This window comes from Haliotis rubra, unplaced genomic scaffold (assembly GCF_003918875.1).
Source record: "Haliotis rubra isolate DU_JTF1 unplaced genomic scaffold, ASM391887v1 Scf1508, whole genome shotgun sequence".
In the NCBI taxonomy this organism is placed as follows: domain Eukaryota; kingdom Metazoa; phylum Mollusca; class Gastropoda; order Lepetellida; family Haliotidae; genus Haliotis; species Haliotis rubra.
In genome coordinates, this window is record NW_025765457.1 from 100,192 (window position 1) to 165,350 (window position 65,159).

Consider the following 65,159-nt stretch of genomic DNA (forward strand, 5'->3'; position numbering starts at 1 on the left):
ATCCAAAACTTTTTGTATGCGCAACCATTATTCTGTATATGTATGTGCTCTTGGCCTTGGCCTTCTGCTTTCAAACAGCATTCTGGAGTTGGTCTTTGCATCCGTAACGTCTGACGAAATGGTCATTGACGACTCCTCTTGGTTAAAAATTGCATGGTTCTCCCTTTGCTACCTTATCACGCTTCAGATGACGAATGTTGTGTTTATGGTGCCCAGAGGACTTGTCATAAGGAGAATCACTCTATAAGAAGAATTAGTTTCTTTTTGCAGTGTGGATTCTCTCTTGAAGTTCAAGATACTTATGTAAAGGAAATCAGTAAGACGTTTAATGTATAAACAAAAAAGGACAAACAGAAAAGCGATAGAGGACTTAAAAAATGAGTATTCTTTTCCGAACGTGTCAATTAAAGACTTGAGTAAAACAGGTAACCGTTCAGAGAGGTCTGTATATTCCTTTGACCTCAAAATCAATTCGTGAGATATAGTCATATGCTTATCTGTTTTCTGTTCAACACAGAGAGATGTCAGGTTGGTAGGTATTTGGCTCTTCGAAGATCATATATGAAAGACCTATTGGTCCTTGCAACACCACCATCCCTTTCTGGCTCCTTTCTTTCAATGTAAATAATATGTCTGGAGCTGCAGTATGATGAAACATGATCCGTAAGACACTCTCTGTCCCGTTGTGAATATCAGCATCATCCGATATCTTTTTCTCTTTTGTCGAAACATGGCAAAAACCTAGATAAAATGAAGTACCTGTAGATACAGCTATTGTTGGGTACATCTGGATGTGGACGCCAGTGATGGTTCATGCGGTCAACCATTATTTGAGAACTGTGTGACAATCAGATCGCAGTCATAGTGATCATACTCTCCGGCATTGTTGATATTCACGGTTTTGTCTATTCCTCTTGGATTGAAGGTACCCTGTGGCCAAATTTCAATTTCAGTTTTGCTCTTGCTTTATTCGCAGCAAAATATGTTACATTCACTATATTTGGTTCTCAAAGCACAGACACACGTCGTGTTTTCGTAGTTAATATATATGTTTTTTGATTAATGGCCATATAATATGACAAGAGCCTATTCCTAATTTATCTATACCAACGTCTCTGTGTATATTCAATAGCTGACAATGTGATTACCTGTAACTCGAAAATGGACAAATGCGTATTTTACAAATCCCACTGTAAGATAGTGAATATGCAGAGACCAGCCAATATTGAAGACATACTATTTCTTAAGTGTCTATCATGAGATTTATAGCACTGGGAAACAACCAATGAGTAATAGGACCACAAAAAATCAGTGATGACACAAGGTGTTCAACATGCCTTACCCTACCGGAAGCAAGGCCAGACAAAGCGTAGGAATTTGTATTGTAGTATTCCGCTCTGATTTACAGATCTTCTGAAGTCTACATTTGTCTGCTTCCCGCAATTAGTGCTTCTCATATTCGTAATATGTTTTTTTTCATATGGATTTGGCTATGTATGGTTAGAACAAAGTGTTGATAATAAGGTTTCTTAGATGTTTTAAAGGTGTATGTGTAAATATGAAATACACAATGCCAATTTAGAAAGTGGTGAAATGTAACATATTTTATATTTGGGATTACACTTTCTCAGTAGTTGTTGGCGATCTATAGCCCGATTTTAGATTGTGTTGTTTGGAAAGGATTTAACATTTTACACTGAACTCAAACTAGTTTTAATCGATTGTGATATTCTAGTCGTTATGCTGTCCTTCGCTGACAGGTTTTTAAATAAGTATACATATGTCTATTTTTAGTACATAATTTTTGTCGTCATAATATGGCTGAAATATTGCCGATGGGCTGAGCGGCCCAGGCGTCTGACTTTGTGTGCTAGTGATTAGGTGCCTGACTCAGAGGGTCTGGGTTCGAATCCCGGATGGGACTCAACCCCAAAAAAGTACTAGAATCTGTACTTTACTGAGAAAGTGTAATCCCAAATATAACATATGTTATACGTTATATGTGTAAATATAGGTGAAGGGAGGTCAGGGGGTTCTAACCCCCCTTTTGAAAATGACTAAAGACCACATTGAAGTTAATGTTTTGCATTGGCGGAGCAAAGGCGGGGTTGAGGGGGTTCGATCCGCCTATGTATATGTTATATTTGGTCCTGTGCCTTTCATGCATAAAAAACATCTTCAGATGACTGGATGACTGTATTTGTGGTGCCCGGAGGAAATGTTATAAGGGAGCGGACTCAACAAGAAGATTGTAATTCTTTTTTGAGTTTGTATTCTCTTTTGGCAAAACGTTCAAGGTCATGTATGTAAAGGAAGTCAGAAAAGCATAGGACATAAAGAATGGGTTATCATTTCCCCACGTGTCCATCAAGTACTTGAGTAGAACAAGTAATCTCTCACAGGTCTGCACATTCCAGACCTTAAAATCCATTCGTGAGATACCGAGTCATACACTGTTGTCTCCTCAACACAGTGAGAGTCTTTGACTCTTCGAGGATCATATTTTGAAAAACATATTGATCCTAGCTAGCAGCCACAGCATCACTTTCCTGCGCCTTTCTGCTCAATGTAAATAATATCATTGGATCCGGAGCTGCAGTATAATGACCCAAGATCTGTAAGACACTTTGTAAATATTGCATTTGTTTTGTGTGTTCACCCAGGTAATTTCGCATCGGATCACTCACGCCCCTTTTCTTTGTATTGTTTGCAGAATCAAGAAGGAACATCCCCTGTACCCATAAAAGAAATGGAAAGGTGAAGTAATATTTGGACATAAGGGAATATCCCAATATCAGGACCTGGAGCAATATTAGATATTGACTTTTTTATCACTTTTTGACAGGCAATCAGGTGTAATGAATAACAACAATGGCTACTCATTATGTCCTGTACAAGTAATGGGGGCGGTGGGGTAGCCTTGTGGTTAAAGCGTTGGCTCGTCACGCCGAAGACCCGGGTTCGAATCCCCACATGGGTACATTGTGTGAAGCCCATTTCTGGTGTCACCCGCCGTGATGTTGCTGGAAATTGCTAAAAGCGGTGTAAACCCAAACTCAGTCAGTCAGTCAGTACATGTAATGAGACTTCTCATGTAATCCTCTACCCCTGGTGGGGCGGTGGGGTAGCCAAGTGATTAAAGCGTTCGTTCGTCACGCCCAAGACCCGGGTTCGATTTCCCACAAGAATACAATGTGTGAAACCCATTTTCGGTATCCCCCGCCGTGATATTGCTGGAATATTGCTAAAAGCGGCGTAAAACTATACTGATCCACTCTATCTACTCCTGGTTCCTCGGTTATTATCATTAAATCGTTGTCATCATCATCATCATCATCATCATCATCATCACAATAATAATCATCATAAGTATTGTTTTCATTAATCCTTTCTTTTTGTTGAATGCTGTAGATTGTCCTGTCTCTGAGTGATATATTTTCTTTGGAATCGGTTTGATTTGTTGTCATTCTTTTCATAAGCGTTCACATCTCTCAGTTTGGCCAGATTTTTCTATGTTTTGAAATTTAAATAGATATGTTTTACCACTATATGTACGTCAGCTTCCTTGTTCTAGATGGACAGTGAACTGATCCAAGGGAGCTAACTACATGTACATACATAGCGTTCAGACGTACCGGTGAATCGACTGGTATATGGTAGTGCATTTCGGGTAAAACAACGTGGGATGCTATCATATAGATTCTTTATGGAATTTATAAAATATGCTATAGTTTTCCACGCATCCACGGGGAGACTACTGGAAAAGTTGGTGAAACAACAGGTAGTGCAGGTGAGCAAAGGATATTAAAACCTCTAATTATCTATACAGGCTAGTGTCACACGTACTAATGATACCCCGTGGGTACCCAGTGATAACCCCGTGTGTGTCATAGTTTACAAACAAAGCTACATAACTAGTACCATGACAACAAAACCGGAAGTTACATCAGCAGTAAAATAGACCACTCACAGAGAACCGAAAGTGAAACTAGGATGACGCGGCGGGATTGTTAAGAATGCTAGTCAGTAGCGGCCATCAGTGAGTGATAAATACGCTCCTTGTGTCTCGGACAGCTGCTGCTGCCTTCCCTTCACTTGGATGCTGTGTGGGTCAGTAACTTTACTCTTTGTAGCTGTTTGTCTAGGATCCTCTCTGTGTAGTCTGTGTAGGACAGCCTAGATGAGAGGGGTGACGGGTCAATCATGTCAATCCGTGATGGGGGGATGGGGTGTGTGTGTGTTTAATCAAGGGGGTTGGGGTGTTGGGTTCGGAGCGGAGTGCACATATAAAACTGTGGGTAAAGACATACATATATGTTCAGAATGCAGACATATATGTATGTTTTATACTCAGGATCACCATTGTCTCGAGGCGTGTCACCTGACTGAGGGCAGATCTATTGATAGAAACATTCTGAACTTGCGGATAGATTACTGATTGGGCCTATATAGCACATTAGGCAAGGCATACATGTGCATAACAGGAACGTCGTACTCTCCATGTATAGTAGTTTTAAGACAATCTCCTTGTACAGCATCCTTTCATCTCTTTTTCTGTCGAGTTAACGGAGGATGTAGTTAGGATGTATTCTAAAAGGGTAACAGTACCACTCATATATGCTCCGGAAACACCCTCAAAGACCATGGTATAGATAGCTCAACAATCTGAACTCGGTGAAGTTGTGTTCAATTCCACGACAAGCACACCAAAAACACCTCACTGGAGTCAGATGAAGTGAGGCATCACTTTTTGAAACAGTGCCAACATCTGCAGTATGTTTATCTGGTAAATATGTGGAGAGTTGAGATTTGTTCAAATGTGAAAAAGTAACTTCAGTCAAAAATCCATCCCAAACTAATTCATTTTTAGCTTTCAATAATCCTTTCATGAATTGTGTTGTAATAATATATTCTCCCTATGTTTGGGACTATGGATTCAAGACACCAACATAGTAAAGCGATGGACAACTAAGCTGAATAGAATGATTTCATTACATAAGGAATTGTGACGCAATAATATTTGCAATTTCAATCCTTTGCCCAAATGCATGTCGAAAACCATGTCCATATCCACTGCTCTAAACAATAATAATCCTCGCATCATGGTTTTGTATGTACATTTATATGATAACGTAAAACAGACATATTTTCATTCAGAATTTTCTTTCAAAATGGCATTTCAAAAGTTTATGACCCCTTATGTCAATGGTTTTAGACAACGGCCGAATTGCTTTAGACCGTATATACCAGGTTGTCATGCTTAACTATGGCATCAAGTTAAAATAGTGAAATGCTTTATTCATTTTGCAATCGGATCCAATCAGAATCCCGAACAATGCCTTGTTAAATTTTTAATTTGTCACTTCCAGCTGGTTTAAAATGGTAAATAATGATGAGTGTTTATAAGAAGTATGTTATCATATTTACACACTGATGACCTGATGACGTGAAGGATTTATAGTGAATATACAGCTTCGAAGTCCTAATTTTCTGTCTCCAAGCACTCTCGCTTCCGGTCAGTGTTCAAACTCATAGCAATGGAAACAAACGAATTGGTGATGCATGTAATTATTATAATGGATACATAAGCTTATATTTTCCCCATATGCATTTGCAAACGAAGGAATTCATCCTGAAAACCCAGACCCCCGGTACCTACGCCTATGCTCAGTATTACAGTATTACATAATCTTGAGTCGTGTCCCCCTCCATACAAATCTGTGACAACGATTTGGTGTGTTTGGTGTATGTGTGTGAGAGATAAAGATCGTGCGTGCGTGCGTGTGTGCGTGCGTGCGTGCGTGTGTTTTAAACTGCTCACTTCATGCCAGGACTCAGAAGCTTCAAGGCCAAACGTATGTATCCTAAGTACAAGGGTGTTTAGCAATTGGCAAGGGGGGCAATAAGTGTGTGTAGTACACACCGACACAAAATCCCCTTAAAAAGACGATGACAAATATTCTGGAATTTTCATCACAAGTACTGCACATTCATTTATATGTACAACATGTGAACAGAAAGCGTCAACACAAAAACCTCCATTATAATTGATCCATTTGGCTTGAAAGGCAATAAAGGATAACGTTATATGGATGAACAACTTCTTTATTGCTGTGAGAGCGACGTTTATTGCTGTGAGAGCGACGTTTCCGTGTAGGTTCTAACACCGTTATCAAAGAAGTTGGAAGGCAAACCTGAGCCCTGAGGTGATTGTGATGTGAATACACTATATTCACAGTATAATACAAAGTCACACTGTGCACACATCCTACTAATTCCCACACTACATATGCAACACTTGACCTGTAAGTGAATTGGCACTTACACCTGATACTTTAGGCATTGAAGCTACGGGCATTCAACCGTTGACACACCACAAACACGGTTAAAAATCACGGCTCAGTACACATATTGGTTTACAAAAACTACACATGCATACCTGCAAACTGGGTCGCTAGCTTCAACTGACTTTACTGTGGCCTACCACTTTCCCTTAGGCAATATTAGCCCTCAGGCTATAATATAACTCCTTTAATATAGGCGTGCGACACCCGTCGCTATGTAAGATTGTGCTTTGGGTTGTAGATTCCATGCTACAAACTGATCTGTGTTTAAAACCACTCAACCTGACACAAGTAGTCCCAACTGGTTCATTCCGCGGTCAACTTAAATTTTACCCAAGTTTACTGGCATCCCAGCTGTATTGATCAATTGACTAGACTCTTCGTGTGTTTATGACGGGTGCCACCGGTTTCATCCCTCAGGAGGCAGACATGGTATACAATACTTTCTTAAAGCAAATTCTTTTTCTCTCGGTAGAAATGCTTCGAACTTAGTACCCTAGGGGTGAACTTGGATGTTTATCATTCAAAACTAGACAATATATAAAAATTGTAAAATATTGAACACGGTTATTATACCTAAAGGATAATGGAATATTATACCACACATACCGTTATTAATTTAAATTAGCAGAAGTTGGTAGACAATGCTGGGCACATAATGTGACATAATTGTTAAATACATATGGTTTTATATTAGTAGTGTGTGGCACAATCAAGATGTAGGTTGTATAAATAAGTTCTTATTTGATTTTAAAGAAAGGTGTATATCAATAGATCAACTAACATGGTTTTGATTGAAGGAATCATGCTGTGAAGAATATTTGTTAATTGTGAATGTAACTTCATACAGAATAGCCCTTACTAAATTCAGGCGTTCAAATCACAGATTAAAGATAGAGGAAGGTAGAAATTCATATTGCTAAAGATCAACGATTTTGTCATCCATGCATTGTTCCCTGTATTGAAACAGAGTACCAGAGTATTATTAGAATGGCATTCTCTATATACGTTACATACATGTTGTACTACTTGTTTCTTCAAGCTGTAAATTAAGTCATTAAGAATATGTCAGCTACCTATGAATGAGAGCCTTGGCTGTCTAGTTGGTGTCTAACTGTCAAACTCTCACTTGACCTTCATTTCAAGGTCACAAGGGGACTTCGACGTTTTACCTTTGTCAGCAAGATATCTCAAGAACTGTTCACTAGATTGTCATCATATTTAACACCAGGCTTCATATAGGGAAGGTGCAGGGCCCAGTCGAGTTTGGTGACCTTCACGAAATTTTCAAGCTCACAGCAACACTTTGCAGAATTCAGCATGTTAACGTGCATGTTAAGCTTGTCAGCGAGATGCCTTAAGAACCAATGGCTGGATTTTCTTCATATTTGAAACCAAACTTCATCTGGGAAATGCGCAGGGCTCAGTCGATTTTAGTGACCTTCACGTGGTTTTCAAGTTCATGGTAACGCTTTGAAAATTCCAGCTGTTAACCTGCTTGTTAAGCTTGTCAGCGAGATACCTCAAGAACCATTCTCTAGATTTTCATCATATTTGCCACCAGACTTCATATAGGTAAGGTGCAGGGCCCGGTCGAGTTTGGTGACGTTCACGTAATTTATAAGGTCATAGCGAGACTTTGAAGATTTCAGTATGTTAAGGTTGTCAGCAAGATATCTCAAGAACGGTTCACAGGATTTTCTTCATAGACTTTCAAGACTTCTGTTGAATGTTTTTTGATAAGCAATTTCTTTATTGCTATTTTTTTTGCATATTTCATGCACCATTACATTCATGTCAACGTCAAAGTGAGTCTTGAAAATATTTGTGTGTTTGAACAGCTACAGAGCAGAGCAAGATATCAAGAGAGGTTGACTGGTCATGTTTTTGTTGACACTTAACTTCATCTTAAACTACGACCTTCCATCTTTCATTACTCTTTAAGATTGACTTGCTTATTTGCGACGGGGGATTATGTCACCTCATTGACAACTGCTTGTTCTTCTGCCAGGTTGTCATCTTAACCTACGAGTAGTATATAGAATAGAGGTACGAGATCACTTTTGACAAAAGCCTCTGTAAAGCTTTATTTCATAAATATACCATGTATATACCACTTTTGAATCCCCAGCCAACTTCCTGGTCACTATGACCGCAAACCAACACTTTCCTGGTCACGTGACACTATTGTGATCACTCAACAGGGAGGATCAGCGGCTCGTTGCCAAGTGTCTCCTTCGCGTTCTCCCGGCTGGTAGAGGTACCTCACGAGAATCCGGTCGGGTATTTGTTTCTCTTTTCCTTTACGCGATGGTGCAGCCGATTCAGCGTTCACTGATTTCAATTTAATAGCGTTGGCTGTTTTTTTATTGGCGAGACGAGTGATTTCGTGATTGATAGCCGACACCACTTGATGTAGCCGCACGACCCATTTGGTGTTGGGTTTATTTAGACTGATGTCCGAATAAGCGCTCGGCCAAAGTCCTATTAAATCTCTCGACGATGGCTTGGCTGCAATGAGCTCCGGCCGCACCACGCCCTACTTGGACGTCATGGTTGGTTAGTAGTTGTGACACGGCACCCATGAACTCCCGTCCGGGATGGACTTGCAGGTCGGTGGGCCATGTCAGGGGACTGCGCTTGTATATGCGCATGATACATGATGCTACTTGGGTCGAATCTTTCCTGGTTAAGGGTTCCGCTTCTTTGTAGCGGCTGGCCACGCCAACGACAGTTAGGGCGTACTTGTATGTTTTACGTCTCACCCTGTCGTAAGGTAGAAACAGGAGGTCAGCTTGGTGAACGCGAATGGGCGTCAACACGACAAATTTTCTTCTAGGTACGTAGCGCGGTGCCGGTAGGTAGATTTGCCACAGGGCTTGTTTTTCCAACCACACTTTGGCTTCGTTTTGTGATACTCTTGCTATCTCGGCAAGCTTGTGTATGGCACTCGCGCATTTCCAGTATCCACGCGGGCTGTAATAAATGTTTTCAAATATTTTCTGATGTCGTGACATTATATGTATATATTTATTCTCTTAGTTCAATTTTTCGTGTCCGTACGCGTATGTGTTGATTCCGTCGATGGCGATCCAACGTTTCGTGTCCATAGGCGACAGGAACACCGAGGTGTTCATGAGCTTGTACAGGTTTTTTCTCGAAATCACTGTTGGCCCGCTTTCGTAAATCCGTGTTCATTCTAATGTAGGGATCCATCCACGGACTTTGGTCGAACTTGAGCACCCTATGAATTTTCGTGAGTTTCATTCCCAGCGACAAGTACAGTTGCAGGTTGCGATAGTGAACGATATATACTGAGTTAAAAAAGAAACTTCACATTCTTTCTTCAGGGCACTATAAAAGAACAAGAGATGGTAAGATGGTTAAATTGTTATTATTTCATTGCTGCGATCTGTGTGATGTACTCGATACACTGACAGTACCATAATCAGTTCCATTAGGCTACACCACCGTTCCAAAACATGGGTATACAGAATGTCAAGTCACAAGAATAAAAATGTGATATGTCTCAGTTCAATATGGTGTATGGCCGCCCCGCGCATTCACCACTGCCAAACACCATCTCCTCATCGACTGCCTGATGCTTGTGAACACATTGCTCTTGCAAGGCAGCGCCAAGTTCCTGCAAATTCTGAGGTTGGTTCCTAAGACCACGAAGCCTTCTCCCAAGTGCATCCCAAATGTGCTCCATTGGATTAAGGTCAGGGGACCTCGATGGCCAGTCCATGACGTTGATTCCAGCGTTTTGAAGGAAATTTCGTGTCAACATCGCAGTATGCGGCTGAGCATTATCATGCTGGAACTGTAGACCTGGGCCGTGAGCCACCATGAAAAAAACGAGTTCAGGGGTGAGCACCTGGTGGCGGTAAACAGCAGCTGTGAGGTTTCCACGGATGATTAGAAGTTGGAAACGGTTGTTCCCACAGAAAGCACCCCACACCATGCAACTTGTGCCCCCGAATCTGTCGACTTCCTGTACACAGCATTGGGCATACCGTTCACGACGTCGTCTCCAGACTCTATGCCTGCCGTCCGCGAATCTGAGGGTATACCTGGATTCATCGCTAAAGACGACTCGATTCCAGTCTCTCTGGGTTCATTGGAGGTGACGTTGGGCCCACAGCAGACGTTGACGTTTATGAAACGGCGTCAATATTAGCCCACGATATGGCCGTCGAGAATGGAGATTGGCAGCCCGCAACCGATTTCGAATGGCCTGTGAGGACAGTTGACCTCTAAACATATCAGCCCTGGTTCGTGTGGCCAGCAGAAATCTGTCACGTAGGTGACGTAGGACGATTTGACGGTCTTCTGCTCGTGACGTCACACGATTATGACCCGACCTTGGGCGATCAGAAGTGGTGCCAGTTTGTTGTAGACGACCTCGCAAGTCATACACAGTACGACGGCTGCATCCCATTGCTCTTGTGACGTCAATAACTGATCTTCCCGCTTGCAACATGCCAACGGCACGTTCACGTTACACATTTGACAATCGTGGCATTTCAAGTACCGTTAGAACTGTGGTTTAAAAGTGTTTTTTTCAATTCTTGAGGCCAATGCAAACACGTGCATATGAAGAAAACTTCGATGCGAAGATCACGTGATCGACTGCACGTGCAAACCCTGATTTGGAACTAACGTCATTTGCACGACGAATGGATGGGTTTGAGTGGGTTTTGCTAACGTTTTACTAGAGTCGACAGATAGGGATCCTATTTCGGATACATAGATGTATCATCAGAGAAAAATTATTCATTATTTTTCAAATTACATTTTGAGAAGTTTCTTTTTTGACTCAGGATATTTTTTTCTTTTTCATCAAGTTGGGTACAAGTTTTTCAACGTTAGCCGGCTTATTTTTCCCCAGCAACGTTTGTATATAATTGGACATCCAATCTGGGTTAACTGCCAAACGTTCGGGAGCGAGTGGATAGCTGTTGTGTGATTTGTGTAATTCCATGGGATATTCCAAGTCCACTTCGAGTATGTTGCCTTTTTCGAATCTGACACAATGCTCATTACGTCGATCGTCTTGGATGTCCACTCGAAACCCCCGGTGGGTAGATACTGGCTCATGGCCCAGCCGTACAGGTTGTTGGCGTCAAGATAGAGGATATGGGTGGTGGAGTGATTCGGGTTATAGTTTTTCACGTACTTGTTGTTGGCATTCGAGTAGTGTTTTGAGACCATGGAAATCCTACCTCGCAAGCCTTTTGTCGATGAACAGTCACATGTCGTAATCCGTCAATAGTTCCACACCGGTCTTTTTCAACAAGACATCCCAAGAGAAACCGGGGAGGAGAAATACCATGCGGTGTCTAGGCTGTATTGTTTCGAGCCCGTTTTTCTAAATATCTCGAACACGTCACCCAACAGGAGTACTTCTGTTTTCAAGTACAGGTCGTGGTATTAACCCAGATTCTTGCAGCCCAGTTTATCCCATACGTTAATCGCGTGCGAGTAATCGTCCTGGGTGATGGCCGAGCCGGTCAAGTTGCTGTAAAATGGGTTGATGGGAGGCAGTCGTGCCTCATTGAACTTGACCCAGCTGTCCATGTATTCATAGGCGTAAACGCCCTTCCTCATCAGCAGAGGTCGAGTCTCGGCGTCAGTGTATCGATTGGTGATGTGGAAGTCGTTTGGGTCGTTGGCCTTGACCAAACTATCGAGAGACGACAGCAGGAATTGAACGCTGTCGATGAATCTAAGACCATTTAATGAGAAGGAGATGTATTTATCTATGTTGTTGGGGATGCATGTCAGGTTGCCATCGACCTTCGCGATGGCCTGCATGATCAAGTGAGAGTCGTACCCTCTCAAATTGTGAAACATGACGGGGATTTGGATGGTTTTGGGATTGATTTTGAGTTTGAGGTTACACGCATTGTGAGCGGCGCCTCTGTACTCGCCGGTGATGTGGCAGTGATCTCTCACCGAATCGCCGTTCAGCGGTTCGTCGCACACGTGGCACATGTGGCTACCGTTGTGAGCTCGCTGGTGGGCTTGGGTCATGCGCATGGGGAGGACGGTGTACAACTTTTTCCTGATCATTTTCTCTTCGTGCAAACATATGATAAATTTTTCAGCTGCGTCGGGACCTCTGTACACCACGGGAGCGTTTGTTTTCCCATCACATCGGACGACCACGTATCCGAATCCACAGGCCTCGTGCTCCTGCATTTTGTGCATGAAACGTTTGTCCAGGGACGGACCTATGGGGTCAACGTGTTTGATGAGGGCTTCGAATTCGGCATAGATGATGTAAGGCACGGGTATTTGATTTTTGTGGTTGGTGAATTTTAAGATGTTGTCGTTTTCGTTGGGCATGTCGATTCGTATGGCCGTATGGCCCACGCCTAGGCAATCCTCCCAGTGATATTCTAATAAATCAGCTCACGTGAAACAGTGCATGCACCATTCACAAAAGTGGTTTTTTCCCCTCGTATTTTGATTGGTCGTGCAACAGTCTGCTGAAGTGTTTTATCCATGCGTAGTGATACTTGTCACCTCGCTGGATCACGAATATATTGATCATGCGACCCTTGGTCATCGGGCTGATCCTGTTCATGATCGTTTTGTTGCCTTCATACCCAAAGACGTTGATGGCTATGTAGTTCTGTTTTTCGATTTTTGTGATCTGAGATATGGGTGTGGATTCGTCTATACCATCACAGTTAGGTCCGTCGTCTTTGGGAAAGCTCGAAGGTCTGTTTGAATTAACGTTGACCAGAAACAATGCGGATCTGATTGCTAACCTCAAACAATTATTACCTCTGTTTTTGGCGTTGATCATGGCTTGTTTTCCCTTGTAGTAGGGTGGCAAGCCCAGGTACGATCTGCCTTTGAACGGTATGTAGTTAGCTATGTCCACATAGACCTTATCAATTCTGTCCATGAACCACCCGGAACCCCTGTGCGTGTAGCTTTCCAGGTATTTTCGTATTTTTTGCAACGAGTTGTCGATGGACACGTCTATCGTCTCGGGTTGAGTCGCGACTTCCTGGTTGCCCCTGAAGTAAGGCTGAACGTATTCAACGGCACCGTCTGTCTGCTGTTTATCAGGCGACATTTTCACCGTAATTTGAAAAGTCCGCAACGGACGAGGACGAATGGACGATATACCCAGCGTTCGGTGGCAAACTATTCGACCTAGACGACGTTGAGACCACGATCGTTGCTCGAAACAAGCAGTACAGCCTTGTCTTCACCGATGACAACAAATGGGGTTTGGTACAATTTCGAACCGACTGGTTTCTCAACATCACGCTCGGCTCTCCCTACGTGTTCACAGAAAACAAAGACCACTACCTAAACAAAGTCGTGAACAACGGAACACTGATCGTGGCTTAGGTCCCAGCGCAGAAACTCGCCGGTGTCGTCGAGGCCTTGTCGCGTCTTGATTTACTCACTCACATACTCTCAAGCAAACCTGGGCCGCAAAACGTTGGATTGCAAATAGTATCTGAATTCTACAGCGTTGCCAATATCCTAGAAAATATACCGGAGAATTCCACGCTGATCATCCAAGTCTACTACCTCGGCGAGCCATCATCACTTGAAGTCGAAATCGTGAAAGGAAGCAAACTCCGGTGGGCCAAACAACATCAATACCACGTTTGCTGTGTTTACGTGCGGGTGAACATCGATTCCCACACCAGTCTGCAGGGAGTCACCGTTTCCGTGGAACACACGATATGACTCACCAAAATTTTCCTACCCGACAACATACATTTCATAGGGTTGAATCGCACACCTGAGAAATTATCAGAAAAACAATTTTATTTTACTGTTTTATAACAATTTATATAGACGATGAACAGTCGTCACCCAAACATCACACTTGGGGATCTAGGAGACAAGGAGATATTCGATTGGCCCGGCGAGGAAAACACCTTGTACGTCCTGCAGTTAAAAGACAAGGTGTATGAGTGGGTGCCTCTGACAGATTTTAAAGAACCCGAATGGTTGATCAACATAACCTTCACCGCACCTTACATCTCGTTTATACAAAATGTTTACGTCTCCGAGATTAAGAACGACGGGATCATTCTCACATCTTTCATTCCATTTGATAATACCCAAGTTATACGAATACCAGTCTACACAGGCAACATGTTAGCTCTAAACGATGAGTTTGCATTTTTAAGTTCCGAATCACCCGATTACCAACAGCAGTTTTTGGTTATGAGACCAGACACCACACTCATCATAGAAGTCTATCTCGGGACTCATAATGATGCAACCCCTTTAAACGGGTTGGTAATAGTCTGGGAAGACAGGCACAATTACCAACGTTGTCGTATCTTCGTACAACCAGGATCGGCACCCTTAATAAGCCTCGAGGGGGCCCGTATTTTGGACCAAGATGTGTCTATTGATGTCTCAGGGATTTTCTTGCATAAAAATCTAAACCTGATAAGCCTCAAATACATTGATAAGAAATTAACGAAAAACCAATTAAATTTTATCTTATAATATGTAACACACACACAGGATGGGACTGTACCCAGCCGTAGAAGAAGTAACAGAAACACTGGAAACTGTAGACGGGTTTCGTTTGAGACAGTTATGTGACATAAAACGTCAACTAGAACAAGATCGCGACACACGGGAAGCATTATGTAAGAAATACCATAGAGCTTTCAATTTCGGGTTATTGTCCACCACCTATAGTGCTAGGTATTGAAATAACAGCTGGAGTGTCAGGGTTGGTGGGATTGGTGTTTAAGTTTTTATCTCGCAAACTGCACCATAAAGCATTGAAACACGACGAAATAAGAATTCTAGCCGAAGCAAAGTTAAAAAAATAGCCAATCATATTTCCACCGCACTCACGGACAGTAAAATCTCAGAGGATGAGTTTCGTTTGGTACTCTCTGAACTCGCAAAATATCACGGAATGAAACAAGAGATTCGAACCAAGTCTCGTAAAAGCACTGCCATCAGTGAAGACGAGAAAAAAAAGTACATAAACCAAGGGATACAACAAGCCCAACAAACCTTCATTACAAAAACCAAAGAAATCATAGGCGATTCACATTAAATTGTTTCGCGGAGATCAACATAGCCAAATGACCAGGAAAGTGTTGGCTCGCGGTCATAGTGACCAGCAAGCCAGAGGTATTGATCATACCTCACGACACAATGTTGCCACCGCTCAAGAAGTAAACAAAATAGTGTCACGTGACCAGGAAAGTGTTGGCTCGCTGTCATAGTGACCAGGGAGCTGGCTGGGGATTCAAAAGTGGTATATAGAATAGCGGTACGAGATTAGGGCCTGATAAAAGCTTTATTTCATAAATAATAAAGCAGAGGCTTTTGTCAAAAGTGATCTCGTGCCGCTATTCTATCCTAGCCACATAAAGAAACTGTGCACACAGAAAATGCCTTCATAATTGGAATACAACACAGCAAAGACGAAATGATGTAGGCACGTTATAAGCTGAAGTATCTGACCACAAGAAAATGTCAACAGAACATGAACAATATCCATAACGATGACGTCAGAAGTTCAAAATCGGCGAAGTCACAAAGTCAATAACGGGTATGACCACCGTATGCGTGAAGCACAGCAGTGCATCGAAGACGCATAGAGGCTAGCAAATGAGCATTGAAGGACTGGGCAATGGTCTGGGACGTGGTCACTGCTGTCTGGAACCTGTATCTGTGATGGTCACCCGAATCCATCTGTCCCGTCTTGGCGTCTTTACGTCGGGAACGCCCAGAACGTGGATGGTCGGAGACGTCATTACTGTTTCGATAACGCCTGACCCATGCAGATATCATGTTACGATGGCATTGGAAATGTGCTGCCACCTGTTGTTGGCTCATTCCTGCTCGAACCATTCCGATCCAATGGCTTCATGACGTTGAGCAGATGTTAATCTTGGCATGATGTGCATGTGACTTCTCATGTGAATTGGGGAACGTTTGAATGACCCAAGATCAAGCTTTCGACAGTGACAGCAATTTCAGAGTTTCACATGTTGTGTGCATCTATACGGGCTGCACGTGCAGTAACAAATTGCAAGGCCTTAGGCCACCGTCAATGACGTCACGTCGCCTGGCACGTGCATGAGCGCTTGATTGTCTTGCCGACACTCCTGGTTCGGTGCACTGTCTGATGAATTTTGTTATAAAGCCGGACGATGCATCTTTGACCTTGCGGGGGTGTATGCCTAGGGACACCTCCCAAGAAGGCCATGTCGGTATGGATGCCATCCACATCTCTGGGTCACAGAAGCATGTGATGCCACTTACCAGCATCTCGGAGCCTGTACCAGTGTCCAATCCACGAGAGTGACTAGTGGAGACTCAACAGTCGTATACTGGAACAGCCACTTACAGGTCCTATCCGCGTGAAAATGTTGAATGCTTCTGTGAGGTCCTCATCAATGGGTGGAACGGATGATGGTATGCAAACCAGAAACGTTGTTTCAGTGGTTTCCATGGCGTCAGACCAGAGCCTCTCCACGTCCAACTGCTGAACTAGGTCTTCCTCAGGTGGGAGCCGCTCCGCACCATCTGTCATGGGTACATTATCTGCCACAGCCGGTGTAGGAGTGCTGCTGGCCCAGCCCCACGAGGAATGTCGCCGCTGTTGATATGACTCCATCCGGCTGCCAAACAAATGGCTCCAAGGCAACTTGGGTATCTTTGAAATTCAGCTCCCAGAATTTCCCGACTTACATTCAAGACTGTCATCAACTCCTCCAGTGTCCCGTATCGCTGCCCAAGCCGCCACAGTGCCAAAGTGTTGAGGATGAACAGGCATTGCTGGATGACATCCTGTGATCAATCCCCGGCCCCAAACTGTCCAATACAGGGCGGTACATGAACAGCAAGTAGATGGCTGTACTGGTCCATGATGGGGGCACGGCAATGGTGTATGATGCATTCAGACGTTGCAGCTGCAGACGCTGAAGTGGATGTCCTATTTGTATCGTCGACATGGTCCACCAGTGGGAGGGGAAGGCACCCTCGCCCCTCATCAGTTGATGTCTGTGATGTGCTGGTTGCATCCACCGTTGCCAGAAGGAGGTCACCTCACTCCTGGTTTGTTGATGCCCGGGAAGTGCTGGGGATATCCTTCGTTGTCAGGGGGAGGCCACCTAACCCCTGATTCCCTTCCAGCCCCCCTTCAAGACGTGGTGTCTTCGTCGAAGTTTCCCGTCGCCCTCTCGAAGTTCCTTCCCTCCGGCGTTTTGACTGCTGTTGGGCTCTCTTGTCAGAGGACCGGTAGACCACACGGCTGGGAATTCGATGACTGCACCAACATCTGTGCTGAGAATCCTGGCGGTCGTCTTGGTGAGGGCACCATTGCTCTTCTCGGCGAGGGCTGGGACAGTCCTCTCTGTGGGGGCCCAAGTTTTCTCAGAGAGGGCTCCAGTGAACTGCTGGAGCTTGGACGATTTCTGCTGGTACACAGGCGACCATGCAGAGGGCTTTGATGATCACACTGATCACACTGAGGGTTTGGATGAGAATGCTTCTTCGAGAGCTCAGATCCTCTCCTAACTGTGAATTGTGCTACTGGCACCAACCACCATAGCTAGAATGGTGTGACACTCGCGGAATAGGGAGTTATTCTGCGAACCACGTAAAACGAATTATTATTTTTTTATTATAGTATTTTATATAGCGCACATATCCACGCAACTAGCGCATGCTCAAGGCGCTGGTATTTTTCCCTCGATCACTGGATTTCAATCTTAACGTCACATCGTATTATCAATCTCAACTCCCTGGGGAGTATACAACTCTTGCTTCCACTAGGCGCACCGAGTTATTGTGGCTTTCTCATCCTAGCGAGGTACCCATTCACAGCTGGGTGGACTGGGACACATAGTCACAGTACTTTGTCCAACTTCACTGCACGTTGCTGTACCCGCAACTAGGTGTTTGCACGTATTCATGTAGCCGCCATCTGGTCATATACCAACGGATTCGTGGTTTCTTTTAGTTACTACAGACCTTCTTGGTTCAGAATCAATATCAGCACACACCCAGATGTAGGTCAACCCTGGCGGAAGCCACCGAGGGTTTCCGGAGGTCGCCGATGTAATGACATTGACATTAACTACAACATGTTGAATGTTGGTTTCCTGAATTGTTTTATTGGAAGCGGAGCAAGAGTAGAGCAAGAAAGGTGGAACAGAACAAGAACTTGTTCGGTGAGAAACTGGCTTAAACCTGAGAGGCTGTGGGACATTATCATCAACTGATGGAGGAGCTCCACCTTTATGATCAGGAGTCTTTAAATTATTTCTTGAGAATCACATCATGTTTGATGACACTTTGAAGGGGAAAGAGAACGGACAAGAACGTGTTGGCTACTTAAGACTCCTTCACACTTATTTCGAATTGGCAGGAATCAAGGAGAACCAGACAGATTTTTTTTCTCCAAAATTCGAACCGCATTTGGGAGAGAATGTCAAAATAAACATTTCTTTCAAGATTTATAAATGTGCCGTTGGATTACTTAGAATCTGCCTCGAATCATTTTTGCTCATTCCAATTGTAATAGAATGCAGCTCGAATGAATCGGAATACTGAAGGAATTTTTAGAATACTGACAATGCATACTATTTCTTTTTACTGGCGACTCCCAAATGCTATCTGATGTTTCAGTGAGAGGTGCCCACGTTTTTATGCAATTCGGCGGTGTTCTGATGACGTCAGGCCTCATTTGAATAGCACTCGGGACATTCTGACTGTATTCGAAATGTATTCGAGGTACATCAGAGCTGTATTCCAACTGCAGTCGATACATTTGAAGAATATTCAACCCGAACTCCAGTAATCGAGATACATTCCGACTCATTCGAGGCGCATTTGGGACATTCTGACAGGATTTGAATTGGCTTGCCTTTTCGATTCTCCCTCGAATACGTTCAGAATACTTAGAATGCAGTTAAAATGCAATAAGAATACTTAGAATGAAGTTAGAATGCACTTCAAATGCCATTAGATATTTTCAAAATGATCCTGAAAAGTTTAAGGAATGCAGTAAGAAGTTTTAGAAGGCAATTCGAATTTCCGGGAGTCTGCAGGAAATTTCCCTCCGGCTCATTCCGCCTCAAATATGATGGGTTATTATAGAAATCGGATTAGGACGTGATTGCTATTACGTTTGCACGCATTAGGTGTGAGAACGTAGTGCGAACGGGAAGAAGTGTCTGAAAAAGAGTTGCTCGAGTTAAGAACGAGTTAGAACGGGGTTGTTTGTATTAAGAACGAGATAGATCCAGTTCAGAAGAATATCCACTGATAAAGGACGGGACTGAACTCACTATGTACTGCCTGAAAACGTTGTCCATACGGGGTTGAACGGGCAAATTTACCCTAATCGTCTAATCGTGATACCAGCTGTCTCGTGATGGGGTAAAGACGAAGTAGACGTACTGAGATCTGTTTGATTCGAAATAGCGTCGAAATTCGTACAAAATTTCCACGTTCTATCCCGTTCAAGCCCGTTTTACAATTATTTTTTTGGACGGGGCAGCACGTACTAAGAACTACCTTGGTGTGACTCAGGCTTTAACCATTTACATTAAACTGAGGAATCAACACGTAACAGTATGTAGTATTATTGGGTACCTATAAAGTGCATTGTACATCGTGTCTTCTAATCATCCAAATATGTGTATGTATCATATCCAGCTCGCCGACTATGTAGACAGACAGAATATTCAAGAAGTTGATAGAATTCTTCTGGAGAGGCAAGTATAACAATACCCAGGATATCGGTTGTGATCAGCACATTGTGTGAGTCAACTGGTGAGGTTTAACGTCCCATGTTATAAGTCCATGTTCAGGATACAATCGGAATAAAACAATAGACTACTCGTGAATATTGTCGCTTTAATTTTTAGGTACTTAAACACGTGCGCGTGGGTAACTGAACATTGGGATGTGGGGTATTGAACATGGGCATGTGGGTTTTTGAACATGGGCGTGTCAGGTATTGAAAATTGATGTGTGGGGTATTATATATAGGCGTGTGGGATATTGAACATGGGCATAGTGTATAGAACATGAGGATGTGGGTTATTGAACATGTGTGGGGTGGGGTACTGACAATGTACTTGTCGGGTATGGAATATGGGCACGTGGGGTTATTGAACATTGGGGTGTGAGGTATTGAATATTGCCATGTGGGGTATTGAATATGGGCGTGTGAAATATTGAACATGAGCATGTGGGCTATTGAACACTGGGCTGTCGGCTTTTGAATATGGGCGTGTCCGGTATTGAATATCTGGGTGTGGGGTATTGAACATGTGTGGGCTGGGGTATTAAACATGTGCTTGTCGGGTAGCGAATATGGGCATTGTGGTTATTGAAAATGGGCCTGTTCGGTATTGAACATGAGGAGGTGGGCTATTGAACATTGGGCTGTCGGCTATTGAATATGGGCGAGTCGGGTATTGAATATCTGGGTGTGGGGTATTGAACATGGGAACGGGGGTTATTGAACATGGGGATGTCGGATATTGAACATGGGCATGTCGGGTATTGAACATGGGGATGTCGGGTATTGAACATGGGCATGTCGGGTATTGAACATGGCCATGTCGGATATTGAACATGGGCATCTCGGGTATTGAACATGGGCATCTCGGGTATTGAACATGGACATGTCGGGTATTAAACATTAGCATGTCGGGGATGTCGGGTATTGAACATGGGCATGTCGGGTATTGAACATGGGGATGTCGGGTATTGAAAATGGGCATGTCGGGTATTGAACATGGGGATGTCGGGTATTGAACATGGGCATGTCGGTTATTGAACATGGGCATGTTGGATATTGAACATGGGCATCTCGGGTATTGAACATGGGCATCTCGGGTATTGAACATGGACATGTCGGGTATTAAACATTAGCATGTTGGGGATGTCGGGTATTGAACATTGGGGTGTCGGGTATTGAACATGGGCATGTCGGGTATTGAACATGGGGATGTCGGGTATTGAAAATGGGGATGTCGGGTATTGAACATTGGCATGTCGGATATTGAAAATGGGTATGTCGGGTATTGAACATGAGCATGTCGGGTAATGAACATGGGGATGTCGGGTATTGAAAATGGGGATGTCAGGTATTGAACATGGTCATGTCGGGTATTGAACATGGGGATGTCGGGTATTGAACATGGTCATGTCGGGTATTGAACATGGGGATGTCGGTATTGAACATGGGGATGTCGGGTATTGAACATGGGGATGTCGGGTATTGAACATGGTCATGTCGGGTATTGAACATGGGGATGTCGGTATTGAACATGGGGATGTCGGGTATTGAACATGGGGATGTCGGGTATTGAACATGGGCATGTCGGGTATTGAACATGGGGATGTGAGGTATTGAACATGGGCATCTCGGGTATTGAATATGACTCTGTAGGTATTGAATATGGGCTTGCTGGGAATGAATTGAAAGCAATATTGTTCCTATTGTTTTAATTATGTCTGTGTTGTTTAAACCTTTTGGGAAAACCTGAGAAATTGAGACTTAATATTGTGGAATATGTCATTGATGTGTATGTACTAACAATGTCTTTACGAAGCAAATACAAATCACTGATTGTTAGCAGGATTGTTCCTGGCTGAGTGTTCACATAGATGACCCTTGTGTATAACATCCATTGTTTCAGCTGAAGGAATGAACTCTCAAATACAACTGGTCGACGGAGAAATTGCCAAACAACAGGTACATTTATACCATAAATAACCCTCAACTAAAACAATGCAAATGAAGATCTTTAGAGGACAAACACGTCACTCATAGTTCTTATTCACGTTAGTACTGCCACTGTTTGCAAAGGTCATCTATGATGTGCTCCTTGACAGGCTGATGTCTTGGTGAACACGACAGGGACTGATGTCAACCTCTTGGCAGGAACTGTCTCCTACACTTTCCTGGAGGCAGGAGGGAAGGAACTTCAGGAGGACCTGACCAAGGCATGTCCTTCTGGGCTGGAAGTCGGTGGCATTGCTCAGACCAAGGGAGGGAAACTCCAATGCCAGAAGGTGTTCCATGTTGTGCTGAAGCCGTGGATGAATAAAAATGATGAGGCAGAACAGGTGGGGATCATCTTTTCCCGTTCTGGGAACTATATATTATCATTGGAAGTTTTTAGTGTGCTGTTGATCGTAATTTAGTCAAATTCTGCACCAACCATCTACATTTTTCCACATCTTGTCATGTTTCTCTGTACCTAGATAACACGATTGCACAGATTATGAAACTGTATTTACCTCCCCAGATACTTAAGAATGTGGTCACCCAGTGCCTTGAAATGGCTTCCAAACAAAACTTAAGGTCCATCGCTTTTCCTGCACTTGGATCAGGGTTTCACAGATTCCCCAGCATGCGGTCTGCAGACATCATGTTTACTGCCACGGAGACATTCCTGCGGAACAACAAGAACACGAGTCTAAAGACAGCCAAATTTGTCCTGTATGGAGGCGACGATGTCCTGAGAAAGGTACACATCTTCAAATACTTGATAGGGCACACGTATAATCACGTGGTGAAATGAGTGAGTGAGTGAGATTACGCCACACTCAGCAGTATACCAGCTATATGGCGGTGGTCTGTAAATAATGGAGTCTGGACCCGACAATCCAGTGATCAATAGCATGAGCATCGATCTACGCAACTGGGGTACGATGACATGTGTCAACCAAGTCAGCGAGTCTGACCCCCGATCCCGCTAGTCACCTCTTACGACAAGCATGAGTTACTGAAGATCAATTCTAACCCGGATCTCCATGGGGTTATAGTGAAAACGGACCCCAGCGAAAACGGCCAAAAAATATATCGAGAAAACGGCCACCGCTGCTAGAGAAAACGGCCTCTATGCCTAGAGAAAACGGCCATTATATATAACAGAAAACTACATGTACTTTATTCTACTGTTATTCATCTCTAAATCAATATCATGATAAGGAGGCAACACCAATGATAACATTTGAACTATAAATGACAATACATGGTACAATAAGAAATAAAACAGGCTATAGAATACCAACAACTGAACGCAGATCGCCATACTAGGGACCATGGCAGAGCTACAAGAACGAAAGTTGGAATTAGTACTACTAATCCGCTGATCAATATACACACTACCTTATCAACTAGTCTTACCTGTCAAATACACAATCAATCAAACTGGTTTGTTCATCGGAAGTAAATCTCTATTATTTAGGCAATATATAATCATATAATATCTTTTGATCTTGGTGCAACTATGTTGGCCGTTTTCTCGTGGTCCGGAGGCCGTTTTCTCCAGCACGGTGGCCGTTTTCTCGATTTTTTGGGGGTCCGTTTTCGCTGGGGTCCTTTTTCTCTGTATCCCTCTTCATGAGTAAGTAATGAAATGAGGCCTAACCCACATTCTGTCTAACATGTGTTATGTTTAGGATAACTCTTTCTTAGTAAAGTACCGCGGTTTCTGTGTGGGTTAGATCGCTGACTTTGTGTGCTGTCTATTAGGTCACTGACTCTGCGAGTGTGGATTCGAATCTGTACTTTACTGTGAGCGTGTAATCCCAAATAGAATATAAATCATTTTCTAACTAGCATAGTGTATTCACACATTGTTGTCAATGTAGACGGACATTCAGTCAACTGCTGTTACACCCCCACCCCCAACTCCTTAACCCCAACCCCCACACATGGGGGTACCGCGAACCCTCTCTGGACATCACATAACTAAAAGTTTATATATCTTCGAGTTTAGCATATGTCTACTTTTTATCATATACAAACATACTCAGGCGAACAAAATCTCTAAAAATTGGGTCCCACAAATACGATGTACGGACTATGTAGTCGTGTCTGACCACGAGAATGGGTTCCTGAAGATCAATTTCATCCGAATATTTACGGGTATGTACAGATGTAATGAGATGTAACCGAATTACAGACTCTTTAACAACGTTTTGAATATGCCTAGGACTTTATAGCGAGAAGGGATGGTGTATCGGTAGTCCATCAACACCGTGTTAGCAAGGAGGTTGTCTTGAAGAAAGCTGCGGGAACTAAAGGTAAAAAGAAACACTCACGGATCATGAAACAGTCACATTATATACTCTTGCAAATAAAGGAAATATTTTCAAATTTGAAATAAACCCTTTGTTTCAAATATATTCAGCCATTTCAAACCCGTAACGCCATATTTGCTGCAGTTATTTGGGTCCCATGTGTTTCAGAGCTGACCATCAGGGCAATCACTGGAGATCTCACTCAGTTGGAGGTAATAGGCTAGCAGTCTAATCATGCAGTCTGTTTCAATGAAGTATTGACGTACGCCACTAATTGTGTTGTACAAGAGATTGTTCTCAAAAACATTCTCTCAATTTCTCAAACAATTAGAACTATAATATAACTCAAATATAACCTAAATGTCCATTATGTCCAATGTAAAATATACTTATTGGAAAAACGAACAAAATTAAAATAAGAAAAAAATTAAAATATTAACTTTATCACTTATCACTTTGCAAAACATCAGTTGTACCATACTGACACTGTTCTCCAGGCCGACGTGTTGGTGAACACGACACAGGCAGATCTAGATTTCTCTGTTGGAGCTGTGTCTGGCTCTCTCCTTGATGCTGGAGGCCAGGTTATTCAGGATGAGTGTAGACATCAACATCCTCTGGGAGCTAAACCCGGCACCGTGATACAAACTCAAGGAGGAAAACTGAAATGCAAGAAGGTTTACCATGTTATTTTAGACTCTTGGAACAGCGGGCACGAGAAGGCAGAGAAGGTATGAAACTCTGTTCACTTGATACTCAAGTGTGGATCAGATAGTCCGAATACATTCTGTATGTGCTTGCTTCACGGTCCGTCACCAGTTGATACTTGTTTTATGGATTCCAGAATGCAATGTTATATTTGAATTACTCTTGTATATATATTTCAATATTTCTTTTTGTAAATCGAAAATGAGCCTAATCAAATATTAGATAGGCGCCTTTCACCGAAGCCCATGCTTGAACAAAAATGTTTTGTTCCTTAAATAATGTAAATGTATTTGCTTCTCCTGGTCAGGTATTTCTCTCAGTAGTCACTTCGTGCTTGCAAGAGGCATCCCGACAGAAATTCACGTCTGTTGGCTTCCCCCTCCTGGGTACGGGATATGCTGGATTTTCCGCAGAGATGTCGACAAAGCTCATGATCAGAGCATTCGTGAACCTCTTTCAGAACACTGCGTATACATCGCTTCAAGTTCTCAATGTTGTCGTTCATCCCAAAGATACTGCCATCAAAAAGGTAATGTCCCACCTGGTGCTTGTTGATTCACCTGATTTACGAAGTACAGTCGTTTCGGAGCCAGGAGTATGTGTCTATTACTTAGTCATCCTATCTTTTTGTGATTATACAATTTTAACAACAATCGGCTAGGTGAAGTGGTTTCCATTTCTGCGCTTATGGTCATTGTTTATCAGGTAACTCACACCTCTTCCAGATCGTTGAGGACCAGCTTGGAGAGGCTGTACGGCTAGCGGATATGGCAAAGTTCATCACAACAGCAGGTAAATTTGCTTCAGTATCATTGTATTAGACTGTGACAGACAATGGATGCTGCACAATGCCTTGTCAGAGGGTACTCAAAGTACGCAACAATCTTGAGTATCAGTTGCCGTAAGTCTCAGTGGCTGAGTGGGTTAGATTGCTGACCTTGTGTGCTTGCGATTTGGGTCCTCGCTGAAAACGCGAATTTGAATCCAAGATTGGACTCAAAACAGCACTAGAACTATGAAAGTGTAATCCCAAATATAACATTTTTACATTAGGGGTAAATATTGTAAAACATTCATGCCTATGCAAGTTCTGTTTGAACTCAAGAATCTTGTGGCCTTATTCGTGTTTGTAGGTTTAAAAGAACATGGTAAACGTTTAAGCATAAGTGTACACACAGTTATATGTTTGTAGACGGCGCCCAGTTACCGGTAGGAGAGGACATCCATCTGGTTTCTGGTCAGTTGGTTGGTCAAAAGGTAATGACTTAATCCTGTAGTGTCCAAACCAGATAACGTTTTTGTCTTTAATTAGTGTACATTAATGACGGTCCAAGAACAGCTTCTTGGTAGGGCTTATCTTGTTATATAGAACCATTTGTATGCAGGGCTTGGTTCAAACCTGAGATTTCAAAATACGACGTCACGTTTATACCACCGTGCACCCAGTGCATGTTAATATTTTGCTGTTAAAAGAACACAGACTTTAGAATCACTGGCTTGGAGCAGTGACTCTGTTTTCTACACGGACTGACTTGGAGCAGTGACTGGTTACTACACGAACAGTAGGTGAATGACAGGCTTAAAGCAGTGACTCTTGTTTATACAAAAACAGTAGGTTAATAACTCGCTTGGAGCAGTGAATCTGGTTTCTACACGGAGAGTAGGTGAATGGCAGACTTGGAGCAGTGACTCTGTCTTCTACATGGACAGTAGGTGAATCACTGACTTGTAGCGGTGACTGGTTTCACAAGGACAGTAGGTGAATGTCTGGCTTGGAGCATTGACTCTGGTTTCTATACGGACAGTAGGTGAATAACTGGCTTGGAGCAGTGACTCTGGTTTCTACACGGACAGTAGGTGAATAACTGGCTTGGAGCAGTGACTCTGGTTTCTACACGGACAGTAGGTGAATAACTGGCTTGGAGCATTGACTCTGGTTTCTACACGGACAGTAGGTGAATAACTGGCTTGGAGCAGTGACTCTGGTTTCTACACGGACAGTAGGTGAATAACTGGCTTGGAGCAGTGACTCTGGTTTCTACACGGACAGTAGGTGAATAACTGGCTTGGAGCATTGACTCTGGTTTCTACACGGACAGTAAGTGAATGACAGGCTTGGAGCAGTGACTCTGGTTTCTACACGGACAGTAGGTGAATAACTGGCTTGGAGCAGTGACTCTGGTTTCTACACGGACTGTAGGTGAATGGCTGACTTGGAACAGTGACTTTGGTTTCTACATGGACAGTAGGTGAATGAATGATACTGTTCATGTCGTGAAACTTTTATGACGAATAATGTACATATCTTACCAGACACACAATAATTCTGTTATGATGATGTACTAAATCATCAACACCCAAACTGAACCAATATCTATAGTTTTAAGTTAAACAGATGGTGCAACCTGTTTAGTCTGGTGCAACAAGGTTATTACCTGAGGTTGCACCGGTTGCAAGAAGGTTTTATCTACTCAAATCGAGCCCAAGTCTGCTGAGGCGGGAAAATAGGCATGATAATGAGTTGGGTTTGTTTAGACAGAGTCACAATTGTAGTTTTACAGTACTCCGAATTTATGTGGCTGAGTTTAGTTGTACGCCGCTTTTAGCAATATTCCAGGGATATTACGGCGAGGGACACCGGAAATGAGCTTCATACGTTGTACCCATGTGGGGAATCGAACCCAGGTTCGAGCTAATGCTTTAACAACTAGGCTAACTCACCGCCCCTAAAGGGTTAAGTTGCCAGTATACCCGCAATATACCTAGTAATACTGTCCAAAGTGGCGGTACACTGAACCCACCTACTACCACCCAGGATCTCCTCCGTCGTGCTGCTGACGTCATTTGCAAGAAGGAGGCTATGTCCGGGAAATGACGTCACATACATAGATCTAAAGTCCGAAAACAGGCACAACCGGTCATCAGAAGATTACCACTACAGACTGGTAGAATCTCAGTTCAACAGGTATCTGTCAAGAGACATGGGGAATAGGTCAGTGGCATCACGGTACTTTAAGTATAATGTTTCCATTTAATGCTGATTGGACAAGTGAATTTATCCTGTAAAGTGTCTACCCTATGTCAGTGAATTACAGAAAACGGTTGTGTGTTATACTGATTTCTCCAAGGAGATAGCGTTCGTTCTCACCTAGAAGATAAATGGAGTTCAGTTTTAATGAGAGTCGCATATAACATAACATAAGGAGCACAGCACAAGGATTAAACAGAATAATGTGAAAAACAGTAACATTTTGAAGTATATTTCGTTTCTTGCAGGCACATTTTTCAAATAACAAAACTGGAATATGTGGTGAATCCTGACCTAATGAAAGTTTTCAAGTAAGTATGAACATGAATGGTATGTAGTTAATTCTAATGGGGCACATCTTTAACTGGCAATTCTATTTCATTTGTCTACTTTAAAACAGCCACACGTGGCATAAGTCGATAGAGGGAATCTCGTCAGATATCGTCCCTGTCACTGATGCGTCAAGCCCGGCTTTACCAAGGCCTGTTGTGGCCCTCATCATCTAACCTTTAGAGCAAAATAAATGAAAAGTCATACACCATGTTAATAGTTTAAAGACACCCGGAATCCACATGCACAAATGTTATTTAGCCTAAAGTTGACGGCACTCACCAGGGACTGATATATCATATAGCGTTCGCAGATCTCTTCTTTAGCCTAAGATTTGCCAGTATTTCCTTTCTACCAAGATCTTCGGTGAGACATGTAGTGATGCTTGCAGAGCAATGGTTAAAGTATTTGAAGCCTTGCCAATTGGAACACCTGGTAATATCATAATAATTCCATAGTTTGGTCAGTATTGGACAACTTACATTTCTAGCGCGGCCCAGGCGCGGATGCCGAAACAACAAGCTGTCCTTGCTTTTTGTGGAGCTGCAAAAGAAAATATAAAAATCATCTGTCAAAAAGGATTTCAGCAACAATGGGACAGAAAAACCGTCACAGTCAGTGAATATCCTCGATTTGCAATGCAGTCCATGCAGAAATCCAATCTGTTGCTCATATGCAAAGTCTTCAGAGGAACGGTAAGACAACATACGACTTTCTGCGTGTAAGTAGTGGCATAAACATTCATCATGTTGTAGTGGTAGGTGTGTTGGACTATGTGAGGGATTTGGTATGGAGTATATATATAGAATGTTAAGGTATTGATAAGGCAGTACGTAATAAGTCATTGTTAATAGACATTGTTAATGTAGAGTAGCCCTTTACTGGTATCATTTATGCAATATCCTGATGATGAATGTTAAAGCAAGTGTTTCTTGGCTTTGAGTGCAAGATATACAATTTCTATATCATATAACATAATAATTATATTCTTCATTTTGTGATTATGTGGTATGTTCAAGGGACAGAACATATACTCGGGGACAGATAAGCCTGGCTCCTACTCCCTCGTATATTCCCGCGACAAGGCACTTGTCCTGCGCAAAGAAGACTTCATACTTCCATGTTATATTGTACACTTCAACATCTGCAAGAGTTTCCGACTGAAAGAAGGTACATGCAACTTCTTTCCATATTCATGATAAATCTCTTTCAAAAGCAGGGTCGAACAACCCCGCCTATCATTTGTAAGCATCACTGCGGTGAATAGTGGTGAAAAGGTAAACCGAATACCATAAGTATGGCCTATTGTGAAGTACAGGGCCATCATTGGTTATGTCAACACCTCAGCATAAATTAAATGCCTTGTTCACATATGTAAGGTATGAGAGGTTTAGGACTCCCACGTCTGAGGAGATTTACCTGGTAACAGATGGTGTGAATAGTCTCCCCTTCTGGACTAAGGTGGTCATTTGTTTCAATACTCATGTCAGTTGAAACTACATTGTGTTTTTGTCTTTTCCCATGTCATTATATTTCTTTCTATAGATCCGGGGAATGTGCTGGAATCTGCAGGTATGTAAACTCGTGTTCCTTGTAATAGAGACGTTACTGTTGATATCGCAGTCTGGCAACGCAAGGTGAGTATTATACACAGGGCGTGTATGATATACTGTGTGTGTGTTTGTGTATGATTTTACCCTGTTACCCCAACCTTCCCGGATACCCGTCATGTTATTTCCTGACATCAAATTTGTAAGAAATGGCAATATATTCTTCAGCTCGGAGGCCAAAATTTCGAGTTTTTGAATATTTTTAAAATGTATTATATTCAAAGGAAGTGACTGTAATTATGTCTAAATCTTCAAAGACAATAACATATTACATTATTTAATCTATTAGTCATATGATCATAACGGGTCTGAGTACTGAGACGGGTACCGGGGCCAAACTCATTACCCACCTATTCTGGGTATCCGGTTTACCCGTCCCAGGCCTAATATACAGAGTGGGTGTGTATGATATACATGGTGTCTGTATAATATACAGTGTGTGGGGGGATGTACAGGGTGTGTGTGTGTCTGTCTGTCTGTCTGATATATAGGGTGTGTAGATGATATAAAGGGTGTGTGTATGATGTACAGGGTGTGTGTATGATATACAGGGTGTGTGTATGATATACAGGGCGTGTATGATTACAGTGTGTGTATGATATACAGGGTGTGTGTGTATGGTATGCAGGGAGTGTGTGTATGATATAAAGGGGTGTATGATATACAGGGTATGTGTGTATGATATAAAGGGTATGTGTGTATGATAAACAGGATGTGTGTATGATATACAGAGTGTGTATGGTGTATTATATACAGGGTGTGTGTATGGTATACAGGGTGTGTGTATGATATACAGGGTGTGTGCATGAAATACAGGATGTGTGCATGATATACAGGGTGTGTGAGTATGATATACAGGATGTGTGTAGGATATACAGGGTGTGTGTAGGATATACATTGTGTATGTGTAGGATATACTGGGTGTGTGCGTATGATATACACGGTGGATGTGTTTGATGTGCATGGTGTATGTATGATGTACATGGTGTGTGTTTTATTTGCAGATGTGTGTATTATATATAGGGTGTGTGCGTATGATATGTAGTATGTGCGTGTGGTATACAGGGAGTGTGTATGAAATACAGGATGTGTTTGTATGATATACGGGAGTGTGTGTATGATATACAGGGTGTGTGTATGATGTACATGGTGTATGTATGATGTACATGGTGGGTGTTTTATATGCAGATGTGTGTATGATATATAGGGTGTGTGTGTATGATATGTAGTATGTGTGTGTGATATACAGGGAGTGTGTATGAAATACAGGATGTGTGTGTATGAAATACAGGATGTAAGTGTATGATATACGGGAGTGTGTGTATGATATACAGGATGTGTGTATGAAATACAGGATGTGTGTGTATGATATACAAGATGTGTGTATGATATGTAGTATGAGTGTGTGTGATATAGGGAGTGTGTATGAAATACAGGATGTGTGTATGATATATAGGGTGTGTGTGTATGATATGTAGTATGTGTGTGTGATATACAGGGAGTGTGTATGAAATACAGGATGTGTCTATGAAATACAGGATGTGTGTGTATGATATACGGGAATGTGTGTATGATATACAGCATGTCCGTATGAAATACAGGATGTGTGTGTGTATGATATACGGGAGTGTGTATATGATATACAGGATGTGTGTATGAAATACAGGATGTGTGTGTATGATATACAAGATGTGTGTATGATATGTAGTATGTGTGTCTGATATATAGGGAGTGTGTATGAAATACTGGATGTGTGTATGATATACGGGAGTGTGTGTATGATATACAGGATGTGTGTATGATGTACAGGATGTGTGTATGAAATACAGCATGTGTGTGTATGATATACGGGAGTGTGTGTATGAAATACAGGATGTGTGTGTATGATATACAGGGTATGTGTGTATGAGTTTCATGGTTTCCTTGTCAACTTTATTCAAATAGCCAGCGGCCACAGAATACAGAACCATTTGACGGCCATACCCTACAGCGAATTGACTGTTGGATTACGAATTGATTTGGTGTTACATTCTAAATATTTTGTTTCAGATTCGCTGGTCCGTCCCGCTGTGGTACAATCGTTTTCCGGAACTAGTGAGTGCATTCTATGACGGCGCCCGTTTCATGATGTTTGGTTCTACACCATATTTCAAAACGTATAACATATTATACTATACTATAAATTATGACAATAAACGTGTATTTGGTACTTAAATATCCAGAAAAATAGGGGGGAAATACGTCCTGGTTTCCAAAATACTAAGGTAACTGGCCTCAGTTACTGACTGCATACTGTATATCTCTCCAGAACAAGCTGCACTGCCAGCTGGAGCGACACAAGCTGGTGGAATGTCAACTGTATCGGGTAAGTATGTCGGTCGGCTTGGGATAGATCCTCCCCCAGGGAACTGAGTATGGACCCCGGTACACACCTATGAGGAGAAAAATGTAAGGTCTAAGATGGACTTGGTAAATAACAAGTATGCTCAAATTTAGCAAGGGAAGTAATACTGGCAAAAAGTATTGAATGGCAGTTCTGACAAGAATTTCTCAGATATGATTGCAAAGTTCCATTCATATGAATTGAGTGGTTCCTGAAGAAAACAGTTCCCCATTTCAAACGCAATGCACTGAGCCAAATGACTTACTCAGTGAACATTGTCAGCAGTGAGACAGGTTACATGAGTGACATTCAAGGGCGTAGGCAGAGAGTCGGACGAGCCGTCTTCCTGGCAGGAGCAAACCAGGTTACCCGACTAATGACAGTCAACAGTCTGGGAGGTACCAGTCATATGGCACCAAGACCAATGGGTGTCGGACTGCTTGGTACTTTAATATAAGCATGATATTTCGTAAGCGAGGCTTAGTCGAGACGTTTCTTAGACGAAACGGTAAATATAAACAATAAGGGGAAGACTAGAATTTGGGGGTCTAATTTGACTGTTCGTGTCTGGGACTGTACCCCGAATATCAAAAGAATATATCCAAAAGGACGAGTAACAGAAAAAGAATGGTTAGTTTCGCATGCCCTTGACGGTTGCTCAAATAACAGAAGTGCTCGAAGGAATTGCCCTGTTGATCCACTCTCTGAAGTAAAATGGTTCCTTCTGCTTATATTCTGTTTTTCTGTGACTGTCAGCCTGTTATTGTATATTTATGCAGTTCCAAAGATGGGCCTTTTGATGAAGAGTGAAGCAGTGGAACTGATAGTTGGTGACATGTCACATCAAAAGGTAAGCGATGTGTCAATCTGGTCTCACTGAGATACGCAACATACTTGTCATCACTTGAAACAACACAGCCTTTTCACTGTGGTAGTGTTCAGTGATTCGTGAGTAGTAATTGCATAATTGGAAATCAATAAATATCTTTTCCAGGTTGATGCGATTGTGAGCATAATTGGATCTGATGGGAAGTTTCTGCCTGGAAGTGTTCCATCCCTGGAAACAGGGGGGCAGGAGTTGCAGGAGGAACTCACCAAGGCCTTTGCGGCCGGACGTCAAGTCGGTGAGGTAGTTCGAACCAAAGGACGGCCACTCCAATGTCAGAGATTGTTCCATGTTGTGTTGAAGCAGTGGATGAATCCGAACGATGCCGCTGAGAAGGTTTGGAATACGTTTCTTCAGCCGTTGTTGATTCCTCTCTCTACGTCTCTATCCTCTGACCTAACCACATGGGTACAATGCGCGAAGCCCGTTTCTGGTTGATATTGCTGGAATATTGCTAAAAGCGGCATAAAAATAAAACTCAACCACTTACTCTATCTTCTTAAGAGCCTGGATGGCGATATATCAACTAATATATTATTAAACGCTTCTACTTAATTTTCAAGTTTGCTACCCAAGTGGTTCGCTTATCAACAGATTCTTAAAACAGTTGTCACCAATTGTCTGGAGATGGCGTCAAAGAGACAATTTAAGACCATTGCTTTCCCTGCACTTGGATCTGGGGTGCACAGATTCCCTGGGGCGCGATCTGCCGACATTATGTTTAAGGCCGTGGAAAGTTATCTACAGAAGCATGAAGGCACATCTATATCATCAGTCAAAATTGTCTTAGAACCATCATGTGACGTCTTGCTGAGAAAGGTAATTTCCTATTTAATTACTGAATGCATAAATCAGATTTGTTCACTTTAATCAATATTGATTGATTTGCACTAGCGGTGTGATTTCATTGAAGCTATGTAAATACTCATTGTATTAACTATTCTTCTTTTAAATTTATTTCAAGTATACCACAAATAATTTCTACATATAGGACTTTGAAGGGAGGATGGGTAAACGGACAGTTGTGCATGAGAATACAATGAGCAAGGAAGTGGTGTTGAAGAAACAAGTTGGAACCAGTAAAGGTGATGTGGCCAGTTTCAATATGCAAAATCGCGATGTAAAACAGTATACTTTACCTTACATATTATTTCTTAGTTCAAACAATCATTCTGAAGTTCGAGTTTGTGAACGTATAGTTAATGACACTATGTCTCAGTCAGTGCCGTTAATTGCTATTGTTTCCCTAATCAGTGACCCAGTTCATTTTCATTTTTCAGTGCTGACCGTAAGGGCAATAGTTGGTGACTTATCAAAACTTACGGTACGTGAACGAAACTAGTTTGGTAAATATTTTTCTACAAATAAGGCGATACAGCTAGACTGTAAAGTGTCATACCAAATCGTTATGTTCCGAACAAATGGTGTGTCATAAACATTTAGGTGTCATTGCTTCGTCGGATTGTCGTGGGTCTTCTACGTTTACAGGAATTGCTCTACACGCACATTTCAGTAACAGGGACGATGAAAGAGTTCCTGGATGAATAGTCCAGTGCTTGCCACATGTGTGGCGGTAAGACGTATATATAACAATTTAAGGAAGTATTTATTGAGAACGAATGATGGGCATTATAATGAATTGATAAAAAGGATGTAAACTAACACAAAATAACCCAAAATTCCAAATATGGCAACGTTTGTTACAAGTGTTATTTGATTGGACGCTTAGAGTCTGCTAGGGATAACCATGATATATGCTATCATAATGCTATTTAGAGCCTGTATAAAAACAACAACGAACATGATTTGTACTTCCTTAGTATTTTGTGAAATGCAACACTACATGTAAATTTGCATTTTAAATGATACATTTTAAGATTATTTTGCTAGAATAAATGATAAATATACTGATGAAATTTCATTGCATTACCGACGATCGATCGATGACAACGGTGTCAGCTTTGCAAAAGATGCAAACATAGATGTGTGCAAATTATTGTCACATTATTTATTATTACATTCACAGTACAATATATTGATTGATGGTTCTGCATGCGTGTTCACGATTCGTTTATCTTTTTATTTTGATTTAAAAGATACCAAATGTGTTCCGTGCCATGTTGAAACTAATGCAGTAAGCAAAACTCAGTCCGTAAAACTGAGAACCAAACAAAACCAAACCCACAAACAACAAAGCAATGTGATATGATTAGCTGTATTCTACAAGTAAGTAAGTTTACGCTAGAAAGGTATTACAGAGACAGCACAAATTCAAAGGCTGTATAATACAAAGCAGTGATTACAACAACATAAACAATGATGGCAATCCCTCACCCAGTGTCCACGGTAAAAATGAACTCAACACAATGCTGGTCTTTTTGTAAGTTGAGATATAAAGTACGATGCGAAGCATAAATTAGCTCCCCTTACATACCTAAGAAAAAGACGACAGAAAATTCTCCTACTCCCTAGATCAAAACTTAGTGCATTTATTAAAAAATAGCCGATTGATCGCTAAAACCTGACAAAGCTCCGAATCAATACGATTGAAAGAAAAGGTTCATATTCTCATGTGGCTCATGTGGCACTGACAAACACACCTTTTCCAATGTCGCCCATCTAGGACGATGTCGTGGTAAACACCACACAAACTGACCTTGACCTGTCCGTTGGTGCCGTGTCCAATTCTCTTGTGAGTGCTGGAGGTCCAGTGCTGCAGACCGAGTGCACACAGCAGCACCCTCAGGGGGTCAAACCAGGTACTGTTGTCCAGACTCAGGCTGGGACACTCAAGTGCAAGAAGGTCTTCCACACAGTGCTGGAGGAGTGGGGAAAGAAGGGCGACAAAACAGAGAAGGTATGTATGCATAGGGCTCGCTGTTGTCCAACTCATTTGGTCGAATATGTGATTTTAATCAGTTATATAAAATCGTGATCAAAATCGATGAAACCCTTTCCACGCCCACATGATTAACAGAATTTCAAATTCAAATACACACAAATTCACCGGGTAAGAACAAATTCACAATCTGTAAATACATAGATATTTTTTTTAATTTAAAAGCCGCACTCAACAATATTCCAGCTATATTGCAGCTGTCTGTAAATATTCGAGTCTGGACCAGACAATCAAATGATCGGCATGATCAATTTACTCAATTAGGATACAATGCCATGTCAACCAGGTCAAAGACTCTGACCATCCGACAAGCATGGATTGATAAAACCGGATCTTCACGGGTCTAGAACATTAATTTAGCCATCAGGGCAGCTTATTGTCTTCTCTGGAGCTCTGTTAGAAACAGAATATGTTGTCACTGCTATAAAACATGAAATCTTGTTGAGCAGCCGAAATTACCAATTGTGTCCCTTCCGTCTTGATTTTTTGCATACTAGTTAGAATTTCTGCTCGTGTTGGCTAACCAGAAGGTATTTGATCCAGCAACATTCAAGACTTGTGTCAAAGGTTGTCTTTCAAAAGATGTTAGGCCAAACATGGAGATGACATTTCCAAATTAGTCCCGCCAACGACAATTCATTTTGGCCTAAAACCATTTTTCTGTACTTTTGGAGAAAGAATGTCACTGGTATGTTAATCAGCGCTCGGTATGTTACATGGCAGTAATAGTAATTCTTGGGTTATATAGCTGCATCTGACTACCCTGCAACGGGTGAAGGGCCGGGACTAAACTCGCATGTGGCTGTTAAGACTACTTGGCCACCATCTCTTCTCAGTTCCTGTATGGAGTGAAATAACTAATAAAATATATTTTGTGGGAGAAGAACTGATTCCCAAAATGAATCAACTTGACGTTTGTTGACTTAATGTGACTTCATGGAAGCCAATCCCTGCATTATCTGTATCTTATTGCATAAATTAATTATTCCACATTATGTTTATACATCTTTACAAGCATATATTCAAAATGCCAACATTTCATTTTCCAGTCCTTTGTCTCAGTCGTTACTACCTGCCTACAAGAAGCCTCGAGACACAACTTCAAGTCCATCGCTTTCCCTGTTCTCGGGACAGGCTATGCTGGCTACCCACCAGAGACGTCAGCAAGGCTGATGATGAAGGCAATCGTGGACTTTGTGAACACTCCTGCCAAAACATCACTGGAAGTTGTCTCAATTGTTGTGCACTACAAGGATGACGCCATCAGAAAGGTTTCTATTTCACTAACTGTCCTCACTCCTTCATGTAACCTGTAACGAAGGTCAAGGTGCGGTGATGGAGTAGACTCTGTATCCGCCTTTATAAGGATGAAGAGATTGGTGGCCTTCGTGTATAATAACATAACGAATACATTCGTAAATAGAAACGGTTGTAATCTATTTATCTATATATGTATTTAAATGATTGAATGCCTGACAAAGAAACACATAAGCTGCAAATGCAACTTCAGTATATTCGTGTTCATAGAAAGTTACACAACGCAAATGCATACTCAGTTAAACTCAGTTTTACATTTTCTTAAGATATACTACAAAGTATGCACGGTTTCTGCTATTGCCTGTGTCTGTTCTATGTGCTTAATGTGCTTCTACTCTCTGTGTTTAACTTTCTTCTCCAACATGGATATTATATTCAAAGACTGTATGGCACTCATGTTGGCAATAAACAGAATGGTTTCCAACGCTGTTCTGGACTTTGAAGTGTACTTTATGTTGCCATGTTTATTCAGGCTGAAACGTGTCTGTGACCAGAGCAAAGCAACTGCTCCCTTCCGTGAACACCATCTGAAAGTGATTCATCAACACATGTTTATGATTGGAACCATCAAACTCGTGTGCTTATGTAACTTGCTTTGTCACTTTTATTCGTCATTTTAGATTTTGGAATCACAAGTTGAAGAGAGTGAACGGCTGATGAACATGGCCAAGTATATTGTTAAAGGAGGTAAACTGAGACGCAACTGTTTGAACTGTTAGAGCAATATTACAGCTAACACTAGAAACGTTATAAAAAACAGAGTCAAATAAAACGCTCCTCAATTCATCCTTGTTCCATGTATTAATCATCTGCATGCTTCTAGCATTTTCCCCTCTTGACATTTTGTAAAACCCTTTTGTAGAAGTATACGACGGAGGGGGGGGGGCTCGATATTCATTTCACAATTGTACATAAGCCGTTGAACCGGCGAATATCCGGATTAGCATTGTTCACCTGAAACCCATGCTTGTCGTAAGAGACGACTAACGGTATCGGGTGGTCAGGCTTGCTTACTTAGTTGACACATGTCATCGTATCCCAATTGCGTAGATCGATGCTCATGTTGTTCACTGGATTGTTTGGTCCAGACTCGATTATTTACAGCCCGTATAACTGGAATATTGCTGAGTGTGTCGTTAAACAACAAACTAAAAACACCCTTTGACATTATTTCATATCCTGCAGATGGATCCCGGGTTGCAGTGACTGGAGATACCCATGTTGTGGCTGGTCATGTGGTCATCCAGAAGGTAACGTCTCCTAAGTCTGTTGTTTCATGTATAGTGAGACTGGGCGGCAGTGTTTGCTCTCGCTATAACGAGGCTAGTTGCGTCACATAGACATGTAAATACACCGATCATGGCTCGTATTTAAGACAAAGTTGTCTTTTAAATGAGTTAGACATGTTTGACAATTGTATCTAATGATAGAGACAGACATATTCACATCACTCATATACTTCGCCAAAGACTTAAGTTTAGTCATAGTAAAGATAATCCCACTGAGCCCAATGGTGAGCTAGGTGTTCTGGCGTAGAGTTAACACTTCCGAGTTTTCAAGATACCCAACACGTTAGCAGGCTGGTTGAAATGTACCTCATTCAAGTGTCATCCTATCTAGGATCTCGTCAGTGCGGCATCTTACGTCCCTGGAGAAAAGCAAGCACTTGGTGGAAATGAAGTGAAACATTTTGAGCTGAGACCGGAACATCTTTTCAACATGACGCCAGAAAACTACCACTTTAGGCTGGTGGAATCTCAGTTCTATAGGTACCTCATGAAGGACACTGTCAATCGGTATGTAAATTGTCACAAAACGTTCAGCCATATTGACATACAAAAACAAACTCATATTTATCAATTAGAGAAAAGACGGAATCACAGACTACCTTCCCATTTTAATTGACAATTATAGGGAATCTTAAGCCAAAGTAGACCAAATGTGACATGTTGCAAACGACTGCTTAAGAAAGACAGAAATAATACCATTAATGGAAATAGACCAGAAAAAATACATTGTTAAATCATGTTGAAATTTATGAAGAGGTATCGAGAAAGCTATGTCAACACAGACCCATACAGAAGAAGCTAAACTGTTCTGCTAGCTGGGGTCAACTGTCACATGTGAGGTTACCTCCCCTGTTGAGTAAATTACCGTTTCAGCCTCGCGTGATGAGTATGTTGGACTATTTTATCATGGAGGGGGCAGTTGCCTGGAAGGTGCCAGGATCGATTCCCACTTGTGACCGGGTGTTAACATTTTGGAGCTAACATTACTTGCAGGCTCTTTCAGTGATGTCACATCCCCTAGTGTGCAGTACACAACCCTGTGCACTTAAAACAACCCACTCATTCGACAGTAGGTGGTCAGATTTTTTAAAATATTTTTTATATTTTTGATTCTCCATACATCCATACAGTTCATTACTTAACAGGTTGGTATAATCACGATTCGTAAATATATACAAAGTTGATTTACAGGCAAAATGAATAGGTACTTGAAAATATAATAGCAGTACATTATATATAGCGCTAGGTTAACAGAACAGGTTGTGACACAGTGACGAAAATTTTGTGAAGCTGTCATATTTGCAATTTGAATAGGCATTAAAATGTTCAGCATAATATGTTGTCTTTACGTCTTCAATAATGTAGTTCAAATGGTGTTTTATCTCTTTGTTTCATTTTGTATATTTTATGTTTCACTACTGTTATTATCAAATTCAGAGCATGGTTTCTCTTTTCACAATATCCTAGAATAATATTTTTCTTTGAAAAGATAATATTTGACCCTGTTTTTTCGAATATCCATTCTTCTATTTTCTTCCAAATAGCTTTTATGACTTTACAGTCACAAAATAGATGTAAAATTGATTCTTTCTCGTATTTGCAAAATGTGCATGTGTTGGGATCTTTATATTTCATTTTTGTTGGCAAATCATTTGTTGGCAGAAACCTATGCAGTATGCTGTATTGAAACCACGAGTGTTTTACACTATTATACGATTTAAAGGTTGCTTTTTCTATCGTTCCCCATATATTATCGACAATAGACCCATTAAGTTCTTTTTGTCACTTGTTTCGATATGTTAAAGGTCTTCAGTATTTACCATTTATGAGTATGTCATAGATATCTCTACATCCTTTGGGGTTTCCTGCTATATTTCGTAAAAGATAGGGCAAGATCGGGGCTTGGATTTTTTCTTCAATATGGATGTTTATGGATTTGCAGTAGTATTTAATTGATTCCACTATTCCTTGACGCTCTAGAAAGTTAGTTTTGCACCCAAACGATTTTTTTAATTGTTCCACCGTTAAAAAGTTACCTTTGTCGTCAAAAATGTCGTTTATATAAGTATTCCCTTTGCTTGAATAATGTTTATAATTGATTAGTTTTCCATCTATTTGAATATTGTCATTTAACTATAAGGGTTGGGATAAAATATCACATGCATTTTTTGCTTTTTCTGCTTTTCTGGTTACTAATTTACCCCATGATTTGAAAGTGTCTTTCCAAAAATTATTTGTTTCTTGAGTTATTACTTATTCAAGTATGTGTCTTTTGCATGTTTGTATAAAGCTGTCGATGTCCCAATGTGTCTTCGTTTATAGCAATTTCCTTACTTTTGAATCTGAGTTGGTGCGTCTTTTAATCAATGATATTTTTTGTGATTAAATAAGATTTTTTATCTCTGGGGTTCGTATTCCTCCGTATTCATAATTCTTTGTGATATAGTTTCTCGACTGACTTTGTCTGGTTTGTTTTTCCATATAAATGTAAAGCAGAGTTCCTCAATTTCCTTAATCATTTGATCGTTTGGGGTGGGTAGAGTTACAAATAAATGATTAAGTTGCGGTAAAAGTAAACTTTTCAATATGGCATTTCTACCTAAGGGAGTTAGATCTCTTGCTAGCCATTGGTTCATTGATATTTTGAGAGTCTTAAGTTTATCTTTATAGTTGCGTTCAACCATTTCTGCGATGTTGTGAGTAAATACAATTCTGAATAGTGTAAACGAGTCACTCTTCCAGTCTAAATCCCAGTTTCTGCAAAATTTTCTTTTAGAGTTTTTTTCTGAGCCTATCCATAATACCTGTGTTTTGTTTACATTTATTTTTAAGCCTGAAAATAGGCATATTTACTAAAAATTTCTAATGTCGCCTGTAAACATTTTTCAGTGCCATCTAGTATCAGCGAAGTATCATCAGCGTATTGGGAAATTAGGTATTCTGTATCTCCAATTTGTATTCCTTTTATTTTATTATTATTTCTAATCATTGTTGCCAAAATTTCTGCGCACAGTATAAAAACATAAGGGGAGATGTCTGCATCCTCTCGAGATATTGAAATAATTTGAAAGGAAACCATTTACAACAACACATGATTGAATGTTATTAAAGAAGGTATTTATCCATCTTGTAATCGATGGTCCAAAGTTAAAGAATAGAAGAACTTTTTGAATGAAATGATCTTATAAGATACTCGTGAATATTGGACCCAAAATTTTTGAAGAATTCAACAGTGAAATCCGATGAGCCAGGACTTCTTTCATTTTTCATTTTTTTAAGACTGTTTAAAACTTCTTCATATCTTAATTGTCCTTCTAGATTTTCTTGTTGATTTTTTGATAGCTTTTGGACGTCTATGTTTTTAAGCAATTCTATTAGGTTCACTTTTTCGCATGTTTTTTTCGTGTATAGGTTATGGTAAAACGATTTAGTTTCAGTTATAAGATCTTCTTTTTTCGTTAGGGTTTCCTTTTGATTGTTTTCAAGTTTATATATTGCTTTGTTTAAAAAGTTTCGATTTTCTAGAGACAGAAAATATTTTGTCGTTTTTTCTCCTTCTTTCCATTTAGCTTTAGATCGTAGTGGTATCCCTTCTGTTTCTTTTTTATCAATAGTCTCTAATTCTCTATTTGCTTCTTTTTATTCATCCTGTAGCTTTGTTTTGGAATCTGTATCATATGATGAATCTATTTTTATTTCAAGTTGATCTATGTTTTTTTCAAGCGTTTGGCGCATATTCAAATTTTCTTTCTTTTTATAGGAAGAATAATTTATTGTGTGTCCTCTGATCATTAACAAAAGCGTTTCCAAGAAGAGCTGATCGTTTACTTTGAAGACATATTTCCCTGTTTCGTCTACGTAAGATTTGTATTCTTTGATTTCATTTATCAGTATTTTGGTTTTTTCCCACATATGTTTTATCATAGCGTAAAGAATTGTTGAATTTCCAGTAGCTTTTGCCTCTTTCTATCTCACTGATCTTTAGGTGTCAAATTATTGAATGGTCAGACCTATATGCTGCGCCAATGCCGGTATCGTGAATTAAACTTTTGAGGTTTTTGGAAACGATAAAGTAGTCTAGTCTTGTCTGTTTGACGGGGGTTTTCTGTTTCCATATATGTGTATCTCTTGCTATCTAGGTTTTGTTCTCTCCATGGGTCTATTAGATCATTTCCTTCCATAAATTCTAACCAGGTTTCTCTAGCTTTTGCATTTTTAACGTTTTTATAGTTGAAATAATCCATTGTTATGTCTTGTACAAAGTTCCAATTTATAAGGTGAAAGTAGAGAGGGAGAGCTAACAGAAAATAACATTATAAGGCAGAGTGTTACCTTCATTTGATTGTTTAGAATCCGGTACATGTGTTATCCTGTTGTGGTTAAGGTAGAGGCGTGGCCGTATGGTGTAATTCAGTTGTCCTAGGTTAGTGTTTAGGTAGAGGCATGGCCGTATGGTGTAATTCAGTTGTCCTAGGGTTAGTGTTTAGGTAGAGGCATGGCCGTATGGTGTAATTCAGTTGTCCTAGGGTTAGTGTTTAGGTAGAGGCGTGGCCGTATGGTGTAATTCAGTTGTCCTAGGGTTAGTGTTTAGGTAGAGGCATGGCCGTATGGTGTAATTCAGTTGTCCTAGGGTTAGTGTTTAGGTAGAGGCATGGCCGTATGGTGTAATTCAGTTGTCCTAGGGTTAGTGTTTAGGTAGAGGCGTGGCCGTATGGTGTAATTCAGTTGTCCTAGGGTTAGTGTTTAGGTAGAGGCATGGCCGTATGGTGTAATTCAGTTGTCCTAGGGTTAGTGTTTAGGTGGAGGCATGGCCGTATGGTGTCATTCAGTTGTCCTAGGGTTGATGTTTAGGTAGAGGCATGGCCGTATGGTGTAATTCAGTTGTCCTAGGGTTAGTGTTTAGGTAGAGGCATGGCCGTATGGTGTAATTCAGTTGTCCTAGGGTTAGTGTTTAGGTCGAGGCATGGCCGTATGGTGTCATTCAGTTGTCCTAGGGTTGATGTTTAGGTAGAGGCGTGGCCGTATGGTGTAATTCAGTTGTCCTAGGGTTAGTGTTTAGGTAGAGGCATGGCCGTATGGTGTAATTCAGTTGTCCTAGGGTTAGTGTTTAGGTGGAGGCATCGCTGTATGATGTAATTCAGTTGTCCTAGGATTAGTGTTTAGGTAGAGGCATGGCCGTATGGTGTAATTCAGTTGTCCTAGGGTTAATGTTTAGGTGGAGGCATGGCTGTATGGTGTAATTCAGTTGTCCTAGGGTTAGTGTTTAGGTAGAGGCGTGGCCGTATGGTGTAATTCAGTTGTCCTAGGGTTAGTGTTTAGGTAGAGGCGTGGCCGTATGGTGTAATTCAGTTGTCCTAGGGTTAGTGTTTAGGTAGAGGCGTGGCCGTATGGTGTAATTCAGTTGTCCTAGGGTTAGTGTTTAGGTAGAGGCATGGCCGTATGGTGTAATTCAGTTGTCCTAGGGTTAGTGTTTAGCGCGGGTTACATGCTAGAGTCGTGGCATGCGCCTGTTGCACGTGCAGTTGGCTTGTTCTTTTCAGTGTGGTCTTTGTTAATACATGTAACGTTGATATTGTGTTTATTTGGCCGCTTAGCATGTGATTTTATATTCAGTCTTGAGTAGTAGTAACTATCTCTTCTTTATCTTTAAAGTTAAATTTTGTACGTTATTTGGGATTCATTATTCATTTATGTGAAGTATGTTTACATTTTTGGTCATTATTGTTGCTAATATTCAGCGAGTCAGTTATATTGTGGCTACAGGTTCTCGTTGTTGTTTGTTGATTATATATTTATTTTTGTTAGGTAGTATGGTTATTGACTAGTGAATACCGTTTGGTAGTATAGATAAAATAGGTAATATAGTTTAATGTTAACATTGTTATGCTTATGCAAAACCGTGCATCAATGATGGAAGCAGTTAAGTGAATTTGTTTTATAAATGTATATATAAAAACATGTGATGTTTTGTACATAGCATAAAAACATCAGTATGTCATAGTTCATATCTAAACATGATGATTGTCAGCAAAATGGTGCACATGTGGGAACATTTAATTGGCATATTCAGGAGACAGATGCATGAACAAAGTTTGCATAAGGCAGTAGTTTCTCTGTATCCCTTGATTCATATATACAGATATACAGGCATGTGATGTTTTGATCATAACATCAAATTATCAGTATGCCATGCTTCATATGTAAACATGTTTGTTGTCAGCTGAAATGTGGATATACAAACATTTGAACAGTGCAGTAGCATAGGTGTAACATTTGTAGTGGAACAATAATTTTACATAGATTCAAAACATGAATCAGGTGGTCAGGTGATCAGATGGTATAAACACGAACACGTGCATACACCTAGTTGTGGGTATAGTAACGTGCAGTATCTTTGGACACAATACTGCAAATGGGTACTTTCTGAGGATGAGACTGCACTTAACTGGCGGCACTTGAATGATCCCCGCGGAGTTGAGTTGGTAAAAACAATACAAAAAAGACATCCGTTGATGAAGGGAACACTCAAGCGCATTGAGCATGTAGATGCATGTATATGTGCGCTATATAAATATCCTACTATCATAATTTTATGACTTTGGGGTTTCGTTAAAAATATAACTGAACAACAGCATAATGATAATGCGTAAACTACATACACTGTGCAACATTCCCCTCCGGAAAGACAGACCGTAGGCTACACTGTCAACAGCAGAGCGCAGTGAAGAGTTGAACACGATGAACGTGCGTCGTCTGGGTCGATGACAGGTGGTGTGAAGGCGATTCCTGATTATCTGTGCTGACACTCTACCCCAGAACAAGTGTCTGCTAGTGTAGGTTGCAATCACAGATCTGTTCTAGAGATCGATTTGTACGCCATCTTGGTGTGACGTCATACTCGGCACCCCAAACCTGCAGCAGTGCTCGTCTGTTGTATATGGGTCCTTAAGGTTCACTCCCAAAAGACAGACCACCCATAAGACAAACTCAATGAGTACACAAATTAGCTGAGCCATGCTGTCCAACCCTATTTAAATAATGAGCTGATCCTGAGTCACTACAGAGTATAATAACATCACACTCCTATCTCCTGTGCCCTGTAAAGTAATATCAACAATTTCATAAAGATACCAAGCTGGTCCTCAATAAGCTTATTTACATATTCGAGGCCATCATGTTCATAAAGAAAAACTCAAGATCATACAAGTATAAATAACTGGAGAATAGGTCGTTTTTATAACAGTTGTTGGCTAAGTTTTTTGCAAATAACTGGAGAACAGGATGTTTTTATTACTAAAGATTATTTGAAGATGAAAGTGAAATAGTATTTATAAAATTCAGTATAAACAAAGTATATAACTGGTGAACAGGATGTTTTATAATAGTTATTTTTCACATGAAGTTTTTCCTATGTCTTTTTTCCGATCACCCTTCTAGATGGTTACCTGTATGCCAAGGTGAAAGGAGTAAATGATGATGTTCAATTGACTTTCTAATACGTGTTATCTGTGCACTGAAAAACATGTGTGTAAAATAATATGGTGCTTGGTCTCATATGTTTGACAGGTACATGTATATAAATTATTGTTTTTGATAATAGTCATAAGAAAATGTGATCTGGCAAATATATGTTGATGCAATATGTCTTAATTTAATAATCATAATTCATTACATGATAAAGCTATAGTTAATACCTAATTGGCACATACCATATTATCAAGGGTACAGCTTAATTAAGCCTTATGCAACCAACCACAAAATGTGTTGTTTTAAGCGGTCTGTGTTTTTGGAGGTCTGTCTTATGGGAAGATACCGTCGTTAAACTGTGTACTGTTCTGCTGCATTAAGCCTGCCTATGACACTCTCATGTTGCTGATTGTGAATCGCAGCATACTCGCTTGTTCAATAAACTTGCAATGTTGATGCGTGTGCCTTGATCATGTGACACGCTGTGCGTGATAGTTATGTTTCACGCTTATTCACGCTTTATGGCCTGATTTTTCACCATAAATTCAACTTCACACTTTAATGATAAATTAAGAACAATTTTGCCTGATTTTGAGAAAGCCGTATTACACAGAGTCCGGATTTGACAGATTCCACTGTATAATTTACGAATATTTTCCTTCAGGCATATTTTTCAACTCACCAAAGTGGAATACGTCGTGAACCCCGTGCAGGTGAAAATGTTCAGGTGAGTCGATGTTAAGCATTGTTAGTTCTTTTTTGTCGTTCTTAGCAATATTCCATTATGTGTCGGAGGTTTATAAATACTCAAGTCTGGACTAGACAACCCAGTGATTATGATCGCAATTGTAATACTATGAGACGTGTCAACCAAGTCCGCGAGCCTGACCACCCCATTCCATTAGTCGCATCTTTTAACAAGTATGGGTTACTACTCACTTCTACAAATAATATCAGTAGTAGTATATCATTCCACAGTTATATTGGATTAATGCACTGGTACGTACACATGCTTATATGAATCAGTGGGACAAAACCTTTTCCCTATTCATATGACATTTCTGTCAAAACAGGAGTCGATGGTACAATTCCGACCATTTTTTAAACATGCATCCATCGATCACCTTCAAATCCTGGTAATACCAGTCCTTCGCTAAAAAGGTGGGCGTTTCCTGTCCCATGGCGACGCGTGTCACAAACACACGCAATAGCATGTTCAATTGCTCTACTGAGAAAGCACGAGAGCACATGGCACATAGACAGTTATATACACGTGCACTGTGTTTAAGTGCAACAAAAATAAAGAAATCATTAAAATAAAATTTAAGATTTGAATCGGACATCACTTCAGTCAGGGATGCGTCAAATTTACAAAATGTCTTCATACATCCACCATGAATGTTGTAACCTGGATATAACAACATGTGAGCAAGAGCTGAAGTTTGTAAATATTTGTAGAAAGAGAATGATCGATTTACATCGTGTATATACAATATGTCATATGTGCAGGGCGGCCCAGGAGAGAATGTCCCTTAAAGACGCTTCATACGGCCTTCCTGTTCTTTGTTTTCATGGGACGTCTGAGGACAACATAAAGAGTATTTGTAAGGAAGGATTCCGTCAGCCTGGTGGGTACTATTGTCTGTTTCTCCTAAACTGATACTGGCTGCCTGATCAATGTGTTCATGTCTGTTGATGTATCACAGTATATAAATGTCCACGTGTCTTAGAATTTTATATAGTCCAAATAGTTTTTATATATTTTCATATACTGGAGAAAAAAATAGATTGTCACAGACTGCAATTCACATTCTTTTCTAACTTTTACTATGCATCCAATGTTCAATAAGATTGTTATACAAAATAGTGAAAATACTCTGTACACCTACATATGACTTATCCTTTGACTAATTATAGAATAGTTAAATAACAGAAAATATGAACGGCATATACCTACAATTAAATTGATTGTTATCACTGGGTTTGTTTTTAATTTGCGACAACTGCCGATATCATAAATTAGGAACTAGATTATATAGTGCTTGGTTATTCAGTTGTTCAATACTACATTTTTTATCGAAAACTATTACTGGACACCCTCTTGAACCAGACCACCCCTACTTCGACGAGACAACTGACGTGGGTTGGTACGGGAACGGTATCTACTTCAGTGAATACCCTCGGTTTGCGATGAATTACATGCAGAAGACCAGCAAGTTAATCATGTGCCAAGTCCTGAAGGGGAAGGTAAAGTGTCATACAAGTATCACACAGCGAGACTCAGCGCAGTTCTACTACTGCATGCATGAGTCAAAACGTACATTGATGTATTAGCCTAGATGTAATGGCCATCGTATTATTTATCAGAAACGTATAATCAGCATGACACCTAGATGTAAACAATTACGACTTCAGAACAGAGACTTATTAGTTTAATACATTAAGCCTAGACACCCCATATTCACATGGAAATTATATAGCAACGGCCGTATTTTCTCAGACTGAACAAATCTAATGAACTGGTGCATAAAATGTGTCAATGATTTTCATACCATATGAACTTTGTAGTGAAAAGAAAGGGTTGAGGAGGAACATAGCCAGGTTGCCATGACATAATCTGGTTTATTTAAATATGGTACAGATTTGGCAAATGAAGTCATTCATGGAACAACATAACAAAGTTCACTTTTCTTACGAAGACCTAACTGTCAGTACAGTACACACAACTTCTTCATGGAATTGAAGAATAATGTCTTGTAGGTCCAAATACTGATTCTGAGGAATCCTGTTCCATTCGTCATGCAAGGGTCATGCAAGGCAGCTGTCGATTCATTGAGAGTCTGGATAATCTGGTCTCTCCGTCGAACACGACAGCATAAATGTCCCAAAATGTCCCACAGGAGCTCAGTGGGATTGAGATCTGGACTGATGGCTAGTCATGGAATGGTCTCAACAGTATTCCTTGGCAAGAACTGGGTGGCAGCACGTGCTCTGTGAGGCCTGGCATTGTGGCTAGAGGATGGCTATGAAAACGTGGGACAACATCCCTCTCAAGGATCTCCTTTTGATACCGAAGCCTATTAAGGTTACCACGAATGGTGATGAGGTCCATCTTGACACCCAAGGAAATGTATCCCCATACCATGATACCCACAGGAAACCGTCTCCTGGATGTTGCAGGGAACCATAACTGTGTTCCATTGTCCCCAACCGTGTGTACGACCAGGAACCATACTCAGCATCAGAAGTACAAATGTACAGATAATGGCGGGATGGTTTACATGGAAGGTTGTACAGTTTTAATGGTGGTGTTATGGTGCAATATTCCAGCGAACACGTTGAATACTCCAGGCAAGCGGTGCTGCTTTGTGAACAGGAGACAGTTGCATGCGCTTGACGGGCCTCCTGGACCTCTGTCCTGACTTTCCGATTACTGACGGTCCTGTAGGAAATGACACTCATTGGTAACCACCGTTACCATAACCATGTGCTTGAGTCCCATGAACAGCGAGTAACAAGTTTCAACAATGCTATATCCTCTCTAAGTGTTGTCTTGCTGGGTCTGCCAGGTCTTGGAAGATCTTCAACACCATTGGTAAACGTGTCTTGAAATGATGGAAGGATTGCGCCCAACATTATGTTCAATTTGTCTGAGGGACATTCCTGCATTTCTCATGCCAATACTGTGTCACTTGTAAAACACCGGATGTGAACTCCCTGAATATGAAACTCCAACTCATAAAGAAAGTCACTACAATAAATTGACCAGTCCGAAGTCTTCATTAGACTTAATTATATATTCATCCACTCCAGTCAAGCAAAAAATAATAACTATGTCGCATTTACATACACACTTATGTGGTCCTAGAAATTGCCCACAACCATTCTTAAAACTTGTTATGAAATTGTAGGTTGTAAATAAGAACAAGTATATAAAAAACAACAACTTGATATTTCAGACCTTTAGGTGTCCGAAGTTAAAACTTGGAGCCCCAAAAGAGCCCGGATACGACTGTCATGTAGACCCGTATGGCAAGGAAATTGTGATATACGAGGAGGACTGCATTCTTCCTTGCTATATTTTGCATTTCGACATCTGCAAGAGATTCAAGTTCAAAGAAGACAAGGAATCCGCTAACGACAACGATGACACTGCCCTCGAGTACCTGAACGAAATGGAAATGCACAAAGGAGAGCAGTGCCCTGGCTTCTGAACACACGTGGTGGTCTCGATCATGTAGATTGGATCTCTGTTGTTGCAGGCGAACTAAACTCTTAATGCTTGCAAACTGTCTGATATTGTATTATCTTTGACTATATAATGTAGTGCTAATAAGCATTCGCATAATGAATACATCTTGCTGGACACATGTGAATAAATGTTTAGCAATAAATATTTATGAATTGCGACACTTAATGGACAGGACTACTTCCATTATTGACATGAAATATTATGGATTGTGATGTCTTACGAGTGTCATCAACCCACAGAATGCTCAGGGGTTTTCTCTTTATCAACAAATATATAGTTCGAATTTGAAACAAAATTATGTGAAAAAGGTTCAAAGATGTCAGATACTAATGTATGAGGACCATATGGTGATGTAGCCTAGAGACTTTTAGTCACTGACTGATTCGAAGTCCCCTGTTAGTAGTTCAAAACACGAAGGTTGCGGGGATATAATTCTGACCTCCATTCATCACATCCAGTTAAGGGCAGGGTTCTCAGCAAAAGTTTAGGTTGAAAGAGAACATATTTGCAAACAACGTTTTGAGAGGGACATGTTGATCAAACGTTTATTTTTGACAATTCTATCGCTCTTGTGTAATACACATGTTGATTAAGTTGTTCACTTAACATTGTACAGATACATATACTTATGTATATTACTTCTTCATTATTTGGACAGTGGGGACAGATTCTGCTGGGAATCAGTGCAGTTGACACACTATATATAATATTATTTATCAACTTTGAAAAAAGACATCGACAATTGTAATTTTGATATTTTACAAAGGTATTGTCCTCGTTTAATTTTCTTTTCTAGTTGCACAAATGAAGGATGTATTCATTTCATCTGCAAAAGAGTATAATATATATCCTTGAAAGATCATTTGTTTACAACTGAATCTTGCAATGGCGACAAAGTGTATGGATCACGTCATCTTTTTGTTGGTTTGAATTCCTATTGTAGATTTTTAAAATTACTTTCGTATTTTGATTACAGTATACACTATTAATGATTGCACTATTGTACAGCATGCTCTCTTTTTGATGCTTATACGGACACCAGTCTATTAGAGAAACGGTGTGTTCTTTTAGAAATTAACGTTTGAACTATTATTTGATACCTTATAGACTTGTGCTAGTCTATATATCTATCTATCTATCTATATATCTACACACACACACACACACACACACAAAGAACTTAATTAAGCACCTTCTGTATTTTCGTAATGATAGGTTTTCAACACCCACGTAAAACATCTCGTGGTGATCATGATGGAGTTTTTCTCATCCGTATGATCCTTTGACTCGTAAAAAAACGACAAAATGATTGGAATCCGTGTTGACTTTATGATGATAATTGCTCATTTAAAAAAAAAATACCCACTGATTTTCATACAAAACCATGTCTGTACAGGTAGGGCCCTGGAATGTTTAATGTTGAATTTATTGGTGAATGTGAACATTCAAAATGTCATTTTGCGTTTATTACACGATTCAAGCTCAATACCGAGTGTAACCTCCACGTGACTGTATGACAGCCAGCACTCTCCTCCTCATATCCCCCGTCAGCCCCCTGGTCCTCTGAAGGCCAGTCTACTACATTCCTCGTGTAAAGCAGCTTCCAATTGGGCCAGTTTCTATACAGGAGGATCCCTTTGCTGCACACGACAAGCAATCATGTCCTAGATGTGCTTCAAAGGGTTAAGATCGGGGCTCACTCAATCGTGAGATACGTAACGGGTGCTTAACTTAGTTCTTTGTGTATAGTATTACAGCTTGCTCTCTTTTTATGCTAATATATTTTTAGGTTGTTGGGTTTTTTTTGTTATTATTGTATTGAACATATTTTATTCAGTATTGAAAGGGATTGGGCACAAGTTATTCAACTTATTAAAGCCCTCTCCCGACAGTTACATGGGAAAAGTACATGCAATGGACAATTAACAGAGGTAAGACATATTGCACATTATTGAAACGCTTACTGGGACGCTAGGGTAGCCTAGTGCTTAAGGTGTTGTCTCGTCACGCCGAAGATCCAGGCTCGATTCCCCACATTGGTACAATGTGTGAAGCCAATTTCTGGTGTCCCCCGCCGTGATATTGCTGACAAATTGCTAAAACTAAACTCAGTCAGTCAGTCAGTGAAACGCCTACTACGTACAATGAATTTATGGACTTGACTAAAAATATTTTCATTTATAGTTTGTGTAAGGACATTTTAAAAAGAAATGATTGGCATCTTCCACCCGAGCACCGCAAAGGCAAGCTTTACTTTCAGATAAATTGACACGTAAAAGATCAGCATTTAAAGAACTACATGAATGTCCTAACTTAGTGTGTAGAATATTAATCTTCCTTTCACCAACTAGGAAAAATTTAGGAATTTCATCAAATTTCTTTTTCCAGATAATTCAAATTTAAGGGATGGCAATGAATTGGTACATTTTATTGTGGATGAGAGATTATTCAATTAATAAGCACAATCATAGATAAATGACTTTTGAAGAACTGTTGTTCGAAACCTTTTCGTTGAAGTGAATTAACTCTCTGACCTTTATTGAATCATATTAGAACATCCATATACGTTACTCGTAAAACAGGGAATGGAGGCTTTCCTTTATTTCAAGTCGGACGTGGTGATCAAAATATTGGGACAGAACTGAGTACTTCTCTGTAATTGCAACTATGCAAGTGTATTCTTTTGTGAAACTACGTGGTATTGTTTCCATGTGTCTCAGTGGCGTCTGTGAATGACAGGAATGTTATTTTGTATGGAGGTTGTGAAAAGTGGAAAGAAGAACGTTTTGACTGGATTCAACATGATTGTTAGATTCAAAGGAATCGTGTGAGACGTTTAGAGTCTACATTAGTTAATTTAGCTCAAGCAGTGTCTGTGTGTGTATAGAGGCAGGACGAATTGGTGTGGGAGCTGGCTGTTCATTCTGTATGTGACTTCACCAACTTTGACATACATCCTATAAAGATTGATTTCCGAATTAAAAGGTTAACTCAGAAATCGGTTCCTACACAACTAAAATCTATCTATCTATCTATCTATCTATCTCTCTCTATATATATTTGCCTGTTGTTCACAGCTTTGTATCCTCCCTTCGTCAGGTAATGTGACCACGCGAATGAACGTTAAATTGATGTATGTAACTAAACTGACGTTCAAAAGAAAGTACACACCTGATTCTTTGGTAAATATTTTCTTGAAAACAGCATTAATATTTAAAAAGTGTTTTGATTCTGCCTTGTCACAAAGATTGTGCAAGTGTTTCCAAAACACGACAGATATTGTACCCAATTACAACATTGCTAGCAATAGTCCCAAAACGGCAGGTGTGTGCTTTCTTGTGTATGTCAGTATAGCTGCTGTGTCCCGGCTGGACCAACAAGTTAGTTCCATATTCGCCAGGTGTTGATGGAGGACATCTTGTCTCAATACCGACAAAAGGTGTACGTACGTCAGGGGACGTGAAACACATCATGCAATGTGAGAAACAGCGGAAGCCGAAATATACTCATTCCAATAATGGTTGTCACACCCCTCCCCACCCCAACCCTACACACACCCCACATCCCCATCGCACACCCCCTCTCCAATAAAAGAAATTGAAGGGGGTGACAACCATTATTGGCATGAGTATAGTTCGGTATACATGATACGAACTTCCAGTCAACGCTATGACGCACATGTGCTGAATGAAGTCGCCTCTTGTACGTTAATGTACGTGCAGACAGAATATATTACAGACGAAACTGTATGTTTTGACTGCGAGCCTCCATCTTTCTGGCCTTTGTTCAGGAAACACAGACGCCCGACCATCCTGACTACCGATTAGGCGGCGGATATGTTAAATAATAATGTTTATGAAAAATTTTCCTCTACATCTTAGTCAGAAAAAACGCGTATCTATCTGTCTCCGTGCATATAATACCCATCCATGGTAATTTAACAGTATGTTCATAGAATATTCAGCTATTGTATGTATAACATTATGCTTACCTATGATTATTTCGGTCTTGAGTAAATATATTAAAACGACACCTACCAAATGTGTTTGCTTTTTTTCATTTCTGTTGATTTGACTTTAGGACAGAATTAAGACTGCCAGAACCCGTGAAAGAGTGAGTTTGGTTTTACTTATAACACTTTCAGTCACATTGAATAAGGATATATGGAAAGTAGAAGAAGTTTGAACAAAATCATTGAGTTTACAATTTTACGATCCTTTTTTAATGAAAGATACAAGTTCCGAATGTCATAGTATATATCTGTGATAGTCTAGTTGGTTTTACTGTCCTTTGTCGACAGCTAGTTAAATTGATTACATCGTTTTTCATCGCTATATGGCTGTAATATTGCCGATACGATGTAAAATTTTAACTCACTCACTCACTCCGAATGTCATATTCGAATAATGTGCCTTTTTAATAGTATTTGGGTCGGTACTATGCATTCTTTCATGTGTCTTTAGGACAACGGCTCGCCCCCAATAGCTGCAAAATTGAGATTTTAATCAATCAAGGCAACGATACACTTTATCCGCAGGACCGTTCATTGTAGCCACCTCATATTAGTCGTCCTGAAGCCAAGCACGTGTATATGTATAGGTATACGGTTTCGGTGACGGGAGGATGAAACTCTCCTCTTAATCTGACTCATGAGAAGATAGCAAGACAAGCTTCTGGGATTATTTTATTGGTCAGTCTGTCATACAGTGGCTGATGCTACGCCGACTTGTACAAATATAGAGATGGCGATTATCTATCTTCCGGTAAAGACAGGTCTAACACATCGTTGACCTTGACATTCAGGGTAGGAGCAGCACTTGGCGTCCCCGGGGCAGGTGCTGTCTGACGTACACTCGTTGTTCACCCCACACCAGGTCACACGGGCGGGGCAGTTGCCCAGTTTGGCTGCATTTAACGAAAACAGTGGAAAGGTTTGACGCCGGGTTTAGAGGCAGAGTATAGTTAGTTTACCCTCTATATTTCTCTGCATAACCAGGGTTTGCATTTCTGTAAACCAACGAACCTACCTGGGTCCATTCCTATCTTTCTCGCAATATTCATATTCCCTCCGTTGGTTTCTGTTTTCCAACTTGAGTTACCACGTCATACGAGTTACCTCCCTTACCCTACATGTTTGCCGACGTTTCATTGGTTAGTATGACATTAATGAAATCAAGGGCAGGTGATTTGTGACTACAAGAAACACGGAACTAGATCCTCGGGTTAGTGTATGTTCACCGACGAGTGGTAAACTTACAGCACAGAGAGAGGTCCTGGCAACATGCACCTGACGAACAGACGAAGTTGATTGGACAGTCCTGGTTTCCCAAGCAGGATATCATGGTGCCGTTCGAGAAGATGGCCGTCTCCCCTCCACCCCGGGCACACTTGGGCGCAGAAAACGTTGGAACTGTAAACAACAAAACCGACAGTCTAAACAAACTAGGTGTAAGTAAATACGGGGCAGCACCCCATTGTTAAGTAACGATGTACTGCCGCTTGCATTATGTGATATATTTTTTACATATTACACTAAGGTTCAAACAGTCCTAAAGTATGTACAACGAATCGCTAGCCTTCAGAAGACGAATCGTTAAACAGGACCTGAGTAATCCAGACGATTTCACAGTACGGATAAAGGAGGTTCTAATCGAGTAGTACTTAAAGAGCAATGTGATATCACACCTTTGAATATATGTACATCTTCTAATGCAAACCAAACTTTGTGAAATTGTATTTTCAAGACCTGTTTTCCACTAGTTCAAGGAAAATAAGCTAAGCTGCCTAAGGAGCCGTCTTGCTCTACAAAGGCACCAACATCTGCCTGGGTGATACTGCATGTAAATGATATCACGTGTATGTGATACTGCATGTAAGTGACATCACTTGTAGGTGAGACTAAATGTAAGTAACATAACGTGTATCTGATACTGCATGTAAGTGACATCACGTGTATATCATACTACATGTAAGTGACATCACGTGTATGTGATACTACATGTAAGTGACATCACTTGTATGTGACACTAAATGTAAGTAACATAACGTGTATCTGATACTACATGTAAGTGACATCACGTGTATGTGACACTACATGTAAGTGACATCACGTGTACGTGATACTACATGTAAGCAACATCACGTGTATGTGATACTGCATGTAAGTAACATCACGTGTATATGATACTACATGTAAGTGACATCACGTGTATGTGATATTGCATACAAGTCACATCACGTGTATGTGATGTGTGTAAGTGACATCACGTGTATGTGATACTGCATATAAGTGACATTACGTGTATGTGATACTGCATGTAAGTGACATCACGTGTATGTGATGTGTGAAAGTGACATCATGTGTATCTGATACTGCATGTAAGTCACATCACGTGTATGTAATGTGTGTAAGTGACATCACGTGTATGTGATACTGCATGTAAGTGACATCACCTGTGTGATACTACATGTAAGTGACATCACGTGTATGTGTTACTATATGTTAGTGACATCACGTGTATGTGATACTACATGTAAGTGATATCACGTGAATGTGATACTACATGTAAGTGACATCACGTGTATGTGACACTACATGTAAGTGATATCATGTATATGTGACACTACATGTAAGTGACATCACGTGTATGTGATACTATATGTAAGTGACATCACGTGTATGTGACAATACATGTTAGTGATATCGTGTATATGTGACACTACATGTAAGTGAAATCATGTATATGTCACACTACATGTGACATCACGTGTATGTGATACTACATGTAAGTGACATCACGTGTATGTGATCCTGCACGTTTGCGATATCATGTATATGTGACACTACATGTACGTGACATCACGTGTATGTGATACTATATGTAAGTGAGATCACGTGTATGTGATACTACAAATAAGTGACATCACGTGTATGTGATACAATATGTAAGTGACATCACATGTATGTGATACTATATGTAAGTGACATTACGTGTATGTGATACTACATGTAAGTGATATCATGTATATGTGACACTACATGTAAGTGACATCACGTGTATGTGATGCTGCATGTAAGTCACATCACGTGTATGTGACGCTACAAGTAAGTGACATCACGTGTATGTGACACTACATGTAAGTGAAATCATGTATATGTGAAACTACATGTAGGTGACATCACGTGTATGTGATACTATATGTAAGTGACATCACGTGTATGTGACACTGCATGTAAGTGACATCACGTGTATGTGACACTACATGTAAGTGACAACACCTATATGTGATGTTATATGTAAGTTACATCACGTGTATGTGATACTACATGTAAGTGACATCACTTGTATTTGACACTACATGTAAATGACGCCACGTGTAAGTGAAAATGCATGTAAGTCACATCACGTGTATGTGATACTGCATGTAAGTCACATCACGTGTATGTGATACTGCATGTAAGTCACATCACGTGTATGTGATACTGCATGTAAGTGACATGACGTGTATGTGATACTACATGTAATTGACATCACGTGTATGTGATACTGCATGTAAGTGATATGACGTGTATGTGATACGACATGTAGTTGACATCATGTGTGTGTGATGCTGCATGTAAATGACATCACGTATATTTGATACTGCATGTAAATGACATCACGTGTATGTGAAACTACATGTAAGTGACATCACGTGTATGTGACACTACATGTAAGTGACAACACGTGTATGTGATACTACATGTAAGTGACATCACGTGTATGTGACACTACATGTAAGTGAGATCACGTGTATGTGATACTACATGTAAGTGACACCATGTGTATGTGATGCTACATGTAAGTCACATCTCGTGTATGTGATACTGCATGTAAGTCACATAACGTGTATGTGATACTGCATGTAAGTGACATCACGTGTATGTGATACTGCATGTTAGTCACATCACGTGTATGTGATACTGCATGTAAATGACACCACGTGTATGTGATACTGCTTGTAAATGACATAACGAGTATGTGACACTACATGTTAGGGACACCACGTGTATGTGATACTGCATGTAAGTTATATCACGTGTGTGTGATACTATATGTAAGTCAGATCACGTGTGTGTGATACTATATGTAAGTAACATCACGTATATGTGACACTACATGTAAGTGACACCACGTGTATGTTATACTACTTGGAAGTGACATCACGTGTATGTGATACTGCATGTAAGTGATATCACGTGTATGTGATACTGCATGTAAGTGACATCACGTGTAAGTAATACTACTTGTAAGTGACATCACGTGTATGTGATACTACATGTAAGTGACGTCACGTGTATGTGATACTGCATGTAAGTCACATCACGTTTATGTGATACTGCATGTAAGTCACATCACGTGTATGTGATACTGCATGTAAGTGACATGACGTGTATGTGATACTGCATGTAATTGACATCACGTGTTTTTGATACTGAATGTAAGTGATATGACGTGTATGTGATACGACATGTAAGCAACATCACGTGTATGTGATACTGCATGTAAGTCACATCACGTGTATATGATACTACATGTAAGTGACATCACGTGTATGTGATATTGCATACAAGTCACATCACGTGTATGTGATGTGTGTAAGTGACATCACGTGTATGTGATACTGCATATAAGTTACGTCACGTGTATGTGATACTACATGTAAGTGACATCACTTGTATTTGACACTACATGTAAATGACGCCACGTGTAAGTGAAAATGCATGTAAGTGACATCACGTGTATGTGATACTACATGTAAGTGACGTCACGTGTATGTGATACTGCATGTAAGTCACATCACGTGTATGTGATACTGCATGTAAGTCACATCACGTGTATGTGATACTGCATGTAAGTGACATGACGTGTATGTGATACTACATGTAATTGACATCACGTGTATGTGATACTGCATGTAAGTGATATGACGTGTATGTGATATGACATGTAGTTGACATCACGTGTGTGTGATACTGCATGTAAATGACATCACGTATATTTGATACTGCATGTAAATGACATCACGTGTATGTGAAACTACATGTAAGTGACATCACGTGTATGTGACACTACATGTAAGTGACACCACGTGTATGTGATACTACATGTAAGTGACATCACGTGTATGTGACACTACATGTAAGTGACATCACGTGTATGTGATACTACATGTAAGTGACACCATGTGTATGTGATGCTACATGTAAGTGACATCTCGTGTATGTGATACTGCATGTAAGTCACATAACGTGTATGTGATACTACAAGTAAGTAATATCACGTGTATGTAATACTGCATGTAAGTGACATCACGAGTATGTGATACTGCATGTTAGTCACATCACGTGTATGCGATACTGCATGTAAATGACACCACGTGTATGTGATACTACATCCAAGTGACATCAAGTGTATGTGACGCTACAAGTAAGTGGCATCACGTGTATGTGACACTACATGTAAGTGATATCATGTATATGTGACACTACATGTAAGTGACATCACGTGTATGTGATACTATATGTAAGTGACATCACGTGTATGTGACACTACATGTTATTGATATCGTGTATATGTGACACTACATGTAAGTGACATCATGTATATGTCACACTACATGTGACATCACGTGAATGTGATACTACATGTAAGTGACATCACGTGTATGTGATCCTGCACGTTCTTGATATCATGTATATGTGACACTACATGTACGTGACATCACGTGTATGTGATACTATATGTAAGTGAGATCACGTGTATGTGATACTACAAATAAGTGACATCACGTGTATGTGATACAATATGTAAGTGACATCACATGTATGTGATACTATATGTAAGTGACATGACGTGTATGTGATACTACATTTAAGTGATATCATGTATATGTAACACTACATGTAAGTGACATCACGTGTATGTGATGCTGCATGTAAGTCACATCACGTGTATGTGACGCTACAAGTAAGTGACATCACGTGTATGTGACACTACATGTTAGTGATATCATGTATATGTGACACTACATGTAAGTGACATCACGTGTATGTTATACTACATGTAAGTGACATCACGTGTATGTGACACTGCATGTAAGTGACATCACGTGTATGTGACACTACATGTAAGTGACAACACCTATATGTGATGTTATATGTAAGTTACATCACGTGTATGTGATACTACATGTAAGTGACATCACTTGTTTTTGACACTACATGTAAATGACGCCACGTGTAAGTGAAAATGCATGTAAGTCACATCACGTGTATGTGATACTGCATGTAAGTCACATCACGTGTATGTGATATTGCATGTAAGTCACATCACGTGTATGTGATACTGCATGTAAGTGACATGACGTGTATGTGATACTACATGTAATTGACATCACCTGTATCTGATACTGCATGTAAGTGATATGACGTGTATGTGATACGACATGTAGTTGACATCATGTGTGTGTGATACTGCATGTAAATGACATCACGTATATTTGATACTGCATGTAAATGACATCACGTGTATGTGAAACTACATGTAAGTGACATCACGTGTATGTGACACTACATGTAAGTGACACCACGTGTATGTGATTCTACATGTAAGTGACATCACGTGTATGTGACACTACATGTAGGTGACATCACGTGTATGTGATACTACATGTAAGTGACACCATGTGTATGTGATGCTACATGTAAGTCACATCTCGTGTATGTGATACTGCATGTAAGTCACATAACGTGTATGTGATACTACAAGTAAGTAATATCACGTGTATGTGATACTGCATGTAAGTGACATGACGTGTATGTGATACTACATGTAATTGACATCACGTGTATGTGATACTGCATGTAAGTGATATGACGTGTATGTGATACGACATGTAGTTGACATCATGTGTGTGTGATGCTGCATGTAAATGACATCACGTATATTTGATACTGCATGTAAATGACATCACGTGTATGTGAAACTACATGTAAGTGACATCACGTGTATGTGACACTACATGTAAGTGACACCACGTGTATGTGATTCTACATGTAAGTGACATCACGTGTATGTGACACTACATGTAGGTGACATCACGTGTATGTGATACTACATGTAAGTGACACCATGTGTATGTGATGCTACATGTAAGTCACATCTCGTGTATGTGATACTGCATGTAAGTCACATAACGTGTATGTGATACTACAAGTAAGTAATATCACGTGTATGTGATACTGCATGTAAGTGACATGACGTGTATGTGATACTACATGTAATTGACATCACGTGTATGTGATACTGCACGTAAGTGATATGACGTGTATGTGATACGACATGTAGTTGACATCATGTGTGTGTGATGCCGTGCAAATGACATCACGTATATTTGATAACTGCATGTAAATGACATCACGTGTATGTGAAACTACATGTAAGTGACATCACGTGTATGTGACACTACATGTAAGTGACAACACGTGTATGTGATACTACATGTAAGTGACATCGACGTATGTGACACTACATGTAAGTGAGATCACGTGTATGTGATACTACATGTAAGTGACACCGTACGTGTATGTGATGCTACATGTAAGTCACATCTCGTGTATGTGATACTGCATGTAAGTCACATAACGTGTATGTGATACTGCATGTAAGTGACATCACGTGTATGTGATACTGCATGTTAGTCACATCACGTGTATGTGATACTGCATGTAAATGACACCACGTGTATGTGATACTGCTTGTAAATGACATCACGAGTATGTGACACTACATGTTAGGGACACCACGTGTATGTGATACTGCATGTAAGTTATATCACGTGTGTGTGATACTATATGTAAGTCAGATCACGTGTGTGTGATACTATATGTAAGTAACATCACGTATATGTGACACTACATGTAAGTGACACCACGTGTATGTTATACTACTTGGAAGTGACATCACGTGTATGTGATACTGCATGTAAGTGATATCACGTGTATGTGATACTGCATGTAAGTGACATCACGTGTAAGTAATACTACTTGTAAGTGACATCACGTGTATGTGATACTACATGTAAGTGACGTCACGTGTATGTGATACTGCATGTAAGTCACATCACGTTTATGTGATACTGCATGTAAGTCACATCACGTGTATGTGATACTGCATGTAAGTGACATGACGTGTATGTGATACTGCATGTAATTGACATCACGTGTTTTTGATACTGAATGTAAGTGATATGACGTGTATGTGATACGACATGTAAGCAACATCACGTGTATGTGATACTGCATGTAAGTCACATCACGTGTATATGATACTACATGTAAGTGACATCACGTGTATGTGATATTGCATACAAGTCACATCACGTGTATGTGATGTGTGTAAGTGACATCACGTGTATGTGATACTGCATATAAGTTACGTCACGTCTATGTGATACTACATGTAAGTGACATCACTTGTATTTGACACTACATGTAAATGACGCCACGTGTAAGTGAAAATGCATGTAAGTGACATCACGTGTATGTGATACTACATGTAAGTGACGTCACGTGTATGTGATACTGCATGTAAGTCACATCACGTGTATGTGATACTGCATGTAAGTCACATCACGTGTATGTGATACTGCATGTAAGTGACATGACGTGTATGTGATACTACATGTAATTGACATCACGTGTATGTGATACTGCATGTAAGTGATATGACGTGTATGTGATATGACATGTAGTTGACATCACGTGTGTGATACTGCATGTAAATGACATCACGTATATTTGATACTGCATGTAAATGACATCACGTGTATGTGAAACTACATGTAAGTGACATCACGTGTATGTGACACTACATGTAAGTGACACCACGTGTATGTGATACTACATGTAAGTGACATCACGTGTATGTGACACTACATGTAAGTGACATCACGTGTATGTGATACTACATGTAAGTGACACCATGTGTATGTGATGCTACATGTAAGTGACATCTCGTGTATGTGATACTGCATGTAAGTCACATAACGTGTATGTGATACTACAAGTAAGTAATATCACGTGTATGTAATACTGCATGTAAGTGACATCACGAGTATGTGATACTGCATGTTAGTCACATCACGTGTATGCGATACTGCATGTAAATGACACCACGTGTATGTGATACTACATCCAAGTGACATCAAGTGTATGTGACGCTACAAGTAAAGTGGCATCACGTGTATGTGACACTACATGTAAAGTTGATATCATGTATATGTGTGACACTACATGTAAGTGACATCACGTGTATGTGATACTATATGTAAGTGACATCACGTATGTGACACTACATGTTATTGATATCGTATATGTGACACTACATGTAAGTGACATCATGTATATGTCACACTACATGTGACATCACGTGTATGTGATACTACATGTAAGTGACATCACGTGTATGTGATCCTACATGCGTTCTTGATATCATGTATATGTGACTACTACATGTACGTGACATCACGTGTATGTGATACTATATGTAAGTGAGATCACGTGTATGTGATACTACAAATAAGTGACATCACGTGTATGTGATACAATATGTAAAGTGACATCACATGTATGTGATACTATATGTAAGTGACATGACGTGTATGTGATACTACATGTAAGTGATATCATGTATATGTAACACTACATGTGTGACATCACGTGTATGTGATGCTGCATGTAAGTCACATCACGTGTATGTGACGCTACAAGTAAGTGACATCACGTGTATGTGACACTACATGTTAGTGATATCATGTATATGTGACACTACATGTAAGTGACATCACGTGTATGTTATACTACATGTAAGTGACATCACGTGTATGTGACACTGCGTAATGGGTGACATCACGTGTATGTGACACTACATGTAAGTGACAACACCTATATGTGATGTTATATGTAAAGTTACATCACGTGTATGTGATACTCACATGTAAGTGACATCACTTGTTTTGACACTACATGTAAATGACGCCACGATGTAAGTGAAAATGCATGTAAGTCACATCACGTGTATGTGATACTGCATGTAAGTCACATCACGTGTATGTGATATTGCATGTAAGTCACATCAATGTATGTGATACTGCATGTAAGTGACATGAGCGACGTGTATGTGATACTACATGTAATTGACATCACCTGTATCTGATACTGCATGTAAGTGATATGACGTGTATGTGATACGACATGTAGTTGACATCATGTGTGTTATTTGATACTGCATGTAAATGACATCACGTATATTTGATACTGCATGTAAATGACATCACGTGTATGTGAAACTACATAAGTGACATCGTGTATGTGACACTACATGTAAAAGTGACACCACGTGTATGTGATTCTACATGTAAGTGACATCACGTGTATGTGACACTACGTGTAAGTGACATCACGTGTATGTGATACTACGTGCGACACCATGTGTATGTGATGCTGCTATGTAAAGTCACATCCGT

At 40.4% G+C, this 65,159-nt stretch overlaps 2 protein-coding genes across 3 annotated transcripts; both read left to right on the forward strand.

Moving 5' to 3' along the window:
• The first annotated feature begins 16,578 nt into the window (after positions 1-16,578).
• LOC124270315 (protein mono-ADP-ribosyltransferase PARP14-like) lies at positions 16,579-25,951 on the forward strand. The gene is made up of 9 exons (XM_046705361.1): positions 16,579-16,644; positions 17,600-17,788; positions 18,493-18,541; positions 22,028-22,083; positions 22,224-22,457; positions 22,640-22,861; positions 24,920-25,153; positions 25,438-25,659; positions 25,856-25,951. The coding sequence occupies exons 1-9, from the start codon at positions 16,579-16,581 to the stop codon at positions 25,949-25,951; spliced, it is 1,368 nt and encodes a 455-aa protein (XP_046561317.1).
• A 2,028-nt stretch (positions 25,952-27,979) lies between these two features.
• On the forward strand, positions 27,980-51,501 carry LOC124270316 (protein mono-ADP-ribosyltransferase PARP15-like). 2 transcript variants are annotated; one of them, XM_046705362.1, is made up of 21 exons: positions 27,980-28,122; positions 28,407-28,469; positions 28,979-29,183; positions 29,508-29,658; positions 30,034-30,060; positions 32,148-32,192; positions 32,407-32,463; positions 33,261-33,331; positions 33,476-33,703; positions 33,962-34,186; positions 34,359-34,452; positions 34,648-34,691; positions 35,991-36,224; positions 37,316-37,537; positions 38,204-38,270; positions 38,769-38,833; positions 39,204-39,379; positions 47,004-47,066; positions 47,849-47,967; positions 48,450-48,586; positions 50,299-51,501. In XM_046705362.1, the coding sequence occupies exons 1-21, from the start codon at positions 28,112-28,114 to the stop codon at positions 50,551-50,553; spliced, it is 2,559 nt and encodes an 852-aa protein (XP_046561318.1). In that variant the 5' UTR covers positions 27,980-28,111; the 3' UTR covers positions 50,554-51,501. The 2 variants fall into 2 exon arrangements, with proteins under 2 accessions (XP_046561318.1, XP_046561319.1); XM_046705363.1 differs by lacking the exons at positions 47,004-47,066; positions 47,849-47,967; positions 48,450-48,586; positions 50,299-51,501 and adding an exon at positions 40,535-40,574.
• The last annotated feature ends 13,658 nt before the right edge of the window (positions 51,502-65,159 follow it).

Bases quoted from the DNA above. Each gene is read 5' to 3' on its own strand.
- LOC124270315 (XM_046705361.1), top strand. From the start codon at position 16,579: ATGGATGCCATCCACATCTCTGGGTCACAGAAGCATGTGATGCCACTT. The intron at 22,458-22,639 runs GTGGGGATCATC...TTACCTCCCCAG, and splicing joins AAAATGATGAGGCAGAACAG to ATACTTAAGAATGTGGTCAC. The intron at 25,660-25,855 runs GTAATGTCCCAC...CACCTCTTCCAG, and splicing joins AAGATACTGCCATCAAAAAG to ATCGTTGAGGACCAGCTTGG.
- LOC124270316 (XM_046705362.1), top strand. The intron at 38,271-38,768 runs GTAAACTGAGAC...CATATCCTGCAG, and splicing joins CAAGTATATTGTTAAAGGAG to ATGGATCCCGGGTTGCAGTG. The intron at 39,380-47,003 runs GTATGTAAATTG...ATTTTCCTTCAG, and splicing joins ATGAAGGACACTGTCAATCG to GCATATTTTTCAACTCACCA.